The sequence below is a fragment of the Triticum urartu genome, chromosome 4A (assembly GCF_056163025.1).
Source record: "Triticum urartu cultivar PI428250 chromosome 4A, HENAU_Tu73, whole genome shotgun sequence".
Classification (NCBI taxonomy): domain Eukaryota; kingdom Viridiplantae; phylum Streptophyta; class Magnoliopsida; order Poales; family Poaceae; genus Triticum; species Triticum urartu.
The window spans coordinates 328,559,875-328,631,963 of NC_141876.1; the positions used below are offsets into that span (position 1 = coordinate 328,559,875).

General features: G+C 47.2%; 2 protein-coding genes across 3 annotated transcripts; both read left to right on the forward strand.

The window, feature by feature from the left end:
- Window positions 1-14,473: 14,473 nt before the first annotated feature.
- Window positions 14,474-50,945, forward strand: LOC125551230 (metal ion-binding protein). 2 transcript variants are annotated; one of them, XR_007302300.2, is made up of 20 exons: window positions 14,474-14,885; window positions 15,292-15,423; window positions 16,034-16,105; window positions 16,489-16,559; window positions 16,636-16,735; window positions 16,814-16,912; window positions 17,209-17,335; window positions 17,593-17,726; window positions 17,808-17,867; window positions 17,947-18,179; window positions 21,012-21,441; window positions 22,071-22,394; window positions 22,511-23,116; window positions 23,200-23,349; window positions 31,658-31,888; window positions 31,958-32,241; window positions 32,330-32,608; window positions 32,769-32,894; window positions 49,635-49,821; window positions 50,588-50,945. XR_007302300.2 is itself a non-coding variant. In XM_048714384.2 (19 exons), exons 1-19 carry the CDS (start codon window positions 14,718-14,720, stop codon window positions 50,718-50,720), a joined length of 3,759 nt encoding a protein of 1,252 aa, XP_048570341.1. In that variant the 5' UTR covers window positions 14,474-14,717; the 3' UTR covers window positions 50,721-50,945. The 2 variants fall into 2 exon arrangements, 1 of the variants encoding a protein (XP_048570341.1); XM_048714384.2 differs by lacking the exon at window positions 49,635-49,821.
- On the forward strand, window positions 23,358-31,648 carry LOC147975747 (uncharacterized). The gene has a single exon (XM_087518330.1). It carries the CDS (start codon window positions 29,872-29,874, stop codon window positions 31,324-31,326), a length of 1,455 nt encoding a protein of 484 aa, XP_087374456.1. The 5' UTR covers window positions 23,358-29,871; the 3' UTR covers window positions 31,327-31,648.
- Window positions 50,946-72,089: the final 21,144 nt, after the last annotated feature.

Below are 72,089 nucleotides of genomic sequence, written 5' to 3' on the forward strand. Positions count from 1 at the left end.
GAGTACCTGCAAGTGATTCCAATGTGGGGGCTGAAGGGGTAGGTGGTTCCATCCCGGTAGAGGTGGGCCTGGGTTCCCGACGGCCCCCGACTGTTACTTTGTGGTGGAGCGACAGGGCAGGTTGAGACCACCTAGGGGTGAGAGGTGGGCCTGGCCTTGGTCGGCGTCCGCGATTACTTCAAAATAACACGCTTAACGAGATCTTGTTATTTGATCTGAGTCTGGCCATTGGCCTATACGCACTAACCAACTACGCGGGAACAGTTATGGGCACTCGACATCGTGGTATTAGCCGAAGCCTTCTTGACGTCAGCGACTGGGCGGCGTGCGCCGAGTTGGACTGGAACGTCTGCTCTTGTATAAGGGAGGCTAGGTTTGCTCGCTGGCCACGTTCGCAACGTGCAGGTGTGCAATGGGCGATGGGCCCAGACCCCTGCGCCATAGGATTTAGACCGGCGTGCTGACCTCTCTGTTGTGCCTAGGTAGGGCTACGACGTGTTGATCTTCCGAGGCCGGGCATGACCCAGGAAAGTGTGTCCGGCCAAAGGGGATCGAGCGTGTTGGGAAATGTGGTGCACCCCTGCAGGGAAGTTTATCTACTCGAATAGCCGTGTCCCTCGGTAAAAGGACGACCCGGAGTTGTACCTTGACCTTATGACAACTAGAACCGGATACTTAATAAAACACACCCTTTCAAGTGCCAGATACAACCGGTGATCGCTCTCTAACAGGGCGACGAGGAGAGGATCGCCGGGTAGGATTATGCTATGCGATGATACTTGGTGAACTTACCATCTACTCTCTTCTACATGCTGCAAGATGGAGGCTGCCAGAAGCGTAGTCTTCGACAAGACTAGCTATCCCCCTCTCATTCTAGCATTCTACAGTTCAGTCCACATATACTACCCCTTTCATTTGATACCAATGCATATGTAGTGTAGCTCCTTGCTTGCGAGTACTTTGGATGAGTACTCATGGTTGTTTTGCTCCCCCTTTTCCCCCTTTCTATACCCGATTGTTGCGACCAGACGATGGAGTCCATGAGCCAGATGCCACCGTCGACGATGACTCCTACTACACTGGAGGTGCCTACTACTACGTGTAGGCCGCTGACGACGACCAGGAGTAGTTTAGGAGGATCCCAAGCAGGAGGCCTGCGCCTCTTTCGATATGTATCCTAGTTTGTGCTAGCCTTCTTAAGGCAAACTTGTTTAACTTATGTCTGTACTCAGATATTTTTGCTTCCACTGACTCGTCTATGATCGAGCTCTTGTATTCGAGCCCTCGAGGCCCCTGGCTTTTAATATGATGCTTGTATGACTTATTTTATTTGTAGAGTTGTGTTGCGATATCTTCCCGTGAGACCCTGATCTTGATCGTACACATTTGCATGTATGATTAGTGTACGGTCAAATCGGGGGTGTCACAGAAGCCAAAAGATGCAAAGTTAATAATGATAGTGCAACTTATTTGTGGCACTGCCGTTTAGGTCATATTGGTGTAAAAGCGCATGAAGAAACTCCATGCTGATGGGCTTTTGGAATCACTTGATTATGAATCACTTGATGCTTGCGAACCATGTCTCATGGGCAAGATGACTAAGACTCCGTTATCCGGAACAATGGAGTGAGCCACTGACTTATTGGAAATAATACATACTAATGTATGCGGTCCGATGAGTGTTGAGGCTCGCGGAGGGTATCGTTATTTTCTAACCTTCACAGATGATTTGAGCAGATATGGGTATATCTACTTAATGAAACATAAGCCTAAAACATTTGAAAAGTTCAAAGAATTTCAAAGTGAAGTGGAAAATCATCATAACAAGAAAATAAAGTTTCTACGATCTGATCGTGGAGGTGAATATTTGAGTTATGAGTTTGGTCTTCATTTGAAACAATGTGAAATAGTTTCGTAACTCATGCCACCTGAAACACCATAGCATAATTGTGTGTCCGAACGTCGTAACCATACTTTATTAGATATGGTGCAATCTATGATGTCTCTTATCGATTTACCGCTATCGTTTTGGGGTTATGCTTTAGAGACATCTGCATTCACGTTAAATAGGGCACCATCTAAATCCGTTGAGACGGCACCATATGAACTGTGCTTTGGCAAGAAACCTAAGCTATCGTTTCTTAAAGTTTGGGGCTGCGATGCTTATGTGAAAAAGCTTCAACCAGATAAGCTCGAACCCAAATCGGAGAAATGTGTCTTCATAGGATACCCAAGAGAGACTGTTGGGTACACCTTCTATCACAGATCCGAAGGCAAGATATTTGTTGCTAAGAATGGATCCTTTCTAGAGAAGGAGTTTCTCTCGAAAGAAGTGAGTGGGAGGAAAGTAGAACTTGATGAGGTAATTGTACCTTCTCCCAAGTTAGAAAGTAGTTCATCACAGAAATCAGTTCCAGTGATTCCTACACCAATTAGTGAGGAAGCTAATGATAATGATCATGAAACTTTAGATCAAGTTACTACCGAACCTCGTAGGTCAACCAGAGTACGGTCCGCACCAGAGTGGTACGGTAATCCTGTTCTGGAGGTCATGTTACTTGACCATGACGAACCTACGAACTATGAGGAAGCGATGATGAGCCCATATTCCGCAAAGTGGCTTGAGGCCATGAAATCTGAGATGGGATCCATGTATGAGAACAAAGTGTGGACTTTGGTTGACTTTCCTGATGATCGACAAGCCATAGAGAATAAATGGATCTTCAAGAAGAAGACTGACGCTAACAGTAATATTACTGTCTACAAAGCTCGACTTGTTGCAAAAGGTTTTCAACAAGTTCAAGGAGTTGACTATGATGAGACCTTCTCACCCGTAGAGATGCCTAAGTCTGTCCGAATCATGTTAGTGATAACCCACAAGTATAGGGGATCAATTGTAGCCTCTTTTGTTAAGTAAGAGTGTCGAACCAAACGAGGAGCTAAAGGTAGAACAAATATTCCCTCAAGTTCTATCGACCACCGATACAACTCTACGCACGCTTAACGTTCGCTTTACCTAGAACAAGTATGAAACTAGAAGTACTTTGTAGGTGTTTTGGATAGATTTGCAAGATAATAAAGAGCGCGTAAATAAAAACTAGGGGCTGTTTTAGGTAAAGAAGCAATAAAGTTAGTATAGCGAGTGTGGAAAAGTGGTGGTAGGAGTTGCAAAATTGTCCCTAAGCAATTGACTACTTTACTAGACCGATAGCAAGTTTTATGTGGGAGAGGCCACTACTAGCATGTCATCCCTGAATTGGAATTTTATGCACTTATGATTGGAACTATTAGCAAGCATCCGCAACTACTAACGTTCATTAAGGTAAAACCCAACCATAGCATTAAGATATATTGGTCCCCCTTCAATCCCGTATGCATCAATTTCTATGCTAGGTTGAAGCTTCTGTCACTCTTGCCCTCCAATACATAGTCCTATCAACATACAACTAACCCTATGGTGTGATCCACACGCGTGCTCATATGATGGGCATGAAAGGGCAGCAACATAAACACAAGCAAATTAAACCAATCATAGAAATTCACCAATTACCGATAGGACAACAAAAATCTACTCAGACATCATAGGATGGCAACACATCATTGGACAATAATATGAAGCATAAAGCACCATGTTCAAGTAGAGGGTACAGCGGGTTGCGGGAGAGTGGACCGATGTAGATAGATGGGGGAAGGTGATGGATATGTTGGTGAAGATGACGGAGGTGTTGGTGTAGATTGCGGTGATGATGATGGCCCCGGCGGCGTTCCGACGCCACCGGGAGAGAGGGGGAGAGGGCCCCCTTCTTCTTCTTCTTCCTTGACCTTCTCCCTAGATGGGAGAAGGGTTTCCCCTCTGGTCCATGGCCTCCATGGCGGCGGAGGGGCGATAGCCCCTCCGAGATTGGACATGTCTCTCTGTCTCTCTGTTTCTGCGTTCCAAGATCTGGCCTTTCATCATTTCTTATATTCCCGGAGATCCGTAACTCTGATTGGATTGAAATTTGAACACGATTTTTATTCAGATATTAGCTTTCTTGCGGTGAAAGAAGGGCAACAACTGCCTTACGGGTTGTCCACGAGGGTCAGGGGCGCGCCTGCCCCCCTGGGGCGCGCCCCTGCCTCGTGGGCCCCTCGAGCATCGCCTCGCATTGTTTCACTTCCCAAAATTCACATATATTCCAAAAAAATCTCCATCAGTTTTTATCCCGTTTGGACTCCGTTTGATATGGATTTTCTGCGAAACAAAAAACATGCAACAAACAGGAATTGGCACTGGGCACTGGATCAATATGTTAGTCCCAAAAATAGTATAAAAACTTGCCAAAAGTATATGAAAGTTGTATAATATTGGCATGGAGCAATCAAAAATTATAGATATGACGGAGACGTGTCATCATCCCCAAGCTTAATTCCTGCTCGTCCTCGAGTAGGTAAATGATAAAAAAGATAATTTTTGATGTGGAATGCTACCTAGCATAATCTTGATCATGTAATCTAATCATGGCATGAATATTAAGACACGAGTGATTCAAATCAATAGTCTATCATTTGACATTAAGACAATAATACTTCAAGCATACTAATAAAGCAATCATGTCTTTTCAAAATAACATGGACAAACAAAGTTATCCCTACAAAATCATATAGTCTGGCTATGCTCCATCTTTACCATACAAAATATTCAAATCATGCACAACCCCGATGACAAGCCAAGCAATTGCTTCATACTTCTGACGTTCTCAAACCTTTTCAACTTTCACGCAATACATGAGCGTGAGCCATGGACATAGCACTATAGGTGGAATAGAATATGATGGTGGAGGTTGTGTGGAGAAGACAAAAAGGAGAAAGTCTCACATCGACGCGGCTAATCAACGGGCTATGGAGATGCCCATCAATTGATATCAATGTGAGGAGTAGGGATTGCCATGCAACGGATGCACTAAGAGCTATAAGTGTATGAAAGCTCAAACTGAAACTAAGTGGGTGTGCATCCAACTTGCTTGCTCATGAAGACCTAGGGCATTTGAGGAAGCCCATAGTTGGAATATACAAGCCAAGTTATATAATGAAAATTCCCACTAGTATACGAAAGTGATAACTCAAGAGACTCTCTATATGAAGAACATGGTGCTGCTCTGAAGCACAATTGTGGTAAAAGGATAGTAACATTGTCCCTTCTCTCTTTTCTCTCATTTTTTTATTTTTATTTTTTTTCTCTTTTTATTTTTTTGTAGCTTCTTTGGCCTCTCTATCTTTTTTTTTGGGGGGGGGGCTTCTTTGGCCACTTTTATTTTGATAACCTCACATGGGATAATGTTCTAGTAATGATGATCATCACACTTTTATTTACTTACAACTCAATATTACAACTCGATACTAGAACAAAATATGACTCTATATGAATGCCTCCGGCGGTGTACCGGGATGTGCAATGATATAGCGTAGCAATGACATAAAAAAGGACAAGCCATGAAAACATCATGCTAGCTATCTTACGATCATGCAAAGCAATATGACAATGATGTTCAAGTCATGTATATGAAGATGATGGAAGTTTCATGGAAATATATCTCGGAATGCATGGCTATGGAAATGCCATGATAGGTAGGTATGGTGGCTGTTTTGAGGAAGATATAAGGAGGCTTATGTGTGACAGAGCGTATCATATCACGGGGTTTGGATGCACTGGCAAAGTTTGCACCAACTCTCGAGGTGAGAAAGGGCAATGCACAGTACCGAAGAGGCTAGCAATGATGGAAGGGTGAGAGTGTGTATAATCCATGGACTCAACATTAGTCATAAATAACTCACATACTTATTGCCAAAATCTATTAGCCATCGAAACAAAGTACCACACGCATGCTCCTAGGGGGATAGATTGGTAGGAAAAGACCATCGCTCGTCCCCGACCGCCACTCATAAGGAAGACAATCAATAAATAAACCATGCTCCGACTTCATCACATAACGGTTCACCATACATGCATGCTACGGGAATCACAAACTTCAACACAGGTATTTCTACAATCCACAACTACCCACTAGCATGACTCTAATATCACCATCTTTATATCGCAAAACTATTGCAAGGAATCAAACATATCATATTCAGTGATCTACAAGTTTTATGTAGGATTTTATGACTAACCATGTGAATGACCAATTCCTGTCATCTCTCTAAATAGATATAAGTGAAGCAAGAGAGTTTAATTCTTTCTACGAAAGATATGCCCACGCTCTAACAAATATAAGTGAAGCAAAAGAGCATTCTGCAAATGGCGGTTTTCTATGTGAAGAGAAACAGGCAATCCAAACTTCAAATGATATAAGTGAAGCACATGAAGCATTCTATAAAGCCATACTCAAAAGATATAAGTGAAGTGCAAAGAGCATTTTATAAATCAACCATGGACTATCTCAAACCAGCATGGTGCATAAAATAAAAGTGAAAACTAAATGCAAAATACGCTCCAAGATTTGCACATATCGCATGAACGAAACGAATCCGAAAACATACCGATACTTGTTGAAGGAAGATGGGATGCCTTCCGAGGCATCCCCAAGATTAGATGCTTGAGTCTCCTTAAATATTTACTTGGGGTGCCTTGGGCATCCCCAAGCTTGAGCTCTTGCCTCTCCTCCTTCTACTCACATCGAGACCTCCTCGATCTTCGAACACTTCATCCACACAATACTCAACAGAAAACTCGGTAAGATCCATTAGTATAATAAAGCAAATCACTACTCTAAGTACTGTTGCAAACAAATTCATATTTTATTTTGCATTGTAGCTACTATAATATAACTTTTACATGGCTTAATCCACTGTTAGAAATCGATAGTTTCATCAAAACAAGCAAACTATGCATCAAAAACAGAATCTGTCTTAAACAGGACAGTCTGTAATAATCTGAACATTCACCATACCTATGGTACTCCAAAAATTCTGAAATAATTAGTAAAAATAAAAAAGTTGTATAGAAATACAGTGCAAAAAGTTTCATAACCGTTCGACATTCCAGTAAAAAATGTAAAATCACGCACTACAGCCAAAGTTTCTGTTTTGCACCGCACAAACCAACAAGCACTATAAACATCCTAAAGGCAAATCTTGGCACATTATTTTTATAATACAATGGAATTTTACAAGGGGATAATAATTATTTTTTTGAGAAGTTTCTGTAATCAAGATTCACAAAGTTTCTGTGAGCATGAACAAAGTTCAAGGAGCTCCTCCACTTCAACAATGCTTGTCTCTCTCACTTTCACTTTCCTTTTTGAAAAGTTTTTGGTTCCCCTCTTTATTTTTTTTATTTTTAAACTATAAAAAATCACTCAACAGAAAAAAATGACTCTCTAAAACTTCCGGGTTGTCTCCCTGGCAGCGGTTTCTTTAAAGCCATTAAGCTAGGCATAAGGTGCTCAAGTAATGGATCCACCCGGATCCCAAGGTATATCAAAGCCAATTTTAATTAACAACGGTTTATGATTTAGTAGGGAGCACAAGGTAACATATATCATGTAATGACGAAGTCTAACTCTCTTCCTATGCATCGGCATGTCATAAAAGAACAATTCATGCACACGTAGTAAAGGCCAATGCATAATATAATCAGTTTCTTGCAATTTTATCATATTGGAAACATGGAGAGGCGGAGATGTAGTTCCTCTCTCATAATAATTGCAAGTAGGAGCATCAAGCACATGCATATTATATCTATCAAAATCATCATGTGTAGTAGTAAAACGCAACCCATCAATATAATCCTTAATAAGGGCAAACTTCTCTGATATAGTGTAGTTTGGAGAATTCAAAAAGATAATAGGACTATCATGTGTGGGTGCAATAGCAACAATTTCATGTTCAATATAAAGAACTATAGCAAGTTCATCTCCATAAGCATAATTCATATTGGCATCTTGGCCGCAAGCATAGCAAGCATCATCAAAAAGGGATATTTCAAAAGAATCAACGGGATCAGAACAATCATCATAGCATTCATCCTTCGGTAAGAATAAAGGGACATTAAATAATGTATGAGTTGGAGAGTTACTCTCATTAGAAGGTGGGCATGGATAGCTAATCTGATCTTCCTCCTTTTGTTCTTCGCTCTCCTCATCATCTTTTTCATCCAATGAGCTCACAGTTTCTTTAATTTTTTCTTCCATAGACTCCTGCAAAATATTAGTCTCTTCTTGGACAGGGGAGACTCTCTTAATAAAATCATCAATATTGGAATTGAATTCATAATTCTCGTAGCAATATATAAGTATAGCAAAAATTTCAGGTCTGTAAACAGCATCATCAAGATTTTCACACTCTTTAAACAGAGATTCAATTTCATAAGCACCCATAAAAGCAACGAATTCTTCTATTCATTCCACATCATAGTAATCATATACACCATTAGCATAAGAAGCTAAGGTTTCATTATCATTAAAATTGCATGAAAAGGGAAGGTGTGGAGCCTTCATCCTAGAGCAACAAGTATAATCATATCTCAAGCATAGTTGCCGAGCATACCAATGCAACATATAAATTTGATCCCATAATAGTTTCCCTTTTTGAGTCAAGCGATAATCCCTAAAGTATCCATGTTGATCCAATGTGTCTCCCATTACATAATTGAATGGGGTTTTCTCAGGATTACTAAAGTAGTGCATAATATCTTTCACATAATGAGCATCGAGGGTTTTAGGAGGTTCCCCATCTCCATGAGTAGCAAGTAAACCTAAATTTTTTTGGTATGTCATGTTCCATATCCATAACTAAAGATAGAGAACAACTTAGAATATCAAATACAAATTACTTAGTGATAAAGCAAACAAGCACACACGACAATATAACCATCTAACAAAAGAACAAGACAAGGTTTTCCCTTTATAAAAACTAATAATTATAAGTATTTCCATGGCCACTACCTACTTATATTAGATAGAACAAAATAATTGCAATGCTCAATAGCCTTTGGAAAAATTATGGCCCACTGCCAAAACCTACCTCTCATCAACTCGTGAACTAGCTATGGTGGGACCCGTAAAAAACTAGCTATGGTGTGTCCCACTGCTAGACGTTATCTGACAAAAAATTGATCGTCACACATTCGTAGTATTCAATGACTATCAAGTTTGTCATGCAAACTTCCAGACCATCACAGAAATTCACAGCCAAGTGTGCTCATAGGTCGAGACATTTCAGTGACGCTTATCGTCACCTATTTGTAGTAATTGGTGACGCCACCTACGAGAACATCACACATTGAGAATTTTGGTGACGTTGTCCATCATCGTCACGAGGATTTTTGTCACGGTATGTCAATTTTGTTGTAGTGCACGCTATAACTCCCCGGCAACGGCACCAGAAAAAGGTCTTGATAACCCACAAGTATAGGGGATCAATTGTAGCCTCTTTCGATAAGTAAGAGTGTTGAACCCAACAAGGAGCTAAAGGTAGAACAAATATTCCCTCAAGTTCTATCGACCATCGATACAACTCTACGCACGCTTAACGTTCGCTTTACCTAGAACAAGTATGAAACTAGAAGTACTTTGTAGGTGTTTTTGGATAGGTTTGCAAGATAATATAGAGCGCGTAAATAAAAACTAGGGGCTGTTTTAGGTAAAGAAGCAATAAAGTTGGTATAGCGAGTGTGGAAAAGTGGTGGTAGGAGTTGCGAAATTGTCCCTAAGCAATTGACTACTTTACTAGACCGATAGCAAGTTTTATGTGGGAGAGGCCACTACTAGCATGTCATCCCTGAATTGGAATTTTATGCACTTATGATTGGAACTATTAGCAAGCATCCACAACTACTAACGTTCATTAAGGTAAAACTCAACCATAGCATTAAGATACATTGGTCCCCCTTCAACCCCGTATGCAATTTCTATGCTATGTTGAAGCTTCTTTCACTCTTGCCCTCCAATACATAGTCCTATCAACATACAACTAACCCTATGGTGTGATCCACACGCGCGCTCATATGATGGGCATCAAAGTACAGCAACATAACCACAAGCAAATTAAACCAATCATAGCAATTCACCAATTACCGATAGGACAACAAAAATCTACTCAGAAATCATAGGAAGGCAACACATCATTGGATAATAATATGGAGCATAAAGCACCATGTTCAAGTAGAGGGTACAGCGGGTTGCAGGAGAGTGGACCGCTGTAGATAGATGGGGGAAGGTGATGGAGATGTTGGTGAAGATGACGGAGGTGTTGGTGTAGATTGCGGTGATGATGATGGCCCCGGCGGCGTTCCGGCGCCACCGGGAGAGAGGGGGAGAGAGCCCCCCTTCGTCTTCTTCTTCTTCTTCTTCTTCTTCTTCTGCTTCCTTGACCTTCTCCCTAGATGGGAGAAGGGTTTCCCCTCTGGTCCATGGCCTCCAGGGCGGCGGAGGGGCGATAGCCCCTCCGAGATTGGACATGTCTCTCTGTCTCTCTGTTTCTGCGTTCCAAGATCTGGCCTTTCATCATTTCTTATATTCCCGGAGATCCGTAACTCCGATTGGATTGAAATTTGAACAAGATTTTTATCCGGATATTAGCTTTCTTGCGGCGAAAGAAGGGCAACAACCGCCTTACGGGTTGTCCACGAGGGTCAGGGGCGCGCCCCCTGCCTCGTGGGCCCCTCGAGCATCGTCTCGCGTTGATTTCACTTCCCAGAATACACATATATTCCAAAAAAATCTCCGTCAGATTTTATCTCGTTTGGACTCTATTTGATATGGATTTTCCGCGAAACGAAAAACATGCAACAAACAGGAACTGGCACTGGGCACTGGATCAATATGTTAGTCCCAAAAATAGTATAAAAAGTTGCCAAAAGTATATGAAAGTTGTATAATATTGGCATGGAACAATCAAAAATTATAGATACGACGGAGACGTATCAGTTAGCAATTGCCGCATTTTATGATTATGAAATTTGGCAAATGGATGTCAAAACTGCATTCCTTAATGGATATCTTAAAAAAGAGTTGTATATGATGCAATTAGAAGGTTTTGTCGATCCTAAAGGTGCTAACAAAGTGTGCAAGCTCTGGCGATCCATTTATGGACTGGTGCAAGCCTCTCGGAGTTGGAATATACGCTTTGATAGTGTGATCAAAGCATATGGTTTTATACAGACTTTTGGAGAAGCCTGTATTTACAAAAAAGTGAGTGGGAGCTCTGTAGCATTTCTAATATTATATGTGGATGACATATTGTTGATTGGAAATAATACAGAATTTCTGGATAGCATAAAAGGATACTTGAATAAGAATTTTTCAATGAAAGACCTCGGTGAAGCTGCTTACATATTAGGCATCAAGATCTATAGAGATAGATCAAGACGCTTAATTGGACTTTCAAGAAGCACATACCTTGATAAAGTTTTGAAGGAATTCAAAATGGATCAGTCAAAGAAAGAGTTCTTGTCTATGTTACAAGGTGTGAAGTTGAGTCAGACTCAATGCCCGACCACTGCAGAAGATAGAGAAAAATGAAAGTCATTCCATATGCCTCAGCCATAGATTCTATCATGTATGCAATGTTGCGTGCCAGACCTGGTGTGTGCCTTGCTATAAGTTTAGCAGGGAGGTACCAAAGTAATCCATGAGTGGATCACTGGACATCGGTCAAGAACATCCTGAAATACCCGAAAAGGACTAAGGATATGTTTCTCGTTTATGGAGGTGACAAAGAGCTTGTCGTAAATGGTTACGTCGATGCAAGCTTTGACACTGATCCGGATGACTCTAAGTCACAAACCGGATACATATTTATATTGAATGGTGGAGCTGTCAGTTGGTGCAGTTCCAAGTAGAGCATCGTGGCTGGATCTACGTGTGAAGCGGAGTACATAGCTGCTTCGGAAGCAACTATGAAGGAGTCTGGTTGAAGGAGTTCATATCTGATCTAGGTGTAATACCTAGTGCATTGGGTCCAATGAAAATCTTTTGTGACAATACTAGAGCAATTGCCTTGGCGAAGGAATCCAGATTTCACAAGAGAACCAAACACATCAAGAGACGCTTCAATTCCATCCGCGATCAAGTCAAGGAGGGAGACATAGAGATTTGCAAGATTCATACGGATCTGAATGTTGCAGACTCATTGACTAAGCCTCACTCACGAGCAAACACATGATCAACATCAAGACTCTATGGGTGTTAGAATCATTACTATGTAATCTAGATTATTGACTCTAGTGCAAGTGGGAGACTGAAGGAAATATGCCCTAAAAGCAATAATAAAGTTGTTATTTATATTTCATTCTATCATGATAAATGTTTATTATTCATGCTAGAATTGTATTAACCGAAAACTTAGTACATGTGTGAATACATAGACAAACAGAGTGTCCATAGTATGCCTCTACTTGACTAGCTCGTTAATCAAAGATGGTTAAGTTTCCTGACCATAGACATGTGTTGTCATTTGATGAACATGATCACATCATTAGAGAATGATGTGATGGACTAGACCCACCCGTTAGCTTAGCATAATGATCGTTTAGTTTTATTGCTATTGCTTTCTTCATGACTTATACATATTCTTCTGACTATGAGATTATGCAACTCCCGAATACCGGAGGAACACCTTGTGTGCTATCAAACATCACAACGTAACTGGGTGATTATAAAGATGATCTACAGATGTCTCCGAAGGTGTTTGTTGAGTTGACATAGATCAAGATTAGGATTTGTCACTCCGTGTATCGGAGAGGTATCTCTGGGTCCTCTCGGTAACGCACATCACTATAAGTCTTGCAAGCAATGTGACCAATGAGTTAGTTGCGAGATGATGCATTACGGAACGAGTAAAGAGACTTGCTGGTAACGAGATTGAACTAGGTATGAAGATACCGGCGATCGAATCTCGGGCAAGTAACATACCGATGACAAAGGAAATGACATATGTTGTTATGTGGTTTGACCGATAAAGATCTTCGCAGAATATGTATGAGCCAATATGAGAATCCTGGTTCCACTATTGGTTATTGACCGGAGATGTGTCTCAGTCATGTTTACATAGTTCTCGAACCCGTAGGGTCCGCACGCTTAATGTTCGATGACGATTTATATTATGAGTTATGTGTTTTGGTGACCGAAGTTTTTTTGGAGTCCCGGATGAGATCACGGACATGACGAGGATTCTCGAAATGATCGAGAGGTAAAGATTCATATATTGGAATGTTATATTCGGACATCGGAATGGTTTCGAGCGATTCGGATATTTTTCTAGAGTACCGAGGGGTTACCGGAACCCCCTAGGGGAATAATGGGCCTTACTGGACTTTAGTGGATAAGAAAGAAGAGCTGCAAGGAGTTGCCCCCCATGGCAGTCCGAATTAAACTAGGGGGCGGGGAGACGCCCCCCTTTCCCTTTCCCTCTCCCTCTCCTTCCTATTCCCTTTGGTGGAAGAAAGGAAAATGGGGGTCTGAATCCTACATGGACTAGGAGTCCAAATAGGACTCCCCCCATGGCGCGCCCCTCCTGGCCGCCGGCCTCTCCCCCCTCCTTTATATACGTGGCCAGGGGGCACTCTAAAGGCACATCAAGAAATCTCTTAGCCATGTGCGGTGCCCCCTCCATAGTTTACTCCTCCGGTCATATTGTCGTAGTGCTTAGGCGAAGCCCTGCGCGGATCACATCACCATCACTGTCATCATGCCGTCGTGCTGTCGGAACTGTCCCTCGATCCTCTACTGGATCAAGAGCTCGAGGGACGTCATCGAGCTGAACGTGTGCAGAACACAGAGGTGTCGTACGTTCGTACTTGGATCGGTTGGATCGCGAAGACATTCGACTACACCAACCGCGTTAACATAATGCTTCCGCTTTCGGTCTACGAGAGTACGTAAACACACTCTCCCCATCTCGTTGCTATGCATCTTCTAGATAGATCTTGCGTGATCGTAGGAATTTTTTTGAAATTGTATGCTACGTTCCCCAACAAGGTGTTCCTCGTCCTGGACGTCAGAATCGGCTCCCTCCTGCAGCAGCGCCGCGAGCGCCTCCTCGTCGTCAGAGTCCATCCTGAGCAGACAAAAACGCCGAACACCTGTCAGGCTTGGTGGGCGCACACCCGCCGGTATACCGCCCTGCACGTCCGGAGCGCCGTAAACTCGCCCGGACGATGGTGAAGAGGCTATCGTGGCGAAACCTTTTCTTTTTTCCGACGGGGAATGGGTTGGGCAGTGGGCGGCGCCGAGATTGGCAGGGTAGTGGCCGAGCGCGCGGGGGGTGAGGGGCGAATCTGCACGATTGGCTTAACTTTTCGCCTGACAGGGGTGGTCCAGGTGTGTTTCCCCCTTACATCGGAGCCCCCGAATGCCCAGAACGTTGGGTTCGGTCTGCGATCGCCGGGCCCAAAAATAGACCGAGCCGGCGAATTTCGACGTCTTGAAACACAAGTGAGGATTTTTTTTCATGCCGGCGCGTAAAAAGGCGCCCTGGGGCCCGGCGGGGGCGCGGCTGGAGAGCCTGCCGGCCTTCCCACCCGACCTCCCCTCTTTTCTGTTCGTTCCCCCTCCCCCTATCGCATCGTCTTCGTCTCGCCTACTGGCTCCTTGCCTCCTCTGCCCCCGTCCTTCTCTTCCCACCGCCGCGTTCTCCCTTCCTCCTCTTACCCCGTATCCGCATCACGCGCCTCGCTGCCCTGTCGGTGCCTTACAAGCCGGTGCACCGTCAGAGGAGGAGGATTGGTGGAGGACAGGATGGAGGTGGGTGAGATGGACGACGTGCAGGCGGTGGGAGAGCAGGTCATCAGCAGCAGGGGCGGCTCCGTGCTCGGGAAGAAGACCATCCTCAAGAGTGACCACTTCCCCGGCTGCCAGAACAAGCGCCTCACCCCGCACATCGACGGCGCGCCCAATTACCGGCAGGTTACGTCTCAACCTCCTCTGAATTGTACGATTTCCTGGCCTCATTCCCCGAGTTTTCAAGGAAATCGTGCCAATTTGGACAACAAAAAAAATCCCCAAAGGACCTGCTTTTTAGCGTTGTTATCTTTCTTAGCTGTCTGTTTGTCACGTACGTATCTCATCATAATGTAGGCTTGAGTTTCAAACAGTGTTTTTGTGCTTTTGGGTGTTAACTGCTGTGCCTGCGTACAAAATGCATTTGTAAATGTACATCTCAGTTTTGCAATAATCTAGCTTCCTTTTTGACGGGATTCTGTAAATTCAACATGATGCCTAGGTTTTCAGCATCCTTCAAATTTATTCCATATGCTCGGTCTTCATGCTTTACAAAGGTGTCATGTCATACTCATTATCACCATTTTTTCAGGCAGGATCACTGCGTGTTCACGGTGTTGCAATGCCCACAATGGAAGGAATTGTGAATGTGCTAAATCATATTGGGGCACAAAAGAAGGGAAAGCAAACCCGAGTTCTATGGCATAGTCTTCGGGAGGAACCAGTAAGATAGCTAATTATCATATTAGAGTCTTTGTGCAAAATATGCAAAACACAATGCTTATAACTTTGAAAACTATGGAAATTTACAATGAGCAAATAATGGATGCTCAGCTGACCAGAATATCAAGTTGCAACTCGATGCAAATAAATAGAGAGTGGTAGGGAAGAGGTCTTTCCACGAACATTAAACATGTTATCTAATGTCTATACATATGATAGAAGCCACTTTTCTGTTATATGTTTAATATCTATACAAAATCTATATGTTCCATTAATCATATGTCTCTATATCTTTTCCATAGAGGCCTTTGACTTCAACTTTTTGGTTTATCTGAGACACATGTCTAAACAATATGTACTTTTCAAAATTTGTTGTGCTTTTAGCAGCATTTTGCTTAAATTTGAAATTTCAGTGAAGTTTCTCTTGAACAGGTTATATTATACTCCCTCCGTCCCAAAATAAGTGTCTCAACTTTAGTACAACTTTGTACCAGTACAAAGTTGAGACACTTATTTTGGGACGGAGGGAGTACCATGTATGCTCTAACTCATATGTTATGTCTTTTGTTATCACATCTAGTAATATGTGTTTTTCCACTAATATTACACAGGTTATCTATATCAATGGTCGCCCTTTTGTTCTACGAGATGCCGAAAGACCCTTCTCAAACCTTGAATATACGGTTTGCTTCGACACCTGACTTTGATAATTATTTTGCGTGCATTTTCTGATAATTTATGGTTTCCCAAATTTACTGGTTATGTTACAATCTCATTAATGTCTTATATTGGAGATAGTTGTCCTGGTAAATTTCCACAGTGGAAGTTATGACACAAATGTCTTTATACCAATGCTATTGCTTTGTTTAAAGAGATTGTGACGTTTTGGTGCAGAGGTGTTAACTATAGCTTCTTAGGGATTCCTGTCGATTTGGGTATTTCCAGTTACACGTAGGCTATACAGTTGAGCCATCCCATAGAAGATACCTTGTTGATGTCCATATAGCTTCCATTTTATTTTCATGATACCTAATATTAATCCTTGACTTTTGCTAATATAATATAGGGAATCAACCGGGAGAGAGTCGAGCAGATGGAGTTTCGTTTGAAAGAAGATATTCTTCAGGAAGCTTCAAGGTACGTTACTAGCAAGATAAACTACTTCTCTGTTTACTTCGAGCAGGTTTTTATAATGCAATATTTGATGGTGCAGATATGGGAATAAGATCCTAGTTACTGATGAGCTGCCGAATGGTCAGATGGTGGACCAGTGGGAGTCAGTGATGTCTGATACAGTTAAGACTCCACTTGAGGTAACTCCATGGTTGATGATTTAGAACATACCTCTTACCTCTCCTTGGTATTTTTGAGAAAACTTAATTCATCTGCAGGTCTATGAGGAGTTACAACACCAAGGATACCTTGTTGATTACGAGCGTGTTCCTATAACTGATGAAAAAGCTCCGAAGGAAGGGGATTTTGATAACCTGGTTAGTTTTATACGCCGCCATTAGGTTCTCCACGTAACTTCTCGTCCCTATGTCTTCACTATATTTGCTGTAAAATTGAACCTTCACTCGTCCAGGTTGCCTGTCTACCACGAGATCTGTGTGCTAGTCACACTATTTCTTTATGCTTTAACTTTCAACTCTTTTGACACAGTTAGTAGGAAACACATTTAGCAGGGATTGCATTCTCCGCAGACAATCAGCTATTGCAATAATAAAAATACTGAGATTGGAAAGTATGTTACATAGAATTAAATTTCCTTTGATGTGTCTAACAGGTACATCGAATCTCTCAAGTTGATATGGAGACTGAAATTGTATTTAATTGTCAAATGGGGAGGGGACGGACTACTACCGGCATGGTCATATCTACGTTGGTTTACCTAAATCGGATAGGAGCTTCAGGTGTGCACCGTTGTTACCAGTTTGTTATATAGAACTGGTCAAGAAATATAATGCTCCACATGCACAATTATATGATTGTCACGTGTTTTGAATTTTCACTAGATTATTTAGTATTTATAATATTATATATACTGATGGCAACTGAAAGCCTGCCTGGTGCGTACTTGTCTGACTGTATGGTTATCACATTATGCGCTTATAGTTTACACCTATACTTGGATTTTCAGATATTTAACGTGGGGTGCTTTCTGCTGCAGGTATCCCAAGGACAAGTTCAATTGGGAAGGTTTTCTATGCTGGAAATGATTTAGATGACTACAGTCCTAGCTCAGAAGAAGCAATTCTCAGAGGAGAATATGCTGTCATTAGGAGCTTAGTCCGAGTTCTGGAGGCAATAATCTGAATATGTTAAACTGTTCTCCTTTTAACTTAGTTTCTCTCAGTAGTGACTCTGTGTCTGATATTTATGCAGGGTGGTGTTGAAGGCAAAAGACAAGTGGACAAAGTTATTGACAAATGTGACTCTATGCAGGTATGCCGTTTTATGTCCTGATAACTCAATTCAAGCAACCTTATTGTTTCATGTTTGTGCTTGCTGTCCTTGTGAACAGAACCTGAGAGAAGCTATTGCGACCTACCGCAATAGCACTCTTCGGCAACCTGATGAGATGAAACGGGAGGCATCACTTTCCTTCTTTGTGGAGTACTTGGAACGTTATTACTTCCTCATATGTTTTGCTGTCTATGTACATTCGGTGAGCTCTGCTCACCAAGCAACATCTTCAGGAGTTAGTTTTTCTGATTGGATGAGAGCGAGACCTGAACTGTACAGCATTCTTCGAAGGTGAGCCATGGTACTTCCGCATACGAATGCCAACAGTTCATAGCTTGTAAGAGTGTATCTGGCCCAAACTTTGTTTCCTTTGAGACACAAGACAAGTCTTAATTTTTTACCCTCCTTGTTGTGCCACTTCATTGAATAGTAGGCTGAATGTGGATATTCAAAGAACTGCTATCTGCTTACTTTAGTGCATTTTTTCTTTGTAATTGTTTTCTTTTGTAGTTTATTTGGAATGATTGCTAGGTCGCGCTGACACTTCTACTAGGCAGTCTCCATGTTCAAGACATTGGTGCTTGAGTGTCGAGTCATGTAGTAACTATGTCTCCTATCAAACAGTTAGTGCCATGTCAGTTTACATGCATTTTTTCCTCAAGTTATTGTCTTGCTATAAGAATGAATGCCAACGGTTAATTGGCATCAATAAAGAATGAAGGCCAGACACTCAAGTTTAATAACTGAACACAGCTCCATCATCCTACTATATTTAATTAGTTTTATGCAGCATTGCCATTTTGTATAAATACATAACTACAACTTGTTGAATTTTGGTAACCCAGTTTGTGATTTACATCAAGTGAAATTTGTTAGGAAATATGCAGCTGATATTATTGAGAGGCCAAAGCTAGCAGGCCCACCAGCGACCTAAGCAAGCCGATCTAGCACGGGCCTGGAGAATAGCACGCACGCCTGCCGATCTAACAATTTAGCTGGCACGCACACACTGCGTGGATCACGCAACCCTGACGCAGTCAACGCACGCAAGCCTGCGGTGGTGGAGCACGGAAACCGGCGGCCGGCGGCCGATCTTGGGCGGGAACCAGGCGCCGCGGACGACAGCCTGAGCGGTAACAGGTGGCCGGCGGCCAAATTTGGAGAGCCGGCGATCTCAGCGGCACACGATCTGGACGAAGCCTGCGGTGGAACCAGCGGCCGCCGGCTGATCTTGGGGGAACCGAGCACCGTGGACGGCAGCCTGGGCGAGAACCAGTGCCGGCAGCCAAACTTCGACGAGAGCCATCGATCTCCGAGCTGGGTGGTGCACGATCTGGACGTGCAGGGAAGCCGTGAAGAATCTACAGACCGGTAACTTGTGTCTGCTGGCGTTGACGAGACAAGAGCAGCAGCTGGTAGGGAGAGAAGGAGCGGCTAGCCGGGAGAGGAGAGCATCGGCGTCCAACAGGGAAGGGAGGTGTAGCAGCAGCCGGTGAAGAAAACAATGGCGGCGCAAAATTGGATCGAGAGCACGGGTTGCGCGTGCGGAAAAAAAACCCTAAGCTGTAATACCATGTTAGGAAATATGCAACTGATATTATTGAGAGGCCAAAGCCAGCATATATACACATACACGAGGATGCCAAAAGTTAACAAGAGGGTGCCAATAGACTAGAATGCATAAGGTCAAAAGACATCACTAGTATAACTATAACAAAATTAATAGGTACAGGTAAGAAGGTTAACATCTTGTACACTCTTCTGGCATTTTACAGATGCTTTGTTATATCCCACCTTCCCACTCATTCTCGCAGCTTCTCCCGTGTTCTGACCAAGTCATATGATGTCTTAAACACTCACTAATTTCGGCCAAACACCATATTGATCTAACTAGAGACATAAATCATAGCAAGAATGTTAGAGGAAAAAACAAACTAGTATATACTCCCTCCGTCCCATAATGTAAGACATTCTTGTATCCACAAGGGTGACCATCAGACCACAGGCGCGATTTGTATTTTGCAGCTCAGTAATTCTTTAGGTCATGACATGTATCTGAATAATTACCACAACTGTAATTTGCTGTTCAAATTCTGTGCTTCTTTAGTCCATGGCCTATATTTGAAGAATTATCTTTATTGTCAGAATTAAATGGAACTATTTAGTTTCTTACCAGGGCTTGGAATTACTTAACGGTAACTGCTTGGTTAACTGGTTTCTCCAGTTTCCATGTAGATTACCTACCCCAGCCCACCACCAATCTGCTGCAATTGCATGCATGATTGGCGCCACATTCCTTGATGGTTATATTCTACTTATCAAAGTGTTAAAATAAAATGAAATGTGCTAATTCAATTGTGGTCCAGTTTTGTGCTAAAAGAAAGAAAAAAAATGAACTGTTGGTTTTGTTGCAAAAACCTAAACGGGTCAGGTTCCAGCTTTTGGCATAAAATTGTAATCATAATTGTTCCAAATATCGGCTAGTTAATCGGCATCTCGGTCAGTTAGTCACTACTTGTTGGGTCACTGATAGCTGATTAACTGATTTATCGGCCGATTAACTAATTTATCAGTGATTAACTGGAAAATTCGCCTATTTACCTCTAATGAGCACGCGACCGGTATGGTACCAGTTACCGATATCCTGAACACTGACATCATATATCAATATGATCCATTATAACGTTACATTAGTGATCATCCCCAGCTCACTGATAATAAATTAATAATTTAGGGCCCGTAGCCGCTTCTGTAACATCTTTGCACTTCAGTTTAAGAGCATTTCAGAATTCCATAGGAGCATTCGTTGCAGTTAGCCCTAGCTCACAATGCAACTTTTGTGTTTTGTTCACATGGCTCATTACTAATGTGACATAGAAGGAAGAACAAACAAGTCTATATTGCCATGATAAACTATTCGCATGCCGCCAATCTGTGGACTTTATCTCTCACTGTAAAACATTAGTAATGACGCTTTCTGTTGCACAGTTAATACTCGAGAACACCATATTAAAAAAACTATTTATAATAGTACCAGCAAAAACTGTTTAATTTTCTGTTTATGGGTTCTTGTTGCATTATTTGACATAACCTGTAAGTCGTTTCATATTTCAATATATTCAGGCTGCTGAGGAGAGATCCAATGGGCGCTCTTGGTTATTCGAGCTCAAAACCTACTCTTCCAAAAATTATTGAATCTGCTGATGGGCGCCCACATGAGATGGATGTTGTTGCTGCCATGAGGAATGGAGAAGTTCTTGGACGTCAAACTGTTTTAAAAAGTGATCACTGTCCAGGGTGTCACAATCTTAATTTGCCTGAAAGAGTTGAGGGTGCACCTAATTTCCGGGAAATTCCGGGGTTTTCAGTCTATGGTGTTGCAAATCCTACTGTTGATGGCATTCGGGCTGTTATTCAGCGAGTTAGTACAAGCAAGGGAAACCGGCCGATACTCTGGCATAATATGAGAGAAGAGCCCGTCATTTATATACATGGAAAGCCTTTTGTGCTACGAGAAGTAGAAAGACCGTACAAGAATATGCTTGAGTACACGGTATGTTCCATTTCCAGTTGCCTCTATGGATTTATGGCAGATAGTTGATGCTATGATTTGTAGTGTTAGTATAAACAAAATAACTTCATATGACAATTTCCATGCATTGCTTCTCCAACATGACTTCATTTTCTCTCTCTGAATAGTAATTTGCACTAACCGCACAAGTTATAGCACTAAACATGATGATTAATTTGAATCCACAACTAAGTTATCTTTATTTCTGCATATGCTTTTGTACAAGTACTGAGCTTGAAGGTGCTGTCGGGTGTCCAAAGGCCTTGTGCTGATACTATTTGTGTGAAAAAAAATCTGCTCATTTATTCAGACCATTAAAATGTGAACTTGTCAATTATAATGTCTAAACATGTTCAGTACTTGAATAAACTACCTGTTGTGGCTTGTGGGGCTTGGTTCACATTGGGTTGATCAGCTCTCATATGTTGAGTAGCCTTCTCTAGGCTGACCTGTCCCTCAAGACTCAGACTGTATCTCAGCATTCTAATCACACCTAAACTAATTAGTCTTGTATAGAAACATTTCATTGAATGTGATATGTGATATGCTATCCTGTACTTTCCATGAGGAACATTTAGTGGTCTAAATCAGAGAAAATTCACTGATGTCAGGGGATCGGTCGTGATAGAGTTGAGCGTATGGAAGCTCGGTTGAAGGAGGATATTTTACGAGAAGCAGAACGGTATGATGGGGCAATAATGGTTATTCATGAAACCGACAATGGTGAGATCTTTGATGCATGGGAAAATGTCAATAATGAAGCTGTTCTGACTCCACTGGAGGTATACAAATGTTTGGACTCTGAAGGCCTTCCAATCAAATATGCACGAGTGCCCATTACTGATGGTAAGGCCCCCAAAAGTTCAGATTTTGATACGGTAGCCTTTAATGTCGCAGCTGCTTGCAAGGATGCTGCTCTTGTATTCAACTGCCAGGTACTACAACTTATCTCTTTGCTGGGAAAGAATTCTATACTTGTTATTTGAGAGAAGTATTGGCTCTTCATATCATAGGCTTCAAAAACTTGAATTTTAACATTGTGGTCTTATAGATGGGCAGGGGCAGAACAACTACTGGTACTGTGATTGCTTGCCTGCTCAGACTTCGAATCAATAACGGCAGACCTATTGGAATGCCAGCCATCCAAAATAATCATGAAGACACAACTGATGCCGATTACTCAAGCGGAGAAGAAACAATGGACCACAATGGTCACTTGAATTCAGAATCATGGAAACCTCACACTTTGACAGAGCTACACCCTAGATTTGACATTAATGACATCCTTCTGTTGCGAAAGATTACAAGGCTATTTGACAATGGGATTGAGTGTAGACAGATTTTAGATACTGTTATTGACAAGTGTTCAGCTTTGCAGAACATTCGCCAAGCTGTTTTGCAATACACAAAGGTGATTAATCAACAAAATATGGAGCCAAGAGTTAGGAGAGTCGCATTAAATCGTGGTGCTGAATATTTGGAGAGGTACCTGAAATTAATTGCATTCTCGGCATACCTCGGGAGTGAAGCATTTGATGGTTTCTGCGGGCAAGGAGAAACAAAGATCTCATTTAAAAATTGGCTGCAACAGCGTCCGGAGATCCAAACCATGAAATGGAGCATAAGACTGCGACCTGGGCGTTTTTTCACTGTACCTGTAAATATCTTTCTCTTCTCTCCAAAGCTTCATTTGGGCACTTTGGAGACATGATGTTACTAAAAACTATTTGCCATCTGCAGGATGAGCATAAAGCAACATGTCAACCTTCCATCGTGAAAGCCCGTAATGGTTCTGTTCTGGGAAAGGGATCCATACTCAAAATGTATTTCTTTCCTGGGCAGAGAAGGTCAAGTAGCATGAACTTCCGTGGTACACCACATGTTATCAAGGTATCTAACTGTGCAACTAACCAATGTGAACTCCATATTTGCTCGCTAGATGTATATACAGTTCTATCATTATTGATATCCTTATTTATTTCTGTGAGTTAAACCTTCTATGTTATTCAAACATTCTGACCCATCAGGGTAGCTAAACTAGTGTAAGAATTCAGGCTTCTATTGTAAAATTTATCTTACTAGCTCACACCATGTGCAGTGCTCTATTTGGACCACAAACCTTTTTGTTTTTGAGGAATCACCGGTGGGGTCGGGATTGAGACTAGAGTTTCCCCACCTGAATATACTACTCAAAGCGGATCTGAAATACAAAAAGAGTGTTACATAGGCACATAAAGATAGGTATGTTACAGACTTGAGGAGATAGTGAGCTGGGGCTGAACACAGCAGTGCTATTTTCTGAAGCTGAGGTTTATATATAGTACATAGGCAAGTTGGTTGCTAAACCAACAATGCAGTTCTAGCAGCTACCAGTACAGGCAAGTCTAATTGACTACCTAGCTGTCAGCATTCATACTGTCATACAGACTAAGAAAGGCTAAGCCGACTTATACTATACTAGCTAATAAAGTAGAAGGCACAAGTGATGCACCGGGTTATGGCTAGTGTGCCTGATCTTCATGAACTGGAGGTGGAGTAGGGAAGAACACGAAGAACTCAAGAACTAAGGTGAAATGACAAGCAATCACAAGGAGAACATAAGATCCTCTGGCCAACACACACATTATATAACCAAAATCTACACAAAGAGGTTCAATTGATCCAACAACTCCAAAGGAAACAGGTAAAACAAGAGTAGATAGTTCGTCTCAAATCCTAAGAGATGGAGGTCTTGTGCTTCATGGAAGCCTTCACCTGGAGGTGGTCTTGAACTCCTCGGAGTCTTCTCCACCAGGGAGGTCTTGATTCCACTAGGGGAGGATAGATGAGCAAAGCTCTCTCAATTTTTTAGTTTATGCTTTGCTAACCCTAGATCTAAAGAGGTGTCTTATATAGTTGGTTGGGGGCGAAAGAGTAGGTAAGTGGGAGAGTTACGAGGCCCCAAGCTGACTTTACTATGGCAGGTTGGGTTGGAATCTCCAGGGGTTCCGGAATCTCCAGTGTATCATCGGGCATACTCTGGGCTAGCTAGTAGTGTGCGAATCCGGGGTATCAGAGAGCTACGAATCCTAGACACCGGGGGTCAACCCGAAGACTTCGGGGTTCCTTCGAGGCAGCCTTCGGTGTTCCGGAGGTGGCTTGGAGTCTCTGGGTAGGCCTTCTCATTGTTTTTGACCTTGCCTTGGGATGCCATCTTCGTGCTCCATGCCTTCCTCGTTCATCATCATCTCTTCTCTGTGCTCCAAGCCATCCAAGCCATCACGCCTGATCATACATAGTCACATATAGTTCCACCATGATGTAGCAACTCATTCTCATGAATATTGGAAGGACCTTCGTTAAGGAAAAGAGTTACCTTATTGTTGTTGATATGTTCTTTTAGGGGATTGTCGTTGATATGTTGGAAACTTGGAATGGTCCGTATCCTCTTGGCAGGAGCTCGAACATCCGCTCCTCTTGAAATGCTCCTTCCGAAGATATACCTAAATGAAGTCACCGGGTTGGAAGATCATTGGTTGCCGATTGGCTTTGAACTTGGTGGCTTGATGTTGAACTTGTTGCTCAATGTTGGCCTTTCTCCTCATGTAGTTGCTTCATGTACTCGGAGCGCTTGGTGGCACCCAAGTTTGTGCGTTCTTGAAGTGGTAGTGGTTGGGGGTCGCAGGGTGTGAGGTTTGAAATGTACACCACCTCAAATGGACTCTTGCATGTCATTGAGTGGGTGGAGTGGAGCAGTTGTAGGCGAACTCGACTTGAGGAATGCACTCGTCCCATGACTTCAAGTTCTTGATCATAACACGTGGTAGGGTTGATTGAGTGCGGTTTATGACTTCGGTTTGACCATCAGTTTGTGGGTGGCATTGGTGGAGAATAGGAGCTTGACACCGAGCTTAGCCCACAACGTCTTCGAAAAATAGCTCACAAAGTTGACATCATGGTTGGAGACAACGGACTTGGGTATTGATACGGGGCAAGCCGTAGGGTGGCCCGATCTTCACGAAATGGAGGTAGATTGGGGAAGAACACAAAGAATACGCGGGGAATCACTAGGAAATCATGGGGAAACACAAGTGAAACACATGGATAACTAGTGATGCCAAGGCAACACCCTCTTGTGACCATAGACCACACCACACAGTTCACGTGGTTTCTTACAAATCCAAGGGAGAGGTAAGAATGAGGTGGGAGATCTTCTTCCTTATGTCCTAGGACAAAGGAGGGCTTGAATTCCACAAGAGAAATCTTCTCCTTAAGAGGAGGCCTTGATCTCCACTAGGGGAACCAACTCCATGTAGGAGGAATCCCACATGGGGAGGTACATGACGTAAGCTCTAATGTCTAACCTTGTCTTAGCTAACCCTAGGATGAAGGAGGAGGAGGGGTGTTTATAGTCTAGTCATGAAAGGGTAAGTTGGGAAAGTGATACATGGGTTTGGCCTTTTCACTGCACGCATACAGGACATAGCCGGACAATTCGGCTTGGAAGGCTATTATAGTTCGGGCGCTGTTGCTGGCATGGGGCAGACACGAGATGACGGTTGATGGAGACACAGGGTCGGACAATCCGGTCATTGGGCCATGCGGACTCCGCGTCTGGCGGCGGCTGGTGAAGATAGGGCCGGACAGTCGGGGGTGAATCCAGCCGGATAGTCCTGGTGCTTGAGGCGGTGGGGGTGCCAGGACCATACACGTCTTGTTCTGTATTTGATTGGGGGTGCTTGGATACCAGCATGGGCCGGATAGTCTGGGGGCTTGCCCTACTACTCTCGGTCTGGTTAGGACGCGCTGAACTGAGGTAGCCACATTGTCTCTGCTAGGAGGAACACCCACATGTAGCCGGTGCAGTCATGAACCAACTGCAAGAAATAGTGACGGCCACGTGGGTTGCGTTGGTCTGCATATGTCACCATTGACAAGGTCGAGGCATCCTCAACCCTGAATTTTGCCTTCTTGGGGGAAGGAGTTTGCTGGTGTTTATGGTGATGTAAACATCGTAGAGTTGGTCCACATGCTTGAGCTCCGGCAACACACACACCATCTTGTCGCGAGACATGTGTCGCGATCTGTTGAAGCAGTCGTGGCGTGCAGCAAGACACACATGATGAGCGATGTTGAAGCTCACCACATGTAGCGGGTGCAGTCATCAACCAACAACAGGAAATAGTGATGGCCCATGGGTTGTGGGCATGAGTGTTTCACACACGTCACCATGCACGAGGTCAAGGCGCCTTTCAGCCCCGAAGTTCGCCCTCTTAGCGAAAGGAGTTCGTCGATGCTTGGTGGTGATGCAGGCATCGCAGAGTTAGTCATGCTCAAGCTCCCACGCGCCATCTTGTGGTGAGACATGGGCCTTAGTGTCGCGAAGGAGTTGCGGCGTGCAACGAGGTACACATGGTGAGCGATGTTGAAGTGCACCACATATAGCCGGTTGTGTATGTTTGGCACCATCACAAGGTGATGCTTCTCCCTGTCTTAGATGCAAGGGATTCCTCGGTTGATGTGGATGGCGGCGCCATTCTCTCCCAGCTTCCCCAAGCTCATGATGCTGTTGCGGAGCAGAGGAATGTAGTAGACACCCATTAAGACCTTGTGTGCGCCCAACTTGTCAATGAAAGTGACTGAGCTGCAGCCTTGGACGCTCACAACCAAGCCATCCCTGAACATGACGGAGCCGACCGCAAAGTGATCGAGCTTGGAGAAGACCTCTCATGGCCTGTCATGTGGTTGGTTGGCTCTATATCGAGGTACCACCCCTCCAGATGCTCGATCATCCGTAGTTCCGAGGAATGCCTTTGCCCGTGGCTCTTCCTGTTGCATGCCCTTGTCGTCCTCATGGGCTTGGGTGAGGTGTGCCCATGCCTTACCTGGATTTGCGTCAGTCCTTTGCCCAATGCTCAAGGCGGATGTAGTTGTGGCATCTCTCATGCTTGTCATCCTAGGTGCCCTCTTGGCAGCGGGCATGTTGCTTATTTTCTTTTGCACACCATGGGGCATCACCACCCACTGCTCGGCTTAGGGAGTCCCGGAGGTTCCCTCTCCTTCCTGCCTTTCCTGCATCCGGGTGAGCCATTGCTTCTTAGTTGAGTAGAGGTGTAGAGTTTGCCGCTAAACATGATTGGCTGATCCAACTCGGGTGACGGCTAGTACTCCATCCGTCCAAGTGCATTGGGCACCTAAGAGAATCTAGGAATTCCAAAAGTATTAGTCGCAATTATAATTAATATCCCTCGTAATCTACGCATCCTCTCGTTTGACTCTCTCATGCAACCCCCTTTAACTTCTTGGCTCCCTTTCCCATGCATCCTCTCGTCCAAGTGTATTGGGCACCTAAGAGAATCCAGGAATTCCAAAAGTATTAGTCGTAGTTGTAACTAATATCCTTCGTAATCTACGCATCCTCTCGTTTGACTCTCTCATGCAACCCCCTTTAACTTCTTGGCTCCCTTTCCCATGCATTCACATCTCAATCCTCCCATTCTCATGCATGCACAATTAAATGTTTCTTCCAATTGTGTTTTTGAGGGCACACGATAGGCTTGTTTTCACAACCTCAAACTTAACGCTAGCCTATCACAGTGTGTCTGGTGCAGCTCCTTAAACGCTCTATGCACATGGATGGAGGGAGTAATGGTCATCAACAGCCTTGAGCTGTTCGTCACCTCTTCAATTGAGAGCAACGGCATCGAGGAAACTCTTGATTGGCAACGCAGTTTGCCAGGGGAACGACGCGTAGCAGGTTCTCAATGCCCTCTGTTTGTCGACGTGATCAGCATGAATGGTCAGCGAACTGATGAGGCCGGAGAGGAAGAGTGCAAAGTTTTCAGCTCTCCCTGTTGTGGAAAGTGAGCAGCTCCCACTCCCGGCCAACTTCTGCACAGTGGACTTCATGGACTTGTGGATGCGATTTTTGCCGATGTGAATCGTATGGATCACCTCCCAAGCTTCAGTGGCTGTTCTGTTGACCGTTAGGGTGCGGATCATCTCCAGTTGCTCGACACTGAGGATGGCCTCAACCACCGTATGGTCTACTTGTTGGGCAGCACCACCAAATTCGACGGCTGTCCTCATAGTTGTTCCGTTTCGTTTGTGTGGCCGCCAACTTCTTTTATCACATGTTGGATGTCCACGTCCAGAATGTCATTGTGTTGCCCGCGCCTTGGCTACATGGAAGTGGAACGGCAATGATAGGCGTGCTGCTATGTGCTTGTGGCCGACGGTGGATCCAATATCGTCTTGGATCAAAATCTTGCGTTGTTGAGGTATAGACGCCACGAGTAGGCAAAACCAATGAGTTCATAAAGTAAAATTGGAGATGATGTTAACCATGGTAGAGCTGTTGTCGATATCACGGAAGCTCTTGGTTCCCAAATCTTCCATAGGTTAAAAGAATCGAAGGCCAAATGGAGACATCCAAATTGCTTTGGGTAGGCCAGTCCCAAGATGGTTGATATCGTCACCTTGATTGATGCTAATGCACCGCCACAACCTAGAAGTCAGGTGGCAATTGATGAAGATGTGTGCGCAACCTTCTGACTTGTGGCCACACCTAGGGCAGGCGGTGTTGGAGGCTTTGTGTTGACGGAGCAAGTTATCCTTTGAGTTTAGCCGTTTGTAGAATAAGAGCCAAGTAAAGACATTGATCTTGTTTGGAACGCTTGAGGCCCAAATGTAGTCCAAGTCTTTATGATCATCATGAAGTAAAAGGTTGTATGCATGCTTGGTGGAGAAGGCTACTAGTTTTGCTAGTTGCCATCACTTGTGTTAATGCTACTTCCACTTTCTGAGAAGAATTCCCTAAAAGTTATGTTCATTTCTGCCATAGGTCTCGGCGACAACGTAACTTGAACTTCTATAACTATAACTATAACTATAACAGACCCCTTAAGACAATGCTTTTGTTGGAATCACCATATTTCAAATGATAGTCAGTGTCACTAATTAGTATTCCCTCCGTCCCAAAATAAGTGATCACTTATTTTGGGATGGAGGGAGTAATACTTATAATGATGGCTATTACATCATCTGTCTCGTTGGTCAATATAGAACAACAACAATAACAGCAAAGCCTTTCAGTCCCGAACAAGTTGGGGTAGGCTAGAAATGAAACCCATAAGATTTCGAAACCAAGTCATGGTTCTGTGTTAGAGTACGTAATGGGCCTAATGGGCCCGTTAGTCTTAGGGTTAATTAGAGATAAGAGTCGCTTTCTTAGGGGTCAAGTAAGCCTTGCTTGGGAGTCAAGTAAACCTCTCTATATAAAGAGAGGAGATGTATCAATCTAATCAAGCAAGAATTAAGAAGGAAATCCTTCCATCTTGCCCGGCCGTGGGCAAAAGGCCCCCGGCCGGCCTTCTTGCGCCCTCCTTCTAGCAGCGCCATAATAATTTGGTATCAGCTAGCTTCGGTTCGATCATGTCTTCACCGCCGCCCAACCTGTCTCTTCCGCTGCCGGTCACGACCGTCGCCCCGCTCCTGCCCGCGCCGGGATCCTCCGTCGCGCCCGCCCCCGTCGTCCTCACCCCGGAGGTGTCCGGGGCGCTGCGGGACCTAACACAGGCGGTCCAGGAGATCCACCTGTTCTTGGCCGGGTCCTATGGGCCGCACCCGGCTGCGCCGCCCATCACCGCCACCGCGCCGCCGTGGCTGCCGTGGCAGCCGCCGCACCAAGCGGCCCCCGCCGCGCTCGCCGGGCTGCTGCAGCAGCCGCTGCAGCTGCCATCCATCGCCCCGTCCCGGCTGTCGTGGCAGCCGCCGCACCAGGCGGCCTTCGCCGCGCTCGCTGGGCCACTGCAGCTGCCATCCATCGCCACCACCGCCCAGCCCTGGCTGCACTGGCAGCCGCCGCTCCTACCGGCCTCCGCCGCGCCCGGCGCTCCGCCGCAGCAGCCGCTGCCGCTGCCCGGTGCGCCACCGCCGCAGCCGCTGCCGCAGCCACCGCCGGTTAGCTCCGGCCCCGCATCGACCGCGCCGGCGGGAGTCCCGCTCCACCAAGTCCAGTCCCCGCCGTCGCCGTCGCCGCTTCCGTCTTGGATCGCTACCCGCCACGTGTCGGCGGCGGTGAGGCTGCAGGCTACTGCGCGTCGGCGTGTGCGGGAGATGCGTGGTCTGCAGCTGCCGCTCCTCCAAGTTGCCCTTCGCTGCGCAAAGGACCTCGATCTCATCCGCTGCGCCGGGGATCTTGGGCATGCGGTTTCCCCCACGGGCAGCGGGCATGCTGTTTTCCCCACGGGCAGCGACCTCCAAGTCTGCGACATTGGCGGTTGGGGGGGCGCACCCCTCCTCGTCATTTTCCATCGCAAGCCCCCCACTCTTCCCTGTGCGGTGCAGACCAACAGCCGTCCGGCAGGAAGAAGGCATGGTGTCACCGACAACAACGCACCACGTAGCACCACTGCATTCCGTCACCGGGCGCCGCAAGGGCGCCTCTGCTGGTCACTCTTGCGACCACTTCCAGGTGGCCATACACATGCACTCCTTTTGTCCAGATGGTGTCCATGGGATCCAGGTGGCTGTACACGTGCACGTCCGACGTGCGGATGGTATCCACTTTTTGTTAAGAGGTCCAAAATAAATCGTCCCAGTCCATTTCAGGTTGAGAATAATAAAACAAGCCGAGATGTAAAAGGCTTGTTTTTAGGTGTTAGGTTTGGGTTGCGTCGAGTCATGGTTATAAGTTGGTTAGGCTGCAGCTTGAGGACAAGCTGCATGTCCAGGTGGGGTGTAGTGTTAGAGTACGTAATGGGCCTAATGGGCCCGTTAGTTTTAGGGTTAATTAGAGATAAGAGTCGCTTTCTTAGGGGTCAAGTAAGCCTTGCTTGGGAGTCAAGTAAACCTCTCTATATAAAGAGAGGAGATGTATCAATCTAATCAAGCAAGAATTAAGAAGGAAATCCTTCCATCTTGCCCGGCCGTGGGCAAAAGGCCCCCAGCCGGCCTTCTTGCGCCCTCCTTCTAGCAGCGCCATAATATTCTGGCATGTGGATAGCTAACTTCCACGCACCCTTGTCCATGGCTAGTTCTTTGGTGATATTCTAGTCCTTCAGATCACTCTTTATGGACTCCTCGCATGTCAAGTTGGGTCTACCCCGACCTCTCTTTACATTAGCAGCACGCTTTATTTCTTCGCTAAGTTCATTTTAACAATATATGGCTACTTATATTCTTTAAAAATACTGAATTTTAACCATGTCAACCTCAGGTGGATGGATACCCTGTGTATAGCATGGCAACGCCAACTGTTGATGGAGCTAGAGAAGTTCTGTCATACTTGGGCTGTAAGGATGCAACTGGAAGAGACATTATTCAGAAGGTGGTCATCACGGATCTTAGGGAGGAAGTGGTAGTTTACATCAAGGGAACACCGTTTGTTTTGAGAGAGTTAGATCAACCTGTTGATACACTGAAGCATGTGGGAATAAGTGGCCCAATGGTGAGTAGCTCCTCCAATATTTGCCTGTTCCTTTTATTTTGGCAATCCTTAAAATTCTATCGTATGCAGGTAGAGAACATAGAGGCAAGGCTGAAGGAGGATATACTTTCTGAAGTTAAACAGCTAGAAGGTCGGCTGCTTCTGCATCAAGAAGAATTTAACACAGCCACAAATCAATGCAGTGTACTAGGTTATTGGGAGCACATAGATCTGGAGGACGTAATGACACCGGCTGAAGTGTACAGCACATTGAGGGATCAGGGGTATTGTATTGACTACAAAAGGATACCTCTGACCAGGGAAAGAGAAGCATTAGCTGCTGATGTTGATTCAATACAGTCATCAATCAATGAGTATGCCCCCTTATCCAAAAATTCATATAACTTGATGACTTCTGTTGCTCAATTGCGGGACATAAGAATCACTATTGCTTCTTTACAGATCTTCTAGGTACTATCTCTTTATTTCACACACGGGATATGGTGGTGTTGCTTATGCAATGGCCATTACATGCCTGAGACTTGGTGCAGATGCAAAGTTTGTCATGGAACAAACAGCAGAAACACACTTCGTATCAAGTTCTCTTACAAAAAGTGTATCTGTGAAAACCTTCACTGACATAGCCCTCAGGCAGGGAGACTACCGTGACATACTAAACCTTACTAGAGCACTGATACATGGTCCTAAAAGCAAAGAAGAGGTTGACAAAGTTATTGACAGGTATTATAGCATAAGATGTGGCGTTTACTTAAGCTATGCTTCAATATGAATTTTTTAAATTGTAGTTGTGCAGTACCTGGAAAGTTACTAAGTTAGCAGTTGATGTAGCCCATGTTATGATGGTTCAGCATTTTTTTAAGTACTGATTTCTCCTATGAAGATGTGTTGGTGCTGGGGATTTGCGGGAGGATATTTTGCAATACAGGAAGGCATTGCGAGATTGTTCACATGATGATGATGATGAGGCACGGTCATATCTCATGGATATGGGGACTAAAGCTTTGAGGTATGTATAATTTGATTTAACTCAAGGGGTTTTCTGTCACATGACACTCTTTTATTCCTATCATCTTTAGTTCATACTTGATATAATATATTCAAGACGAAGTGCATGCTTTTGTTTTATCTGATTATAAAAAAATATATTAACTTATCTCACATCACTGAAGTTTATTTTTGAGCGTCACTAAACATCAGTAAAGTATTATTTCATAGGCATATCGCTTGGTATAGCATTGACAATACATGTATTCCATTTTGCTCTTTGTGGATACCTTAAGGAAGCGTAATAGGACATTGAGTGTTTCCTTACTTTGTGACACTTGACATTGCTATTAAAATTAGACAAAAATGGTCCATACAACAATGAAGCAACTAATTTTAGAAATGCCACTGAGAACACCCAATTGACTGCCATGTGAAACGGTGGTTGTTTATAATTTGCAACATATCACTGGCAAGATCAAGCAGGTTCTATTCAGGTACAAACGATCATTTATGTTAGAAAAGGTACAAATGATTTTCTTCTAAGAATTAGTACAAGAAATCATTTTCCTTCAAAAGAGAACCATTGAATTGATGATTTATTTTGTTTTTAAATGACACTGTTGCGGTTAGTGATACACCAATACACTATACAAGGGTTTGCACTTTAGAGTGGAATGTATTTTCGAATTTGCCGCCACACGGTGCTCCTATGTGCCAAGAGTATTGCCATTAGATATCCACTAGCAACGTTTTACCTTATGTACTAATTGGGCTAGTGGCAACAAGCTGAGTTGACTATACATGGCTGGAGTCACCTGACGCGTTTGGCATTAGAAAAATGTTTTGGTGCTATTTTTGAAATAATGCAAGTGATCATTTACACTCATGCCAAACCTTACGGCCTTGAGAGTGAAGAGAACTCGTTCTGAAAGCGAGAGCGAGCGCATGAGACCAAACCTTACCCTCCCTCCCACTCTGTTGCTGATGTCCACCTCCCGCCGACCGCCACTTTGGCCCTAAGGATCACTTCCCTTCCCAACCCCCACTTCTGAGCTCCCCTTTCTGTAGCCATGGACCACTTGTCCAGCGGTAGCCCTGAACAGCATCACGTTCGTGAGGATCGTTGGGGCGTCAGCTTGGACTCGTCTGATGAAGATTCGCAGCGCTCCTAGCACGGCGTCACTAATGGGAAGGCCATGGCGGTGGAGGTTGCCAAGTCTCAGTGTGCGTGTTAGGGCCCTCGCTCGGAGGGTCACGTGGTGGACTCTGACAATGGCTTTGATGAGTTGGATGACCCGAACGAGGATGAAGACATGGGTGTGGAGCAGCCCAAGAGCAAGCGTTGAGATGGTGGTCGTCGTGGTAGCAAGCGCAGGTCGGCGGTGACGGGTGAAGGTCGCCACCCCGCCTTTGATGGACCGTGCCTGCTCTATATGGACCCTAACCACTGTGTCGCTGACTGTATGACAGAGCTGACATGGCAGTTTTTTGGCTCACCGGCTGGTGTCTGCACGCAACTAGATCACCAGGGAGGACTTCCACGTGGTGCAATCGGATGATCTGTCATTGGCATGACATTGGTGGGTTGTTTGAGCTCGTCATGCCGCTGGACGTCAAGACCCATGTCGCCTCGCTGTTTATCCAGATGGTTGATTACCGTTGTTCGCCGCATGCAGATTTGGGAGGCGTTAGCAATGGCGATGTGCACGCGGTCAGACTTTGGTTGGTCACGAGGCGCTTCAAGTACATGCTAGGAAGACTGGATTCTCTGTTGTCGACTTGCGGCGGCGCTGCCTTCGCTCCGGGCACGTCCAATGATTGATTAGGCTAGTCCTACTTGAGATAGGTGGCATCATGGAAGATGTCGCCGCCTTCGCAGGTGGACTCGACCTCAGTCAGAAAGGGAAAAGGCCGAAGGAAGCGGGATAGGGGAAGTGGCGGGAAAAGGGGTACTACAAGCTCGCCACGTCCGCAGGGGATGCTGTGGCGACCATAAAGGTCCACATGCTGATCCACGCCATTGCGGGGTCGGAGATGCCTAGCACGTAGGTCGATCCTGCCATTGCCTTGGTCATGCTGGTTGCTCGCTCCATCGTGCACACGTATCCTTGCTTGTTTGGGGACTGTTGGTGGTTGACTTGTGTCTATGGGCTGCAGGAGGAGGACATTATCGCTTTGCTTGATGAGATGTGAGTTGCTAGCCATCCGACCAGGCCTTTGGGTTATCAGTTGGGACATGATCTACCGCAACAAGACAAGAGCGATGATAACCTCTACCCTGGCTTGATTGGAAGATTCCATCACTTCCTAAATGAATGTGAGCTCAAAGAACTGGTTGACACTACACGAGGTCCAATGAGCATGCTGCTCCCACTTTGGTAAAGCTTGACCGCGTGTATTGCATGGTGGTGGATTGGGAGGAGCTGCACCCCTGCCGCTTGCTTTGTTGTCACTTAGTTGTCTCTCCATTGTAATCTCTGACCGCTGTTCCATTCTCTTGGACTTAGGGCAGTGGTTATTCAAGTTGGCGGAGCCAGGCCGCCCTCGTCCAGAGGGACTATTAGTCAGGTCATCTGCAGTGTCAAAGGTGATTCTGCTCAACTTTCTCAGATAATGAGGGGACGACAAGTTTGCTACTAACAGTTCACGGTTCAACCGTTAATGGTGCTCCGTCCGCCCCCTCGGATTCCATGACCTTTGTCTCTGGCTTTGAAGATCCTAGGCTATTGGTATACTGAGGTGAACATGTCGCTGGCTGAGCCCTTGGCTAGTGACTGTGCTTTGCTTAATGAGGTCATGTTAGTGGGACCACACTTCCGCCTGTCTCTGCCACGCAGTCAGGATTTGATTTGCTAAATAATCTATCCTTCGGTGGTGCTATGGGCGAGGCTGAGGCCCATGCCTCCGTTCATGTAGATGTTATTAACCAGGTGGTCGTTGCTGGTGGGCCTAGGTTTGCAGATTGACGATTGCCTGAGGTCCACCTCGAATGCACAATATGAGGCCCCTTGTGGCCCTGGTTCTGTGGGACAGGACAGCGCCCTGCAAATCCGGGGATGATGCCCACGATGCTTCTGTTGGGCAGTCATCCTAGGGTAGTGCAGGCTCTGGTCGTTTACTCCATGTGAGCCCTACGCAAGGCTCAACAACCCATCTTGCCCCCGCCTGGCGTACAAAGGAAAAAGAAGTGCAGAGTATATCTGGTCGATGCTACCCCCTCTCAGAAGAGTTCTCATATCGCTAATCAGCAGATGGTCGGGCTCATGGCGGATCAGCGGGCTTAGGTCGTTGTCACCAAGCGCATCGGCCTAACAACCAAAGATCTCCCACTTTGTCAGGAGGCAATCGGTAAGATCAAAGAGATGTTTCGGAAGGAATTATCCCAGAGCGAGTCCTGGTGATGATTTGCGTGCTTTGTTCGACAAGGCCGAGTAGGAGGGTCTCCTATATCATCTGGGTTACTGCGTCCTGAGAGACTATCTTTATATGTTGATGATGTGATTGTGCTCATCAAGGCTTGTACGGACGAGGCTTATGCTGTTAATTGCCTTCTTGATATGTTTGGTAGGCAAGGTTTTTGAGTCGCCGACTAATCGCCGATTAGTCGCCGACTAATCGCCTAGTCGTCGCGCCGTGACTGGCTTGCGCGGGCGACTTGGCTCGCGGAGCGAGTCGCCCGACTCGCTGGCTCAACAGCGATTTTCTGTGATTAACCGCTGCGATTAGTCGATTAATTGACTTGCTGGCTCGACAGAGAGAGGGAAAGGGAGGGAGCTCGGGAGGACAGGAAGCCATGGCGCTCGCGGCCGTGACCTAGGAACCGCCGCCGCAGCTCGCCAGCGACGCACCCCCTTCAGATCGACGGCGGCTGGACCTCCGCGGCGACGGCCGTGACCTCGAGCGAGGCTGCGGCGGCGCAGACTAAGGCGGGGGAGGAGGAGATGAAGCTGCAGGCGGGTGAGGCTGGGGAGGAGGCGGGGAGGGAGAGGAGACGGGGGAGGAGGCGCCGCCTCTCCTTGCCGGCGGCGTAGAGGAAGAAGTTCGAGGGGAGAGGCGCGGATGAAGGAGTGTGGGCTGGCAGCGCTAGGTTTAGCGAGTGGATGAGGGCCGAGAGTGGTTAGCTGGGCCGTGCTGGGCCTGTTCGGCCTGATAACTTTGCTTATCTGGCATTAATGGGCTATGCAAAGGAGGGAAACAGGTGCGGGAGTGCACTGTACTGCCATGGCGACTTGGGGCGATTAGTCCAGGTAAGTCACTGACTCAAGCCAGCAAGCCACTAGCCGCAGCCTTGGCGACTTGGCTTGACTCGGCGACTCAAAAACCTTGTTGGTAGGGCCTTTGTTGGTAGGGCCTCTGGCCTCCGATGTAATATGAGCAAGAGTTCTTTATCTCCCATCGTGGCAAGGAAATTAGTGACATCGTGTGTTGCAAAATCTGCCCTCTGCTCATCAGGTATCTTAGTCTCCTGTTGAGTCTCAAGAAAGTGTGCAAGGAACAACCTCCAGAAGTTAATTGATATTATCAGGAACAAATTGGCAGCACAGCGGACGGATTTTCTCAACCAGGGTGGTTGTTGCTAATGAGTATTAGTGCTAGTCTAGAAGTCCTTATCATGCTATGTTTCCTTCCTTGTACCCCAAGTCTTGCGTACTATATATTTGCCCCTTGGGCCATGCAATAGAGATGAGTTGCATCCATAACACTGTATTGGAGCCTAGGTATTTCTTTTAGCACACGCAACTCGTGCTTCCCTTATCCAATCTTGCACCGCCGTTGCTTTCTATTCGCCGTCCGTCTCTACTTTTCTCTACCCGCATGTTCGCGTTTTGCTCATCCCATTTGAGCAACCGCCATGTTTGGTTAACAGCCTATGCTCTTGTCTGCTCGTAATGATGGATTGTGCTGCGCCCCACTGATTTCCTGCCGGATCTGGCTGTCCTGAAGGTTGTCGCTGCTGGTCAACTCTACCACGTCGGATCTTGTTGCCCTGAAGGTCGCCGCCGCCCCAGTCAACTCTGCCACGCCGGATCCTGTTGCCTGGAAGGTCACCACCGCCCCAGTCAACTCTCCCATGCCAGATCCCGCCGCCCTGAAGGTCGCCGCTGCCCATTCAACTCTGCGTCGCCGGATTTCGCTTGGATCCCTCCCGATTTTGCCCGTGTACGTCGCTCCCTGCCAGATCCCACCCGTCCGCCGTCACCTGCTGGATGCCCGTATCTGCCCGACTTCGTCTGGATTTCAGCGCCCTCTTCCCTGATTTCATAGCGTTGGAGCCATCTCGCTTGGGGCTTCCTTGCTCGTTCAGCTTGCTTGTTTGGCTAGGTTGACTCGGCCGGGCCTCGTTCGGCTGGGCCAGGCCTTCTCGCTTGGGTCGCTGCTAGCTGCTTCCTAGTTTGGGATGAATCGATTGCTTGGTGTTTAAAAAAAAGATTATATAAAAAACAGGTACAACTCCTATGTCATCGGGCTATGTTGTCATTCCTCGTTGCCCGATTATTTTTTGATTGTACTAACTACACCGAGTTCGTTGCCTTCTTTCACATTCATATGCGTGGCATTAGTTTCTGGTGAGGTCTCCTGTCCGCCGCATCCAGTTCTTCCTGTGGCTCCTACTCGCCAACACCACAGGCTCTTGTTGCGGATGCTCCTCAAGCTGCTAAGGACGTTGCTAAGCTTGCTGATGAGACTGCGGATCATGCTTATGAGCAGTAGGTTTTGGCCTGTGAGGAGGCTCTTCCCTCTTACCGAAAAAGGCTTTCGCCTCACTTTATATATAAAGCAAACCGCCCGAGCCACAACATCCACACAAAGGTTCACACCACACGCACGCCAAATGTCAGGACACACACAAGCAAGGTAATAGGGTTAATGCTGAGGGCACAACTCAACAAGCCCTGAAAACAGAAACACAAGGCACAACAAGTAAGAGCCCAAGTGGCGGTCCAAGGGTCCTGCGCCGTGAGGAGGCCATTTGCCTAGTCTGGCTCCGGGGGTGGGGGTGGAAGAGGAGGCGCCACTCGGAAGGCCATCGCGCGAAGGTCGGTGACGAGGGTGTCGATGGCGTCCCGATCCTGGAGGCGGCTAAGCGGCCGCCAAAGCTGCAAGTAACCACACAATTTGAAGATCACGTCAGTCGCACGTCGAAGAGGAGCCCGTTGAATGACAAGCTTATTGCGGATAGTCCAACGCGTCCAGGCAAGCACCCCAACGCACATCCACCAAATGTGGCGGTGGCGGGGGGCGGAGGCCTGGATTTCCATTTATAAGTCCGGGAAGTTGGTGTTACACCAACGACCACCGACCACATTGCGGAAGCAGGTCCACAGGAACTGAGCCGTAACATAGGAGAAGATGTGAGGGGACACATCCCATCTCCAGGGCCGTTGTGTTTCGAAACCTCAACCCCAGAGGGGAGACGACCACAAATCTACTGCCACATTTAGATTCGGATCTTCAACGGTAAGCAAATGTCCCAAATAAGGTTAAACGGCTCAGGGGCAGAGGAAGGTGCAATGGTTGGATATATGGACTTGGTCGACAATTGACCAGAGGACTCCAAGCGCCAGGACATGGAGTCGAGCGTGTTGTCCACGTCCAAAGGCTGAAGAGCAATGGACTGGAGGATGGCATCTCATGTAGCAACCTCCGGGGGACCAAAGGGGCGACAGAGTGCGAGGCGCCCTAAGTCAATAAGGGCCGCCTCGACGGAGAACTGAGGGTCAACCACGATGGAGAATAATTCCGGGAAACGGGCGGCGAGGGGGGAGTCCCCCACCCACCGGTCGAACCAGAACAACGTCGAGGAACCAGAGCCCATCGAGATGGAGGTACCAATCCGGAGGATAGGCATGAGCTGGATAACCGCCTGCCAGAACTGGAAGCCATAGGTGCGCTGGCAAAAGGTGAGAGGCTGACCGCAGAGGTATTTATTTCTAATGATGGTCAGCCAGAGTCCTTCCCCATTGGCAATCCTCCAAAGCCAACGTGTCAGGAGAGCGATGTTCATGCGCCTGGAGGACAAGATCCCGAGGCCACCCTGGTCCTTGGGTTTGCAGATGTCCGGCCAGCTGACCATATGGTATTTTTGCTACTCCCCCTCGCTAGCCCAAAAGAACCTGGACTGGTATTTGGCAATCTCCTGGTGTAGCATCTCATGTAAGCTATAGGAGCTCACGAGGAACCACAAGAGGCCGGGCAGCGAGGAGTTAATGAGGATCGTTCGGGCTGCTTTAGATAGCCACCTGCCCCTCCACGGTTCCACCCTGTGCTGCATCCTAGTTACCGCCGGGCGAAGGTCAGCAACGGTCAGTCTAGAGTCACTAATGGGGATCCCCAGGTAGGTGGTGGGGAAGGAACCCAGCCTACAATTCAGTCGGTCTGCCATGGCCTGGGCCTCCGCAGGAGAGTAAACCAAGAATCATCAGTTCGCTCTTATCGAAGTTGATCGTGAGGCCCGACATTTGTTGGAAGCAGAGGAGGAGGAACTTCAGGTTGGTGATATCGGAGGCAGAACCCTCAACCATTATGGTGTCATCTGCGTATTGCAGGAGGGAGACCCCTCCCCCTCCCACCAGATGAGGGACTACGCCCTGGATATGGCCTGCCGATTTGGCCTTATCAAGGATGGAGGCTAGGGCATCGACCACCATGTTGAACAAAAACGGGGAGAACGGATCGCCTTTGCGGACCCCACAAAGGGTGGGGAAGTAGGGTCCAATCTCGCCGTTGATGTTAATCGCGGTCCGGCCGCGGGAAACCAGTTGCATAACCCTGTTCACCCAACGGTCATCGAAGCCCTTGCGAAGCAAAACTTCCCGAAGGAAGGGCCACAGGACAGTGTCGTAGGCTTTGTGGAAGTCAAGCTTCAGGAAGACCGCCCGTAAGCGCTCGGAGCGGACTTCATGTAGCACCTCATGAAAGACCAACACCCCATCTAAAATAAACCGCTCTTTGATGAAGGCGGATTGATTGGGGTGGGTAATGGCATCCGCGAGCAGGGCCACCCTATTGGCATACCCCTTTGCCAGAATCCGAAATATCACATTGATAACGGCGATAGGGCGGAACTGGCGGATGTCCGAAGCGCCCGAAACTTTGGGGATGAGCGTGATGATCCCGTAGTTCAGGCAATCCATGCAACATAGAATTTGTCAAAGAGGGCCATGACCCCGGGCTTAATGGTCTGCCAGAATGTTCTAAAAAACTTCACTGGGAGACCATACAGCCCCAGAGCTGAGGAAGGACTCATGCCTTTGATAGCCAAGAAGACCTCCTCAGAGAACGAAGTCTAAAGGCGGCATTCGCCTCGGTCGAAACTAGCTGGTGGCCAGACCAAGTGTCGGGGGCCAGGGAGGTCCCACCCCTAGGAGGAGGGGGGGAGAATAAGGCTTTATAAAAGCCGTCAACGTGAGCACGTATATCCGAATGACAGTGGAGAGGGGTGTCACCGTCCCAGAGGCAATGGATGGAGTTACGGCGTCTCCGCCCATTGGCGATCGCCTGGAAGTAAGCCGTGTTGGCATCTCCGCGGAGGACCCACCGTTGGGTGCTGCAAAGCCGACAGTACGCTTCTTCATCGGTGTAGATAACCGAGAGCTGGTCCTCAAGATCATATCTCAGCATCCACTCATAGGGGAAATCCCGGAAGTGTCGACGTGGGTGTCGAGGGCTTGAATAGCCGACAGGAGGGCCTTCTTGTGATTGCGGAGGTCCCGGCCCAGGGTCGCGCCCATCCCTTCATTAACTGGCCGACAAGCTTGGCGCAAAGCTGCCATGAGTCCACCGCGGAGAGGGAGCGCTGGGGAGTTGTCCGGGCAGCGGCCCATTGAGAGCCGACCGCCTCCACACACCCCCCCCCCTGGTTGAGCCAAAATAGCTCAAAGCGGAACCGGGGAGGGGTGGGAGGCCGATCGTCCGAGGAGGATAGGAGGGGGATGTGGTCGGAACCAATCCGGGTAATCGCGCGAAGCGAGGCAAGAGGGCATCGGAGCTCCCACTCTCGGGAGACAAGGACGCGATCCAGAACGGAGCGAGCGGGCCGGCTTGACGGTTTGTCCAGTTAAACCTGACACCCGTCCTATCTAGCTCGCGGGGGAGGTTGAGTAGGTCGTTGTTCTTCTCCCCGGGAGATCTGATGAGATTAAAGTCTCCACCGACCACCACTGGCAGTAGGGTGACAGAGACCTTCCTCTGAAGTTTGTCTAGGAAGGCCGACGAGCGACGGTGATCGGCCAGCCCGTAAACAATCACGACCTCCCATTTGAAGTTGAGAGCCCGTTCGAAGACCTCCATACTAACATAGAATTCACCCTATCCATGCCCCCCACCTCGAAGGTGGCATCCTTCACGCCTAAAAAACCTGGCACCTGTCCTATCTAGCTCGCGGAGGCCAAGGTCCGTGATGTAGTCATTGAACTTCTGCATGCGGGGGAGGTTGAGTAGGTTGTTGTTCTTCTCTCCGGGAGATCTGATGAGGTTAAAGTCTCCACCGACCACCGCTGGCAGTAGGGTGACAGAGACCTTCCTCCGAAGTTCGTCTAGGAAGGCCGACGAGCGACGATGATCGGCCAGCCCGTAAACAATCATGACCTCCCATTTGAAGTTGAGAGCCCGTTCGAAGACCGCCATACTAACATAGAATTCACCTCTATCCACGTCCCCCACCTCGAAGGTGGCATCCTTCACGCCTAAAAGGATGCCACCTGAATGGCTGATGGTCCCAAAAGGGAGCCAATGCCAGGCAAACAGGTGGGGACTAAGGCCGTCGAGCTCGTGCAGGGAGAACTCCGTATGCATGGTTTCATGGATGGCTATAATGTCGATGTGTTCGTCTCGCATGTATTCGATTAATTGGCGGCGCCGGCCATCATGGCCAAAGCCGCGGATGTTGCAAAAGAGGATCCGCATCAAGGCGACATAGGGGGGCTGCTTGACCCCAAAACACGGGAGGCACTCTGAGCCCGGAGGGTAGCAGTGCATGAGCGGGTGCGACCACGGATCTCCTCCTCGGGGACTGTTGGGGGCGCCGTAGCTGTGGGATTGGCCACGTCGGTCGGCACCGTGGTGGTGCGGAGGAGGCGCACTCGAGATTCAGCAAGTTTGCCATCAAGGATTTCGCGGGCGCGAATTGCCTCAATCTGCTCTTAAGGGGGGACCAACCTCCCCCCTGAAGATGATGGCCGAGTCGGCGACCACCTTAGCGAGGTGGCCGAGGGGAATAGCCTCAAGTGCGGAGAAAGAACAACTGGGAGGGATGTCGTTCGAACCTGACTTGAGGTTCCTGGCCGCCGCCCGGAGCTCGGCACGCTCGGGGATGGACGGAGCTGGGAAGTCGGACAGGCGAGCGGTGTCAATGCGGGCACTGCGCCGGGAGGCAGTCACCGGCGTCTTAAGTGGATCGGGTCCGCCTGGCGTATGCCACAGTCCGCGGCGGGTGCAAGGCGACGGGGGTGGTCACCACGTCGGGCACCGCTGTGGTTAGCAGCATTGGAGAGGCGAGTGGGTCATCAGCGGCTGGTCGGGAAGATGGCGGCGCGACGATCTCAGGCAGGGGGGAACCCAAGGCCATCGAAGCCAGCCCATCCGCGAAGGGGGGCGCAGTCGGAGCTGGGTGGGGCGACCCGTCGCGGTCCCCAGCAGGAGGCGGCTCCAGGAGGAACGACCCGTCAGTCATCGGAGGGGCCGGCCGCAAGAAGGCGAGGGTGGCGGGCTCGGCGACACCGAGCTGAGGGCAGTGTCAGCGCACGGAGATCTTGGAGAGGATGCTGGGAGGACGAGGAGGCCCATGTTGGAGATGTCGCTCACCTCCTCTGGCACGACAGGGGAGGGGGGCTGTCGACAGGAGAGCAAGCCCGGCGTCGGGTACAGCTGAGCAGGACCGCCCGGTCCCGGAGCCTTCACGGCCTGGAGGGGGGTTGGAGGGCTCGCGGGAGGGAGAGCGGGAGTGCTCAGACAACTCGTCATCGTCCTCCGTGTCATCGTTGCGCGAAGGGCGGGGGCGCTGGTGATGGGAGTCGCCATCGCCACCCGGACCACCCCCAGAGTGGCCATCATCGGAGTATCAGGGCGGCCGACGTGGTTGGGCGGCTCAGGGTAGATCTTGAGGTTGAAGCCTTGGTCGTTGAAGAAGATGCAGACGGTGGCACGAAGCTTGGAGGAGTCCAGGGATTTCACTCGGACTTCCTCCTCCTTGCGAAGCGAGAGCTCATCGACCACCACCACCTTGCCGATGATCTTGGACATATTGCGGATCACCCGCTCGGACCGGGCGATGTGGGGAAGGCCGGCGATGAGGATCCAAGCCGTGTCCAGAACCGCCACCGCCTTGGGGTCCCATTTCGGCTCGGAGATGTCCACCACCAGCTGGTTGAGGACCAAGGTGATGTTGCCACTGCGGGTGCAGTACCCCATGCTGATGGCGTCGGGGAAGATCACCGAGAACGCGTTGGAGGAGGTCGGGGCTACGCCAATCCCACATGCAACGGCACAGGTGGTTGAGCTCGGCCTCGATCATCTCTAGGGACACGACACCCTCCCCCATGACGGTGACGATTGCCTGAAGCGAAGGGGAAGGGGGAGGGGGATGTCCGGCACCTTGATGTGGAAGAAGCCTAAGCCCTCAATGCCGTGTCCATACATCATGGTCTCCTTGGAGACCGGACGGTCCGGACAAAGGGCTGCGGGGTGGCCGGAGTCGTTGCACAGGTAGCACATCGGCGGGTTGGGGCAAGCGACCTGAAAGTGGCCAGCGATCCCACAATTGAAGCACGGAGGAGGGTCCCGTGAGGTACCGGAACCCGAGGGCGGAGCAGCCGCGGGGGGCGGGCACACGAGCTGGAACAGGAGGGGGGACACGGGCGCGGCACATTACGGGGCGGCCCGCGGCGACATCATCCGCCTCGGCGATGTCGGCCCAGATCACCCGCGCCGGGGACGGGGGGACGAAGACCGGGGGGGCGGGGGGGGGGGGGGCAGCGGAGGCTTCAACGGCGGCGGCGCCACTCGGCGGGAGGGACGGGCGGCGAGGAAGCGGCCGCGCCCGAGCCCGAGGGTCGCCAGAGCCAGGGTCGTCCATTCGTCGGTCTCTGTTTGCTTACAGTGGTGGCTGTCTTACAGTGGTGGCTGTCCCCACTTCCAGTGTTCTCCCTCAGTTTTCCTCTTAGTTTATGGGCCTCGCTACAGTCTTCGAGGTGTGGACATGTTTTTGCCAGCGCTATCAACCCTTTGGTGATGCGTTGTACCTGTTTGTCGTTTGCCAGCAGCATGCTCTTCAGCACGGTGACTCCACCGTTGATGATTCCTACGCATAGAGTTCTACTATCTAGCGCCGGCTTGACTCTCTTCACTGCTGGTTGTCGTACTTGCCAAATGTTGCCAGGCTGTGTGGTCAGCCTTGGAGTTTCATCGTGTCTGTGAGTTCTTGTCTCAGCTTCATAAGGAGTTTGAGCCATAGTGTGCTGAGTTGTTTGCTCGTGGCTGTATTTCATGAGATACGGGCGGAGGAGACTTGCCTTTATGGGGCAGGTTTACTTGATATTCCCTCTGTGCTCTCTTTCTACGCCGTCTGCTATACCGTTTTCCCCCCGCTCCAGTGCTCCACCACTCCACTCCTCCTGCTGGCGAGGATCGCTCTTGTACTCATTGTGGCTACTACAAGGACGGTCACCTCGAGCTTGATTGGTTCAGGCTCTTGAAGAAGCGACATCTACACTAGGCGCGCACAACAACTTCAGGGATTTGTCCTTGACTCAGCAGAATATTGTGCAACTTAAACGTCTGCTTGCAACTTCGGGTTCTAAACCAATAGGTTCTATCGGTCTTGTTGCTGACTCTTCTAGCTCAGAGAGACCACCCACTTCACAGTTAGGAGCACAACACAAGAGCTTTGCTTGGTTTTGGCCTTCGTCTCTATGATTTTTCTTTCGCTGCCATCGCATCTATAGTCTAGTATGTGCTATCTAGTTTTCTGTATTTTCGCTGCGTCCACCAAGACTGTTGCTCTTTTTCGTGTTTCTCATGTCATGCGAGTTCACCATACCTTATCCGTTAGCCTTTTGTCCTTGTCCTTTCTATAGGATTTTGTGGCCTCCTTTTGAATTGTCGATCTACACCCATTCTCTTGCCGTCGAGCTTCTTTCGCCGCCGGTTTTCCTGGGCTATGGTTTTTTGCACAATGTTTCATTCTCTTGATGTACCATTTTCTTTTGACAACCCATCTTCTCTTGTATCTTCTACCGATGAGGTGTCTTCCTCTGATGCGACATCTTGTTTGTTGTTTATCCCCTTTGGCTTGACTCAACAGGTTTTTAAGACTCTTCATGCTGCGGCGAAACTGTCAAGACGTGGATTACGGAGTATTAGTATTAGTCTAGGAGTCCTTATTAGGCTGTGTTTCCTTCCTTGTACCGCAAGTCTTGTGTACTATATACTCCCTCCATTCCTAAATATAGGTCTTTTAGAGATTTCAATAAGAACTATATATGGATGTATATAGACATATTTTAGAGTGTAGATCCACTCATTTTGCTCCGTATTTAGTTTGCATTGAATCTCTACGAAGACTTATATTTAGGAGTGGAGGGAGTATTTATTAGGCTATGCATCCTTCCTTGTACTCCAAGTCTTGTGCACTATATATTTGCCCCTTGGGCTTTGCAATAGAGATAAGTTGCACCCATAACGGTTGTCTTATCCTTGTGCAAGCCATGCTCACCGCACCGCTGCACCCATCTTTCATCTTATCTCTGTTGATCCCCCTACCGTGGGTCTTCAAGGCTATTGACAAGATTCGTAGAGTCTTCTTTCAGAAAGGAACGGATGCCTTTGCGGGTGGGCATTGTTTGGTCAGTTGGAAGGTGATCTGTAGGCCAAAGTGAGCCGGTGGCCTCGGCATGCTTGACCTATAAATCATGTGTAGAGCCTTCAATCTGCGCTGGGAGTGGAGGTCGTATGGCTGCTGACATTCCTTGGCGTTACTACGGCGCCTCACCGGAGGTTTAAGAAAAGGATCTGTTCAATGCTGCAGCAAAGGTTGTGGTTGGCAACGGCGAACACACCTACTTCTGATGCGTTAAGTGACTTAATGGTGTTTTCCTGGGCATGGTCGCACCGTAGATTGTCAACCTGATCGCCCCCTCAGAAAGGCGTCAAGGTGTTATGTGGCTGCTAGAAAGAGGGCGCGAGAGGGCCGGCCGGGGGCCTTTTTTGCCCACGGCCGATCAAGAGGGAAGGGATTTCCTTCTTAATTCTTGCTTGATTAGATTGATACATCTCCTCCCCTTATATAGAGAGGTTTACTTGACTCTCCAGCAAGGCTTACTTAACCCCTAAGCAAGCGACCCTTGTCTCTAATTAACCCTAAGACTAACGGGCTATACCACCAGCCTAGGCCCATCAGGCCCATTACGTACTCTAACACTACACCCCACCTGGACATGCAGCTTGTCCTCGAGCTGCAACCTAACCAACTTATAACCATGACTCGACGCAACACAAACCTAACACCTAAAAACAAGCCTTTTACATCTCGGCTTGTTTTATTACTCTCAACCTGAAATGGACTGGGACGCTTTATTTTGGACCCCTGTACATAAAGTGGACACTATCCGCACATCGGACGTGCATGTGTACAGCCACCTGGATCCCGTGGACACCATCTGGACAAAAGGAGTGCATGTGTATGGCCACCTGGAAGTGGTCGCACAGAGGCGCGCTCGCGGCGGCCGGCGGCGGAATGCAGTGGCGCTAAACGCTGCGCTCCTGTCGGTGACACCATGCCTTCTCCCCGCCGGACAGCTGTTGGTCTGCACCGCACAGAGAAGAGTGGAGGGCTTTCGATGTCATAGACTTTGAGGTTGCCCCCCAACCGAAGATGGAGAATGGTGAGGAGGGGTGCGCCCCCCAACCGCCGATGTCGTAGACTTTGAGGTCGCTGTCCGTGGGGAAAACAGCATGCCCGCCGCCCGGAAAAGCGCATGCCCAAGATCCCCGATGCAACGGACGAGATCGAGGTCCTTTGCGCAGTGAAGCGCAACTGGGAGGAGCGGCAGCTGCAGACCACGCATCTCCCGCACACGCCGACGCGCTAGGAGGCCGCGCACAGCAGCCTGCAGCCTCACCGCCGCCGACACGTGGTGGGTAGTGATCCAAGCCGGGAGCGGTGACGGCGACGGTGGGAACTTGATCTGCTGGATGGGACGCCCTGGGACGGCGGCAACGCTGATGAGAACGAGGTCGTCGCAGTCCCGTCGTAGGGCATCCCATACTGGTACGAGATGACCGGCGCCCTGGTCGCGTCCGAGGGCGGCAGCGGCGGGGGTAGCTGCTATTGGTGTGGCGGCGGAGGAGGTGGCTGCTGGGGATGCGGCTGGGGGCATAGGGCCTGACGAGGAAGGCCCTGATGCCCGTCACAGCCTGCCGTAATTCCAGGATTGCGGCTGTCATCTGCTCCGGGGTGAGGACAAGGGCGGACGACGCTGGGGCAGAGGGTGCAATTGCCCCTGAGGACGCCATCACGCGCAATGCCGGCGCGCCTGCTGTGTGGGGCAGCAGCGCCGATGAAGACGCTAGTGGCGGCGGGTAGGTGTGCGGCGGCGGCGGGTGGGAAGAACTCTGTGGAGGGCTGGACATGATCGAATCCGGGAAAGCTGATATCAAATTGTTATGTGGCTGCTAGAAGGAGGGCGCGAAAGGGCCGGCCGGGGGCCTTTTTTGCCCACGTCCAGGCAAGAGGGAAGGGATTTCCTTCTTAATTCTTGCTTGATTAGATTGATACATCTCTTCCCCTTATATGGAGAGTTTAATTGACTCCCCAGCAAGGCTTACTTGACCCCTAAGCAAGCGACCCTTATCTCTAATTAATCCTAAGACTAACAGGCTATACCGCCAGCCCAGACCCATTAGACCCATTACGTACTCTAACACGAGGCCTTGCTTGATCCGGCTTGGTTAAAAGACATAAGGGGCACCTTAACATCCGTGCTTATCTTCAATTACTCGAGCTCTGGGAAAGAGTTTGCGGTTTAATCTCCACCCGGAGCACAAAGATAGCTGGTCATGATCGTGGGAGCCTGTCAGGAACCTGACCTTGGGCAACGCCAGCCACCTCGGATATGGGAGGAGGCTAGGACCTCTTTATAAGGGAGAGTGCCACACTCATCTAGATCGGTCTTTTGGGATGTGATAGGCTCTCCGCTTGTAGTGGAGTGTCCGATGCGCATCAGAAACGTTCGATCATATGCCGATGGACCGGGAGCTGAGCTTGAGTTGCTAACAAGTGGTATCAGAGCTGGGCCCCATGCCACCCTAAGGGGGGCTTCCCTAGGGAGGGGGGTGGGGTGTCAGGAACCTGACCTTGGGCAACGCTAGTGACTTTAGTCCCACCCGGATATAGGAAGAGGCTAAGATCTCCTTATAAGGGAGAGTGTCACACTCCCTTCACGCTGGTCTTTTGAGATGTGATGGACTCTCCGCTTATAGTGGAGTGTCCAATGCGCACCTGAAACATCCGATCGTATGCCGATGGATCGGGAACTGGGCCTGGGTTGCTAACAGAGCCTAGCAGTAATTTCTTGGTCATGTCCGTCTATGCGGTGCACTTTGCCGCTTCCTCTAGGAGCAGCTTCGATGAGGTCATTTGGAAGGCTAAAGCCCCGCTCAAGTGCAAGCTCCACCTTTGGCTTGTGTCGTGCAAGAGAATCTGGACGACCGATCGCCTTGCCAAGAGAGGTCTCCCTCATAACAAGCAATTTTCCATGTGCAGTTTCGTGCCTGAGGACTGCAGTCATCTCTTCGCTGCTGCACCGTCACCAATATAGTTTGGAACTCCATCCTCCAATGGGCTAACTTACAGGCGTTTGTCCCCACCATGGACCAGGGCCTCGTGTCATGGTGGATCGCTGCTAGGGAAGCTTACCACGGCAAGGACAGGAAGAGGCTTGATTGTCGTGGTAGAAAGGAATGCTTGTGTTTTTTAAAGTACTTTATTGTGATCTGTGCCATAACTTGGTATTATAATTTGCATAAACCACACAGTTATATAAAGTAAACCATGATGTTACTTAAGTTGTATCTGCAAGTTTTGTGGGTGCTTCTACTGCCTACTTCATGCCAATAGGTTATTTTATAAGCAAGTATCGTGGATTTAGTACAAAGTTGTTATTTTAGGATGGAGGGAGTACTATTTTATGACATCCAAGAATGTGATCACTTTGGGACTCTGTTCTAGCTTTCTGTTTGGTTAGTAAGTGTTGCATGGTCAAAAAGAAGATTATACAAAGTGTTATCTCCATAACTAAATATAAGATGTTTTTGAACTGCAAAAACATCATATATCTAGTAACAGAGGTAGTACTCCCTCCGTCCGAAAATACTTGTCATCAAAATAGATAAAAAGGGATATATCTAGAACTAAAATACATCTAGATACATCCCCTTTTATTCATTTTGATGACAAGTATTTCCGGACGGAGGGAGTACTAAATAACATGCAGTAGTAGCAGTTGTGACACAGGGGATTTCGGAATTGACTAGTGTGGAAGCTATTTTTGTTTGCATTGTTTTGACTTTTAGCGTAATCCTAGACGTGCATTGTTGAATTTAATATATTTAGCTAGTCTCTCTGTCTCAAAATATAAGACGTTTTTTGACACTGGAGTACATGTTTTTAAATGTTGGCCTTATTAGTTTTCTGACTCTAAACTAATGCAATTGCAGGCGTTACTTCTTTCTGATAACATTTAGGTCCTACGTCCATTGTACATCCTTGCATGAAGTAACATTTGCGTCATGGATGGAGGCTAGGCCTGAACTCGGCCACCTCTGCGATAACTTAAAGCTGGATAGATAGTGGTCATTATTTTGGAGCCCGGGGTATCTTGGGACTGGTGGACACGTGGACTCACCATTTCTGGACCTGAGAAGGTGGTACTAAAAGCGATGAGTAAGGAGTAAAGATAATTTGGAGGGGGTATGTATTGGCCGAAAGAGGGGCATTGTATTGAAAATTAACAGAGGCAAGCATGTATGTGTATATATTTATATATTTATATATTGTCAAGCTTAAGTTGGACTAGGACAGTAAAGTTGAGCTTTCCGATCTACTCCCTCTGTCCGGTAATGTAAGACGCCATTTAACACTACACTAGTATAAAAAAAACACCCTACATTATGGGACAGAGGGAGTACATGTTTTTCACTGCTTCCAAATTATAGTCTGTCATTTAGATGCATGGCCTTGTTTTGCTCAACAAACTGGACTTTAGGAGCTCTTCCTGTACTTTTTTTATATGCTCCTTGGGTAATATTTATGGATTGGCCATCTGTAAATTACGTGAACCTGCTTTTCATAACAGATTTATTTTCCTGTCGTGATCTGAAAATAAGAGAGGGCTCACTTATGCATAATATTGAACTTGTCATAGGACGTCTGATTGGAAGCATGGCCAGACGTTGCTTCATTGGTGAAGTGGTCCATTATAATTTGCTTCACGAAAGAAAATTCTTGGGCTCGGAACGCTTGACCCAACCCCTCCTCTCCCGCGACCGCGCCGCCCCCGCGGGCGGCTGGCCGCGCCCAGCCTTCTCCTCCGCGCGCCTCTCCCTCCCCCTTCCTCTCTGTTGCCGTCGCCGGCGCCCGTTGCGGGGCTGGCCCGGGCGACGCTGGTGGCGGCGGCCCCCTGGCTTTTCCCCTCTCGGGTGTCCGTCGGCGTGGGTCGGGGCGACCCCGGGCGGTGCTTCTAGGCGGCGGCGGGGGCTCCTTGCGCGAGCGGGGGCGGACTTCTGGACAGCGCCGTCGCCGTTGGCGGCAGGGCGACGTGGCGGCGCTCGCTCGGCCCAGATCTGGGCCCTTCGGGCCCCATCTGGGCCTGGGCGGGCCGGCGGCGGGGTGGGTCTGCTTTGTGGCTTCCGGGAGGCGGGGGAGAGGCGATGAGCGCCAGGGTGCTGGCGGCGCCATCGCCGGCTTGCTGCAGCGTGGCGGCGGGGCTTAGCGGGCCTGTTTCGGGCTTGGCCGGGCCAGGGGTGGCCTGGCATGCCCTGCTGCCGCGTTCGGACGGCTACCGCGACGGTGCCAGAGGCTCTGACCTCTCGACGACGGCGGTGGAGGTGGTTCCCTCCCGTTCGGCTTCGGTGCCGCTTCTCCCTCCTCGGGACGCTTCTCTCCGGTCCTCTTGGCCTCGTGGTGGTGTTCATAGTGAGGCGGCGTGGGTGACGACGCAACCGCGATGGCGCATGGTGGTGGGCGGCGGTCTGGCTGGTCGGCTCCGGTCCGTTGGGCGGTGGGGATTGGAGTAGGGAGAAATCCTTGCCGGTCTTCAGCCCCGATGCGGTGACACCTGCGAGTGCCACCATTCCTTCATGGAGGGTGTCGGTGATATCCATCCCCCACCTCGCTCCGCGTGCCGGGGAAACCCTAGGACATGTCCGGGCAGGAGTGTCGTTGGCGTCGCTTTCCTTCTTGGAGGTGTTGTTTTGTACGTGGTGGTCCGGAGCCTCAGGTTGTAGTGGTTTGTCTCTGGTGGGCGTAGCGGTGGTGGGTCATCCACGCTCTGTCGAGCTGCCGTTGTTGGCATTTGCTTCTTCTTCTTTTTTCTTTTGGGCTTGTTGTGTTGTTCGCCCCAGCGATCCTGTATCGGTGTTGGTTGCTTTGGAATACAAAGCGGGGGAACCCTTTTTCGGTAATTTGCTTCATTGGTGAAGCAGTTGCAATAGAGTTTCTAGATAAAAGCAGTTAATACAGCAGAGTATTTGCAACCGGACTCCTCAAATGCCCCTTATACATCCCGGTGGACAGCCCGGTCAAGAAATTGTGATTTAGCCGCATCCCTCATACCGGCCCTATATGTCGGGTTGATCGGCACTCCTCATATCCAACCCATATCTAGGGCGGATATGGGGGAAGCTTGGAAGCGCGCGTGCGCGTACCTGGCGCCTGATCCAGCCGTTGCTGGCTCACCTTGACCCCACATATGTTTGTCCCTATCAACATCCCAAACCAAACCCTAGTCACTCCACTTCACTTTGCCCCCAAACTCCTTTTCAGCGATCTTCGGCCTTCTTCCGTATGGCGGGCAACAAAATTGATTATGAAATCTCCCGACCCGTCGACCTCATCCCATGCGGGGACGAGGATTTAGCCGTCTGGCTGGCTGACCATCGGTCTTGGAGGAAATCCCACCTCCGCGGTCGGAGTCGCATCGGGGCGAATCCATTGCGTTTGTGCAAATGGCGCTTGGATCCGGTGACATTGGTGGCTCGAGGCGTGTGATCGTGGCCTCACCAGATGCGTCGACTATTGGTTGGTGGTGCAACCCCTTCGATGGCGCCTTGTCCCCCATGGCATCGGGCTCTGAGCCGAAGTTCAACACCGGCATGCGCCATGGCCCAAACGGTGCAAAGGACCGGCATGCCCGTCGTGCAAGGAACAAGGCACGACAAGCCAGAGTAGCCCCAAAGGTCAAGGCCACAGAGGTGATGTCGCATGCCGCATTGGACAACAACGACGAAGCCCCTCATGCCCACATCCTCGAGAAGCAGCAAAGGAGGATGATACACACCCTCGCAAGGGAGCAAAGTGTGGCGGTCCGTGCCATGGCTGACTGCCCCCCATGAGGAGAAGCAGGAAGCCAATGACGGCAGTGAGAAGATCCGAATTGATCCATTTTGCGTATTCGACCGCTACTTTGGCGATAAAGATGACAAGGGAAAGGGCAGTTGCGGGTGAACAATCTCCACAACTCTAGTATTTAGAACATGCCAATTTTTGGTAGTCTGATGGTGTATGATGAAGTTGGAGCATGCCAATTTTTTGGTAGTCTGATGACATGTATGATGTTGTAGTTGTATGGTATTTGTGGGAAAGATGTAGTATGTGAGTTCAGTTTATGTTGCATGACATTTTATGAATTTGAGGGTTTGCTAATGAGGTACTCGTGGACACGAACACTTGAGGAGTGATCGACGCGTCCGCAGACGTTTAGGGGCGGATTAGCTAGGTCCGGCTATAGATGCTCCCATGGAACTCGTGAAGAAGATGCTGCTGGTTTCCCATGTAAGCCATGAAGAGTGCAAGCCCGCCCATTGTATCTCCAAGTCCACAACAGAACAAGTAGTTATTATCTTGTAATCATGTTGGTGTGTTTTCTAGGACACATGTGTTGGAAATATGCCCTACAGGTAATAATATTGTATTATTATATTTTCATGTTCGTAATTAAGAGTTTATATTCTATATTTAACTGCTATGGTTCTTGAATATGCGATTCGGTGGAAAACTCATATGCACGTGTACAATGATAATGGTAAAATTAGGTTCCTAGTCTTGCCTCTAAGATGGGCTCAAGTGTTGTTGGTGATCATGTTTTCCAGATCTTAGGATATCGCTAAGTGCAACGATGGTCCTAAAACAACATTGAGAGGAAGAACGATCATATTGAATCGACCCAAACTTGTTTATTAGGGCATCTCCAGCCGTTGGAGCCCCCCAGGACAATCGCTAGACCGAAAATAGCATGTCCTGGAGGGGGGGCAAACGCTTCCGCCGGCGCCTCCATGAACCCGTGTTCCCAGTTGTTGGCGTCCCCAGAAGAACCGCTGGGCACAAAGTGTTTGGGTGGGCCTGGAAAAAGAATGTATGGAGGAGTAGGATTGGCCGGTGCCTCCGCCGGCGCCCCCAGGAGCCCCCCAGCGCGCTGGGTTTGGGCTGGGTTTGCTGGCGCTAGCATGGGGTCTTGGGGGCTCTTGGGGGGCATGGCTGGGCTGTTTTTTGCCCCTTTTACGGTGTTGGCGCAGAGAAAGTGGCCCTGGGGGTGGCACTTGGGGTGGGCGGCTGGAGATGCTCTTATACTTTAAGATTATATCGTCAAAAGTCAATTGTTATAATTGTTGGGGAACGTAGCAGAAATTTAAAATTTTCTACGCATTACCAAGATCAATCTATGGAGTCATCTAGCAACGAGGGAGAGAGAGTGCATCTACATACCCTTGTAGATCGCTAAGCGGAAGCGTTCAAGTGAACGGGGTTGATGGAGTCGTACTCGCCGTGATCCAAATCACCGATGATCCTAGTGCCGAACGGACGGCACCTCCGCGTTCAACACACGTACAGCCCAGTGACGTCTCCTACGCCTTGATCCAGCAAGGAGAGAAGGAGAGGTTGGGGAAGACTCCATCCAGCAGCAGCACGATGGCGTGGTGGTGGTGGAGGAGTGCGTGACTCCAGCAGGGCTTCGCCAAGCACTACGAGAGACAAGGAGGGAGAAGGGTAGGGCTGCGCCAACAGGGGAGGAACTTCATGTGTTGTGCTGCCCCTTTGCCTCCACTATATATAGGGGGAGAGGGAGGGCTGCGCCCCCACCTAGGGTTTCCTCCCTAGGGGTGGCGGCAGCCCTAGATCCCATCTAGGGTGGCGGCCACAAGGGGGAGAGGGGGAGGCGCACCTGAGGTGGGCCTTAGGGCCCATCTGCCCTAGGGTTTGCCCCCTCCCCTCTTGGAAGCGCCTTGGGCCTTGGTGGGAGGCGCCCCAGCCCACCTAGGGGCTGGTCCCTTCCCACTATTGGCCCATGTAGGCCTCCGGGGCTGGTGGCCCCACCCGGTGGACCCCCGGACCCCTCCGGTGGTCCCGGTACACTACCGGTGATGCTCGGAACACTTCCGGTGGCCAAAACCATACTTCCTATATATTAATCTTTACCTCCGGACCATTCTGGAACTCCTCGTGACGTACGGGATCTCATCCGGGACTCCGAACAACATTCGGTAACCGCGTACATACTTTCCCTATAACCCTAGCGTCATCGAACCTTAAGTGTGTAGACCCTACGGGTTCGGGAGTCATGCAGACATGACCGAGACAACTCTCCGGTCAATAACCAACAACGGGATCTGGATACCCATGTTGGCTCCCACATGCTCCACGATGATCTCATCGGATGAACCACGATGTCAAGGACTTAATCAATCCCGTATACAATTCGCTTTGTCTAGCGGTACGATACTTGCCCGAGATTCGATCGTCGGTATCCCGATACCTTGTTCAATCTCGTTACCGGCAAGTCTCTTTTACTCGTTCCGTAACACATCATCCCGTGATCAACTCCTTGATCACATTGTGCACATTATGATGATGTCCTACCGAGTGGGCCCAAAGATACCTCTCCGTTTACACGGAGTGACAAATCTCAATCTCGATTCGCGCCAACCCAACAGACACTTTCGGAGATACTTGTAGTGTACCTTTATAGCCACCCAGTTACGTTGTGACGTTTGGCACACCCAAAGCACTCCTACGGTATCCGGGAGTTGCACAATCTCATGGTCTAAGGAAATGATACTTGACATTAGAAAAGCTTTAGCATACGAACTACACGATCTTTGTGCTAGGCTTAGGATTGGGTCTTGTCCATCACATCATTCTCCTAATGATGTGATCCCGTTATCAACGACATCCAATGTCATGGTCAGGAAACCGTAACCATCTATTGATCAACGAGCTAGTCAACTAGAGGCTTACTAGGGACATGGTGTTGTCTATGTATCCACACATGTATCTGAGTTTCCTATCAATACAATTCTAGCATGGATAATAAACGATTATCATGAACAAGGAAATATAATAATAACCAATTTATTATTGCCTGTAGGGCATATTTCCAACAGTCTCCCACTTGCACTAGAGTCAATAATCTAGTTCACATCGCCATGTGATTAACACTCACGGGTCACATCGCCATGTGACCAACATCCAAGAGTCTACTAGACTCAATGATCTAGTTCACATCACTATGTGATAAACACTCAAAGAGTTCTGGGTTTGATCATGTTATGCTTGTGAGAGAGGTTGTAGTCAACGGGTCTCGCCATATTCAGATCCCTATGTACTTCGCAAAACTTTGTGTCATATCGTAGATGATGCTACCACGTTCCACTTGGAGCTATTCCAAATTTTTGCTCCATTATACGTATCCGGTATCTCTACTCATAGCTATCCGGATAGGTGTTAAGCTTGCATCGACGTAGCTCTTTATGTCGAACTCTTTATCACCTCCATAACCGAGAAACATTTCCTTATTCCTCTAAGGACAATTTTGACCGCTATCTGGTGATCCATTCCTAGATCACCTTTGTACCCTCTTGCCAGACATGTGGCAAGGCACACATCAGGTGCGGTACTCAGCATGGCATACCGTATAGAGCCTATGACAAGAGCATAGGGGACGACCTTCGTCCTTCCTCTTTCTTCTGTCGTGGTCAATCTTTGAGTCTTACTCAACTTCACACCTTACAACTCAGGTAAGAACCCCTTCTTTGACTGATCTATTTTGAACTCCTTCAAAAACATGTCAAGGTGTGCGTTCTTTGAAAGTATCATCAGGCGTCCTGATCTATCTCTATAGATCTTGATGCCCAGTATGTAAGCAGCTTTATCCAGGTCTTCTTTTGAAAAAAAATACTCTTCAAACAACCATTTATGCTTTCCAGAAATTCTACATTATTTCGGATCAACAATATGTCATCCACATATACTTATCAGAAATGTTGTAGTGCTCCCGCTCACTTTCTTGTAAATACAAGTTTCTAGCAAACATTGTATAAACCTAAAAGCTTTGATCACTCCATCAAAGCATATATTCTGATTCCGAGATGCTTGCTCTAGTCCATAGAAGGATCGCTGGAGCCAGCATACCTTTTAGCATCCTTAGGATCGACAAAACCTTTTATTGTATCACATACAACTTTTTCTTACGAAAACTGGTAAGAAAACTTGTTTTGACATCCATCTGTCAGATTTCATAATCGAAAAACACAGCTAATGCTAACATGATTCCGACGGACTTAAGCATCGCTACGGGTGAGAAATTCTCATCGTAGTCAACTCCTTGAACTTGTGAAAAGGCTCTTTCCCACAAGTCGAGCTTCATAGAAGGTAACATTACCGCCCATGTCCGTCTTCTTCTTAAAGATCCATTTATCTCGATGGCTTGCCAATCAACGGGCAAGTCCACCAAAGTCCATACATGGATCCTATCTCGGATTTCATGGCTTCTAACCATTTGTCGGAATACGGGCCCACCATCGCTTCTCCATAGCTCGTAGGTTCATTGTTGTCTAACAACATGATATCTAAGACAGGATTACCGTACCACTTAGGAGTAGTACATATCCCTGTCGACCTACGAGGTTCGATAGCAACTTGATCCAAAGCTTCATGATCACTATCATTAACTTCCTATTCAACAGACGTAGGCGCCACAGAAAACATCTTTCTGTGTTGCATCACTCTGTTTGAAGTAAAGGTTCGACAACCTCATCAAGTACTATCTTCCTCCCACTCAATTCTTTCGAGAGAAACTCCTTCTCGAGAAAGGACCCGTTCTTAGCGACAAACAATTTGCCCTCGGATCCAAGATAGAAGGTGTACCCAACTGTCACCTTTGGGTATCCTATGAAGATGTGTTTGTCCGCTTTGGGTTTGAGCTTCTCCGGCTGAAGCCTTAAGCATCGCAGCCCCAAACATTAAGAAACGACAACTTTGGTTTCTTTCCAAACCAATGTTCATATGACGTCGTCTCAACGGACTTAGATGGTGTCCTATCTAAAGTGAATGCAGCTGTCTCTAACGCATATCCTCAAAATGAAAACGGTAGATCGGTAAAAGACATCATAGATGGCACCATATCTCATAAGGTTCGATTACGACGTCCGGACACACCATAACCCAGTGGTGTTCCAGGTGGCTTCAACTGTGAAACAATTCCACAATGTCTTAAGTGATTGCCAAACTCACAACTCAGAAAATCCCCTTTTGATCAGATCGTAGGAACATGATCTTATTGTTATGATGATTCTTAACTTCACTCTGAAATCGCTTGAACTTTTCAAAGGTTCAGACTTGTGCTTCATTAAGTAAATATACCTATATCTACTCAAATCATCAGTGAAGATGAGAAAATAGCGATATCCACTGCACGCTTCAATTCTCATTGGATCACACGCATCAGCATGCATGATTTCCAACAAGTCACTTGCCCGTTTCATTGTACCTGAGAATGGGGTCTTAGTCATCCTGATATGACCTAAGTGGCAGTGCCACGAGAAAGTGGTACTATCATTATTAACTCTACATCTTTTGGTGTGAACATGTGTATTACCACGACCGAGATTCAATGAACCATTCACATAGGGTGCATGACCATGAAATGTATCATTCATGTAAACAAAATAACCATTATTCTCTAACTTAAATGAATGACCGTATTGCAATGAACATGATCTAATCATATTCATGCTCAACGTAGACACCTGATAACATTTATCTAGGTTCAATACTAATCCCGAAGGCAGATGGAGCGTGCGATGGTGATCTCATCAACTTTGGAAACACTTCCAACACACATCGTCACCTCGCCCTTAGCCAGTCTCTGTTTAGTCCGTTGCTTTTGCTTCAAGTCACCAATAATAGCACCTGAACCGCTATCCAATACCCAGGTGCTACCAGGAGTACTAGTAAGGTACACATTAATAACACGTATATACTTTGTTGAAGTTGCCAGCCTTCTTATCTACCATGCATTTGGGGTTATTCCGCTACCAGTGACCGTTCCCCTTACAATAGAAGCACTTAGTCTCGGGTTGGGGTTCAACCTTGGGTTCCTTCACTGGAGCGGCAACTGGTTTGCCATCCATGAAGTTTCCCTTCTAGCCCTTGCCCTTCTTGAAACCAGTGGTCTTGTTAAACCATCAACACTTGATGCTCCTTCTTGATTTCTACCTTTTGCGGTCTTAAGCACCACGAACAGCTCCGAGATCAACTCCATCCCTTGCATGTCATAGTTCATCATGAAGATCTAGTAGCTTAGTGATAGTAGCTAGAGAACTCTATCAATCACTATCTTATCTGGAAGTTTAACTCCCACTTGATTTAAGTGATTGTAGCACCCAGACATTCTGAGCACATGCTCACTAGCTGAGCTATTCTCCTCCATCTTGTTGGCAAAAGAACTTGTCAGAGGTCTCACACCTCTCAACACGGGCATGAGCCTGAAATCCCAATTTCAGCTCTTGGAACATCTCATATGTTCTATGGCGTTCAAAACGTCATTGGAATCCCGATTCTAAGCCGTAAAGTATGGTGCACTAAACTATCAAGTAGTCATCAGGATGTGTCTGTCAGGTGTTCACAACATCCACAGACGACGTTGTAGGGGTTTGCACATCGAGCGGTGGATCAAAGACGTAAGCCTTCTGTGTAGCAGTGAGGACACTCCTCGGACTACGGACCCAGTCCGCATCATTGCTTACAATATCTTTCAACTTAATCTTTCTCTAGGAACGTATTGAAACAGGGAGCTACAACGTGAGCTATTTATCTACAACATATTTGGAAAGACAATTTAGACTATGTTCATGATAATTGAGTTCATCTAATCAAATTATTTAATGAACTCCCACTCAGATAGACATCCCTCTAGTCATCTAAGTGAAACATGATCCGAATCGACTAGGCCGTGTCCGATCATCACGTGAGACGGACTAGTCATCAACGGTGAACATCTCATGTTGATCGTATCTTCTATACGACTCATGCTCGACCTTTCGGTCTTCCGTGTTCCGAGGCCATGTCTGTACATGCTAGGCTCGTCAAGTCAACCTAAGTGTATTGCGTGTGTAAATCTGGCTTACACCCGTTGTATTCGAGTGTTAGAATCTATCACACCCGATCATCACGTGGTGCTTCGAAACAACGAACCTTCGCAACGGTGCATAGTTAGGGGGGACACTTTCTTGAAATTTTAGTGAGGGATCATCTTATTTAAGCTACCGTCGTTCTAAGCAAATAAGATGTAAAACATGATAAACATCACATGCAATCAAATAGTGACATGATATGGCCAATATCATTTTTCTCCTCTTGATCTCCATCTTCGGGGCTCCATGATCATCGTTGTCACCGGCATGACACCATGATCTCCATCATCGTGTCTTCTTGAAGTTATCTCGTCATCTATTACTTCTACTACTATGGCTAACGCTTTAGCAATAAAGTAAAGTAATTACATGACGTTTATATTGACACGCAGGTCATAAATAAATTAAGACAACTCCTATGGCTCCTGCCGGTTGTCATACTCATCGACATGCAAGTCGTGATTCCTATTACAAGAACATGATCAATCTCATACATCACATATATCATTCATCACATCCTTTTGGCCATATCACATCACAAGGCATATGCTGCAAAAACAAGTTAGATGTCCTCTAATTGTTGTTGCAAGTTTTTTCGTGGCTGCTATAGGTTTCTAGCAAGAACGTTTCTTACCTACACCAAAACCCCAACGTGATATGCCAATTTCTATTTACCCTTCATAAGGACCCTTTTCATCGGATCCGATCCGACTAAAGTGGGAGAGATAGACACCCGCTAGCCACCTTATGCAACTAGTGCATGTCAGTCGGTGGAACCAGTCTCACGTAAGAATACGTGTAAGGTCGGTTCGGGCCGCTTCATCCCACGATGCCGCCGAATCAAGATAAGACTAGTAACGGTAAGTAAATTGACAATATCGACGCCCACAACAACTTGTGTTCTACTCGTGCATAGAAACTACGCATAAACCTAGCTCTGATACCACTGTTGGGGAACGTAGCAGAAATTTAAAATTTTCTATGCATCACCAAGATCAATCTATGGAGTCATCTAGCAACGAGGGAGAGAGAGTGCATCTACATACCCTTGTAGATCGCTAAGCGGAAGCGTTCAAGTGAACGGGGTTGATGGAGTCGTACTCGTCGTGATCCAAATCACCGATGATCCAAGTGCTGAACGGATGGCACCTCCGCGTTCAACACACGTACATCCCGGTGACGTCTCCTACGCCTTGATCTAGCAAGGGGAGGAGAGGTTGGGGAAGACTCCATCCAGCAGCAGCACGACGGCGTGGTGGTGGTGGAGGAGCGCGGTGAAGGAAATATGCCCTAGAGGGAATAATAAAGTTATTATTTATTTCCTTATTTCATGATAAATGTTTATTATTCATGCTATAATTGTATTAACCGGAAACATAATACATGTGTGAATACATAGACAAATAGAGTGTCACTAGTATGCCTCTACTTGACTAGCTCGTTAATCAAAGATGGTTATGTTTCCTAACCATAGACAAAGAGTTGTTATTTGATTAACGAGGTCACATCATTAGTTAAATGATCTGATTGACATGACCCATTCCATTAGCTTAGCACCCGATCGTTTAGTATGTTGCTATTGCTTTCTTCATGACTTATACATGTTCCTATGACTATGAGATTATGCAACTCCCGTTTACCGGAGGAACACTTTGGGTGCTACCAAACGTCACAACGTAACTGGGTGATTATAAAGGAGCATTACAGGTGTCTCCAAAGGTAGATGTTGGGTTGGCGTATTTCGAGATTAGGATTTGTCACTCCGATTGTCGGAGAGGTATCTCTGGGCCCTCTCGGTAATGCACATCACATAAGCCTTGCAAGCATTGCAACTAATGAGTTTGTTGCGGGATTATGTATTACGAAACGAGTAAAGAGACTTGCCGGTAACGAGACTGAACTAGGTATTGGATACCGACGATCGAATCTCGGGCAAGTAACATACCGATGACAAAGGGAACAACGTATGTTGTTATGCGGTCTGACCGATAAAGATCTTCGTAGAATATGTAGGAGCCAATATGGGCATCCAGGTCCCGCTATTGGTTATTAACCGGAGACGTGTCTCGGTCATGTCTACATTGTTCTCGAACCCGTAGGGTCCGCACGCTTAAGGTTACGATGACAGTTATATTATGAGTTTATGCATTTTGATATACCGAAGGTTGTTCGGAGTCCCGGATGTGATCACGGACATGACGAGGAGTCTCGAAATGGTCGAGACATAAAGATTGATATATTGGAAGCCTATGTTTGGATATCGGAAGTGTTCCGGGTGAAATCGGGATTTTATCGGAGTACCGGGAGGTTACCGGAACCCCCCGGGAGCTATATGGGCCTTAGTGGGCTTTAGTGGAAAGGAGAAAGGGGCAGCCCAAGGTGGTTGTGCGCCTCCCCCCTTCCCCTAGTCCTATTAGGACTAGGAGAGGTGGCCGGCCCCCTCTCTCTCTTTCCCCCCTCAAGGAGTCCTATTCCAACTAGGATTGGGGGGGGGAATCCTACTCCCAGAGGGAGTAGGACTCTCCTGGCGCGCCTCCTGTGGCCGGCCAGCCTCCCCCCTCTAATCCTTTATATACTGAGGCAGAGGCACCCCAGAAACACACAAGTTGATCCACGTGATCTATTCCTTAGCCGTGTGCGGTGCCCCAGCCACCATAGTCCTCGATAATACTGTAGCGGAGTTTAGGCGAAGCCCTGCTGCTATAGTACATCAAGATCGTCACCACGCCGTCGTGCTGACGGAACTCTTCCCCGACACTTTGCTGGATCGGAGTCCGGGGATCGTCATCGAGCTGAACGTGTGCTCGAACTCGGAGGTGCCGTAGTTTCGGTGCTTGATCGGTTGGATCGTGAAGACGTACGACTACTTCCTCTATGTTGCGTCAACGCTTCCGCAGTCGGTCTGCGTGGGTCCGTAGACAACACTCTCCCCACTCGTTGCTATGCATCACCATGATCTTGCGTGTGCGTAGGAAATTTTTTGAAATTACTACGAAACCCAACAGTGGCATCCGAGCCTAGGTTATTTATGTTGATGTTATATGCACGAGTAGAACACAAGTGAGTTGTGGGCGATATAAGTCATACTGCCTACCAGCATGTCATACTTTGGTTCGGCGGCATTGTTGGACGAGACGACCCGGACCAACATTACGCGTACGCTTACGCGAGACCGGTTCCCCCGACGTGCTTTGCACATAGGTGGCTTGCGGGCGACTGTCTCTCCAACTTTAGTTCAACCAAGTATGGCTACGCCCGGTCCTTGCGAAGGTTAAAACGGAGTCTATTTGACAAACTATCGTTGTGGTTTTGATGCGTAGGTGAGATTGGTTCTTGCTTAAGCCCGTAGCAGCCACGTAAAACTTGCAACAACAAAGTAGAGGACGTCTAACTTGTTTTTGCAGGGCATGTTGTGATGTGATATGGTCAAGACATGATGCTGAATTTTATTTTATGAGATGATCATGTTTTGTAACCGAGTTATCGGCAACTGGCAGGAGCCATATGGTTGTCGCTTTATTGTATGCAATGCAATCGCGATGTAATGCTTTACTTTATTACTAAGTGGTAGTGATAGTCGTAGAAGCATAAGATTGGTGAGACGACAACGATGCTATGATGGAGATCAAGGTGTCGCGCCGGTGACGATGATGATCATGACGGTGCTTCGGAGATGGAGATCACAAGCACAAGATGATGATGGCCATATCATATCACTTATATTGATTGCATGTGATGTTTATCTTTTATGCATCTTATCTTGCTTTGATTGACGGTAGCATTATAAGATGATCTCTCACTAATTATCAAGAAGTGTTCTCCCTGAGTATGCACCGTTGCGAAAGTTCTTCGTGCTGAGACACCACGTGATGATCGGGTGTGATAGGCTCTACGTTCAAATACAACGGGTGCAAAACAGTTGCACACGCGGAATACTCAGGTTATACTTGACGAGCCAAGCATATACAGATATGGCCTCGGAACACGGAGACCGAAAGGTCGAGCGTGAATCATATAGTAGATATGATCAACATAGTGATTTTCACCAATGAAACTACTCCATCTCACGTGATGATCGGACATGGTTTAGTTGATTTGGATCACGTGATCACTTAGAGGATTAGAGGGATGTCTATCTAAGTGGGAGTTCTTAAGTAATATGATTAATTGAACTTCAATTTATCATGAACTTAGTCCTGGTAGTATTAGCATATCTATGTTGTAGATCAATAGCTCGCGTTGTTGCTTTCATATGTTTATTTTGATATGTTCCTAGAGAAAAATTGTGTTGAAAGATGTTAGTAGCAATGATGCGGATTGGATCCGTGATCTGAGGTTTATCCTCATTGCTGCACAGAAGAATTATGTCCTTGATGCACCGTAGGTGACAGACCTATTGCAGGAGCAGATGCAGACGTTATGAACGTTTGGCTAGCTCAATATGATGACTACTTGATAGTTTAGTGCACCATGCTTAACGGCTTAGAATCGGGACTTCAAAGACGTTTTGAACGGCATGGACCATATGAGATGTTCCAGGAGTTGAAGTTAATATTTCAAGCAAATACCCGAGTTGAGAGATATGAAGTCTCCAACAAGTTTTATAGCTAAAAGATGGAGGAGAATCGCTCAACTAGTGAGCATGTGCCCAGATTGTCTGGGTACTACAATCGCTTGAATCAAGTGGAAGTTAATCTTCCAGATAAGATAGTGATTGACAGAATTCTCTAGTCACCATCACCAAGTTAGTTGAACTTCGTGATGAACTATAATATGCAAGGGATAACGGAAACAATTCCCAAGCTCTTCGTGATGCTGAAATCGACGAAGGTAGAAATCAAGAAAAACATCAAGTGTTGATGGTTAACAAGACCACTAGTTTCAAGAAAAGGGCAAAGGAAAGAAGGGGAACTTCAAGAAGAACGGCAAGCTATTTGCTGCTCAAGTGAAGAAGCCCAAGTCTGATCCTAAGCCTGAGACTAAGTGCTTCTACTGCAAAGGGACTGGTCACTGGAAGCGGAACTACCCCAAGTGATTGGCGGATAAGAAGCATGGCAAAGTGAACATAAGTATATTTGATATACATGTTATTGATGTGTACTTTACTAGTGTTTATAGCAACCCCTCAGTATTTGATACTAGTTCAGTTGCTAAGATTAGTAACTCGAAACGGGAGTTGCAGAATAAATAGAGACTAGTTAAGGGTGAAGTGACGATGTGTGTTGGAAGTGGTTCCAAGATTGATATGATCATCATCGCACACTCCCTATACTTTCGGGATTAGTGTTGAACCTGAATAAGTGTTATTTGGTGTTTGCGTTAAGCATGAATATGATTTGATCATGTTTATTGTAATACGGTTATTCATTTAAGTAAGAGAATAAATTGTTGTTCTGTTTATATGAATAAAACCTTATATGGTTACACACCCAATGAAAATAGTTCGTTGGATCTCGATCGTAGTGATACACATAATCATAATATTGAAACCAAAAGATGCAAAGTTAACAATGATAAGTGCAACTTATTTGTAGCACTGCCGTTTAGGTCATATTGGTGTAAAGCGCATGAAGAAACTCCATACTGATGGGATTTTGGAATCACTTGATTATGAATCACTTGATGCTTGCGAACCATGCCTTATGGGCAAGATGACTAAAACGCCGTTCTCCGAAAAAATGGAGCAAGCAACAGACTTGTTGGAAATCATACATACTGATGTATGTGGTCCGATGAATATTGAGGCTCGCGATAGGTATCATTATTTTTTGAACTTCACAGATGATTTGAGCAGATATGGGTATATCTACTTGATGAAGCATAAGTCTGAAACATTTGAAAAGTTCAAAGAATTTCAGAGTGAAGTGAAAATCATCGTGACAAGAAAATAAAAGTTCCTACGATATGATCGCAGAGGTAAAATATTTGAGTTACGAGTTTGACCTTCAATTAAAACAATGTGAAATAGTTTCACTACTCACGCCACCTGGAACACCATAGTGTAATGGTGTGTCCGAACGTCATAACCGTACTTTATTAGATATAGTGCGATCTATGATGTCTCTTACCGATCTACCACTATCGTTTTGGGGTTATGCATTAGAGACAGCTGCATTCACGTTAAATAGGGCACCATCTAAGTCCATTGAGACGACACAATCTGAACTGTGGTTTGGCAAGAAACCAAAGTTGTCATTTCTTAAAGTTTGGGATTGCGATGCTTATGTGAAAAAGTTTCAACATGATAAGCTCGAACCCAAATCGGAGAAGTAAATCTTCATAGGATATCCAAAGGAAACTATTGGATACACCTTCTATCACAGATTCGAAGGCAAGACTTTTGTTGCTAAATTCGGAAACTTTCTAGAGAAGGAGTTTCTCTCGAAAGAAGTGAGTGGGAGGAAAGTGGAACTTGATAAGGTAATTGTACCTTCTCCCTTATTGGAAAGTAGTTCATCACAGAAATCTGTTCCTGTGGCTACTATACCAATTAGTGAGGAAGCTAATGATGATGATCATGTAACTTCAGATCAAGTTACTACTGAATCTCGTAGGTAAACCAGAGTGAGATCCGCACCAGAGTGGTACGGTAATCCTGTTCTAGAGGTCATGCTACTTGACCATGACGAACCTACGAACTATGAAGAAGTGATGGTGAGCCCAGATTTCGCAAAATGGCTTGAGGCCATGAAATCTGAGATGGGATCCATGTATGAGAACAAAGTATGGACTTTGGTTGACTTGCCCGATGATCGGCAAGCCATAGAAAATAAATGGATCTTCAAGAGGAAGACGGACGCTGGTAGTAGTGTTACTATCTACAAAGCTAGAATTGTCGCAAAAGGTTTTCGACAAGTTCAAGGTGTTGACTACGATGAGATTTTCTCACTCGTATCTATGCTTAAAGTCTGTCCGAATCATGTTAGCAATTGCCGCATTTTATGAAATCTGGCAAATGGATAAACAAAACTGCATTCCTTAATAGATTTATTAAAGAAGAGTTGTATATGATACAACCAGAAGGTTTTGTCAATCCTAAAGGTGCTAACAAAATATGCAAGCTCCAGCGATCCATCTATGGACTGGTGCAAGAATCTCGGAGTTGGAATATATGCTTTGATAAGTTGATCAAAGCATATAGTTTTATACAAACTTGCGGTGAAGCCTGTATTTACAAGAAAGTGAGTGGGAGCACTACAACATTTCTGATAAGTATATGTGAATGACATATTGTTGATCGGAAATAATGTAAAATTATTCTACAAAGCATAAAGGAGTGTTTGAAAGGAGTTTTTCAAAGAAAGACTTCGGTAAAGCTGCTTACATATTGAGCTTCAAGATCTATAGAGATAGATCAAGACGCTTGATAAGTTTTTTTTCAATGAGTACATACCTTGACAAGATTTTGAAGTAGTTCAAAATGGAGCAGTCAAAGAAAGAGTTCTTGCCTATATTACAAGGTGTGAAGTTGAATAAGACTCAAAGCCCGACCACGGCAGAAGATAGAAAGAGAATGAAAGTCATTCCCTATGCCTTGGCCATAGGTTCTATAAAGTATGTCATGCTGTGTACCAGATCTATTGTATACCCTGCACTGATTTGGCAAGGGAGTACAATAGTGATCTAGGAGTAGATCACTGGACAGCGGTCAAAATTATCCTTAGTGGAATAAGGAAATATTTCTTAATTATGGAGGTGACAAAAAGGTTCGTCGTAAAAAGTTACGTCGATGCAAGTTTTGACACAAATCTGGATGACTCTAAGTCTCGATCTAGATACATATTGAAAGTGGGAGCAATAAGCTAGAGTAGCTCCGTGCAGAGCATTGTTGACATAGAAATTCGCAAAATACTTACGGATCTGAATGTGGCAGACCCGTTGACTAAAATTATCTCACAAGCAAAACATGATCACACCTTAGTACTCTTTGGGTGTTAATCACATAGCGATGTGAACTAGATTACTGACTCTAGTAAACCCTTTTGGGTGTTGATCACATATCGATGTGAACTATGGGTGTTAATCACATGGTGATGTGAACTATTGCTGTTAAATCACATGGCGATGTGAACTAGATTATTGACTCTAGTGCAAGTGGGAGACTGAAGGAAATATGCCCTAGAGGCAATAATAAAGTTATTATTTATTTCCTTATTTCATGATAAATGTTTATTATTCATGCTATAATTGTATTAACCGGAAACATAATACATGTGTGAATACATAGATAAACAGAGTGTCACTAGTATGCCTCTACTTGACTAGCTCGTTAATCAAAGATGGTTATGTTTCCTAACCATAGACAAAGAGTTGTTATTTGATTAACGAGGTCACATCATTAGTTGAATGATCTGATTGACATGACCCATTCCATTAGCTTAGCACCCGATCGTTTAGTATGTTGCTATTGCTTTCTTCATGACTTATACATGTTCCTATGACTATGAGATTATGCAACTCCCGTTTACTGGAGGAACACTTTGGGTGCTACCAAGCGTCACAACGTAACTGGGTGATTATAAAGGATCATTACAGGTGTCTCCAAAGGTAGATGTTGGGTTGGCGTATTTCGAGATTAGGATTTGTCACTCCGATTATCGGAGAGGTATCTCTGGGCCCTCTCGGTAATGCACATCACATAAGCCTTGCAAGCATTGCAACTAATGAGTTTGTTGCGGGATGATGTATTACGGAACGAGTAAAGAGACTTGCCGGTAACGAGACTGAACTAGGTATTGGATGCCGACGATCGAATCTCGGGCAAGTAACATACCGATGACAAAGGGAACAACGTATGTTGTTATGCGGTCTGACCGATAAAGATCTTCGTAGAATATGTAGGAGCCAATATGGGCATCCAGGTCCCGCTATTGGTTATTGACCGGAGACGTGTCTCGGTCATGTCTACATTGTTCTCGAACCCGTAGGGTCCGCACGCTTAAGGTTACGATGACAGTTATATTATGAGTTTATGCATTTTGATATACCGAAGGTTGTTCGGAGTCCCGGATGTGATCACGGACATGGCGAGGAGTCTCGAAATGGTCGAGACATAAAGATTGATATATTGGAAGCCTATGTTTGGATATCGGAAGTGTTCCGGGTGAAATCGGGATTTTACCGGAGTACCGGGAGGTTACCGGAACCCCCCGGGAGCTATATGGGCCTTAGTGGGCTTTAGTGGAAAGGAGAAAGGGGCAGCCCAAGGTGGTTGTGCGCCTCCCCCCTTCCCCTAGTCCTATTAGGACTAGGAGAGGTGGCCGGCCCCCTCTCTCTCTCTTTCCCCCCTCAAGGAGTCCTATTCCAACTAGGATTGGGGGGGAGGGGAATCCTACTCCCAGAGGGAGTAGGACTCTCCTGGCGCGCCTCCTGTGGCCGGCCAGCCTCCCCCCTCTAATCCTTTATATACTGAGGCAGAGGCACCCCAGAAACACACAAGTTGATCCACGTGATCTATTCCTCGATAATACTGTAGCGGAGTTTAGGCGAAGCCCTGCTGCTATAGTACATCAAGATCGTCACCACGCCGTCGTGCTGACGGAACTCTTCCCCGACACTTTGCTGGATCGGAGTCCGGGGATCGTCATCGAGCTGAACGTGTGCTCGAACTCGGAGGTGCCGTAGTTTCGGTGCTTGATCGGTTGGATCGTGAAGACGTACGACTACTTCCTCTACGTTGCGTCAACGCTTCCGCAGTCGGTCCGCGTGGGTACGTAGACAACACTCTCCCCACTCGTTGCTATGCATCACCATGATCTTGCGTGTGCGTAGGAATTTTTTTGAAATTACTACGAAACCCAACACGCGGGACTCCAGCAGGGCTTCGCCAAGCACTACGAGAGACAAGGAGGGAGAGGGGTAGGGCTGCGCCAACAGGGGAGGGACTTCATGTGTTGTGCTGCCCCTTTGCCTCCACTATATATAGGGGGAGAGGGAGGGCTGCGCCCCCACCTAGGGTTTCCTCCCTAGGGGTGGCGGCAGCCCTAGATCCCATCTAGGGTGGCGGCCACAAGGGGGAGAGGGGGAGGCGCACCTGAGGTGGGCCTTAGGGCCCATCTGCCCTAGGGTTTGCCCCCTCCCCTCTTGGAAGCGCCTTGGGCCTTGGTGGGAGGCGCCCCAGCCCACCTAGGGGCTGGTCCCTTCCCACTATTGGCCCATGTAGGCCTCCGGGGCTGGTGGCCCCACCCGGTGGACCCCCGGACCCCTCCGGTGGTCCCGGTACACTACCGGTGATGCTCGGAACACTTCCGGTGGCCAAAACCATACTTCCTATATATTAATCTTTACCTCCGGACCATTCCGGAACTCCTCGTGACGTACGGGATCTCATCCGGGACTCCGAACAACATTCGGTAACCGCGTACATACTTTCCCTATAACCCTAGCGTCATCGAACCTTAAGTGTGTAGACCCTACGGGTTCGGGAGTCATGCAGACATGACCGAGACAACTCTCCGGTCAATAACCAACAGCAGGATCTGGATACCCATGTTGGCTCCCACATGCTCCACGATGATCTCATCGGATGAACCACGATGTCAAGGACTTAATCAATCCCGTATACAATTCGCTTTGTCTAGCGGTACGATACTTGCCCGAGATTCGATCGTCGGTATCCCGATACCTTGTTCAATCTCGTTACCGGCAAGTCTATTTTACTCGTTCCGTAACACATCATCTCGTGATCAACTCCTTGATCACATTGTGCACATTATGATGATGTCCTACCGAGTGGGCCCAGAGATACCTCTCCGTTTACACGGAGTGACAAATCCCAGTCTCGATTCGTGCCAACCCAACAGACACTTTCAGAGATACCTGTAGTGTACCTTTATAGCCACCCAGTTACGTTGTGACATTTGGCACACCCAAAGCACTCCTACGGTATCCGGGAGGTGCACAATCTCATGGTCTAAGGAAATGATACTTGACATTAGAAAAGCTTTAGCATACGAACTACACGATCTTTGTGCTAGGCTTAGGATTGGGTCTTGTCCATTACATCATTCTCCTAATGATGTGATCCCGTTATCAACGACATCCAATGTCCATGGTCAGGAAACCGTAACCATCTATTGATCAACGAGCTAGTCAACTAGAGGCTTACTAGGGACATAGTGTTGTCTATGTATCCACACATGTATCTGAGTTTCCTATCAATACAATTCTAGCATGGATAATAAACGATTATCATGAACAAGGAAATATAATAATAACCAATTTATTATTGCCTCTAGGGCATATTTCCAACAATAATACGGAATGTTAAGTGTGTTTTAGTTCGTTAGACCATGAGAGTATCGTAGTCACTTATCATACGGTGGGTTTTGGGGGTCGCTCAAACTTCATCTATAACACGGTGATCATAACGACAACTTACAGGTTTATCGGAAAGTTTGACAAGGGACAAAACCAGTAATGATGGTCATCATCTGGCCAGACTCATGTGACTATTTCATGGGGATGCCGGAATATGTCAACGAGAAAGAAGAACAAAACCAGTAATGAGGAGACCGGTATAGTGAGCATGTGT

What these genes read in the sequence shown, in the direction of transcription:
- LOC125551230 (XM_048714384.2), top strand. Translation starts at nt 14,718, where the DNA reads ATGGAGGTGGGTGAGATGGACGACGTGCAGGCGGTGGGAGAGCAGGTC. An exon ending in AAGGGGATTTTGATAACCTG is followed by an intron (nt 16,913 to 17,208) that starts GTTAGTTTTATA and finishes TGTGTCTAACAG; the next exon opens with GTACATCGAATCTCTCAAGT. An exon ending in GTTGACAAAGTTATTGACAG is followed by an intron (nt 32,609 to 32,768) that starts GTATTATAGCAT and finishes TCTCCTATGAAG; the next exon opens with ATGTGTTGGTGCTGGGGATT.
- LOC147975747 (XM_087518330.1), top strand. Translation starts at nt 29,872, where the DNA reads ATGTCTTCACCGCCGCCCAACCTGTCTCTTCCGCTGCCGGTCACGACC.